We start from the raw sequence: 72,089 nt of genomic DNA on the forward strand, positions 1-72,089 counted from the left end.
CTACAAGAAAAAAGGTCTATTGCGGCGATTTTTTGTCTGCTGGAAATAATATCGCCGCAATAATCATTTATTCACGGCGATTTTCAGTTCGACGCTGCTTCGAAGGGGCGCGGTTTTAATTTTATTTTTTGCAGCGAATTTAAACTTTTTGCAGCGCATAAAATTCGCTGCAAATAAATATGGATTTTATGCTGTGATTTTGAAGATAATAGCAGCGAATTTAACCGCCGCAAAAGGTAAAAACCTTTTGTCGTCCAACATAATCGCTGCAATAGTCATTTTAGATCCTCGGCGCCAACACCCCAGAAAAGTAAAACATTTCCCCCCAAATCCCGATTTCACACATATCGTCCCCAACTTTCATCTTCTCCATTTCTCTCTAGCTGCAGATTACTCACCGCCCACACAAAATTTCCTCTAATCAACTTCCACCGAATGAAACCACTAACATCGGCACTGCTCCAGTCCAGTGATTCTCGCGTAAGCGATGTACGCGACTCCGCCCCATCGAAAACCCACTAATTGGCATCTTCGTCAGTTTATGCGGAGTCGACACCAGTGAAAAAAGTCTCATTTTTTCGCACCCTAAGGCTTTGTTCTTCATCATCGTCGACCCTGAATCAAAGTGGGTTGGAGTCTATTTTCCGTCCCATTCATCTCCTGATCCACTCAGCTAGAGTCGATTTCCCAAGGTAATTTACTCTGTTCTAGCTCTTCATGGTTCTTAATGAAATCGTTTGGGTCAATTAGAAATGGGGTTGTTTTGCTATAATATTTATGCTTAGGTTTTCCTTTTGCACACACATTTGACAATCCCGAGCAGGAGCAAGTGTTTGGGTTTCTTCGACTCTGGCAAACTTCATTCCGAGTGCCTGGGTTACGGGCACAACAAATTAAACCCAATGAAGTTTTTTTTTTAGTTATTAAAGCAGCATTTGTTTGGATATGCCTGCATGAAATGGGTTAAAATTTCCAACATTTGGTTGGATGATGGATGATGAATTGTTGATGAATTTCCAACCTAGGTTTCAAGAGTAATTTCAGATTGTAATGGACAGATTTAATATTTACTCTTTGGTTATACTAGTATTTGTCTTATGAGCGTAGAAATGGTTTGTAATTGCATAATTATGTTTGACTTTGTTAAATGCTACATAAATGCATTATATTGAGATGTTTGGTGTTAATGTTTGAAGTTCGGATGGAAATGGATTGCGTTGAATTATTGGGATTAAATGGAGTTGTAGTGGAGTTAAAAAGCATGATTATGATGTTTAGCTTGTGCTATTTTTTTATTCTCTTTCTTTTAAAACTACCTAGAAATTGTTGATCAAGTTTCTTATATTTAATTGATGAGTATAGGAATCCAAATACATGGACCACTTGTTTTTTGCACTTCTATTTAATTGTTATTCACGAATTCGTGAATAACAAGTTTTTTGCCACATATTTCTTAGTGTAAGAGAAAACTTTGATTTGAAGCTTTACCCACGAACTGTTACCATCACTACATGTATACAAAGCAGTCATACTATTTTAGCCATCTCATTTTTTTCCCTATGCACTAATGTTGCCACAACTGTCATCTGAATTATAACTTTTTCCTGTTAGGCCACTCTTGGGTCCAAAATGCTGGGAAAATCATGCCAATTAGTGGAAACAATTGTATCATATTAGAAGTGCAAAAATGATCATCTCTACTTATACGCAATTCTGTGAAGCATAAATCTAAAGTGCTTGACAAATCATTAAATATAATGTCTACAGTTTTGACATTATCATTAACCACTTAGTAAAAAAACCATTAAATGTACTACATGATCAACAGGTTTGACAATTCCACTTAGAAGATGATCGATCCACGTTAGCTTGTGTAGACAATATCGTTTAAGACCCATAGTGCTGAGCTAAACCATGCATGCATATATAAATATAATGTACTCTTCCCTAGCTAGGGTTACTATGGACAATTAATGTCTCAAATTTTAGAATCAAAGAGTGAATTAATTACGTATAAATCAGTACACAAGAAAGCTTAGAAAATTTATTAATTCACCAACGTTAATTGAATATTCCTCATTAATCTGGAAAATGCAAAGTCTAAGTTCACATTGGTTTATTTTCTTAATGGCCACGACGTTAAAACTCCCCACCGAAAAGATGGCGCACAGGGTGGCCCGAGTCACTGATCCAATATTGATCCTACGTCCTCCTCCGTAATACATTGTTAATTTGATTATTACAGCCAGCATGCATTCATATGATCATCTGCCACCTGCATGCATGCATGCATGCTTCAGCAACTTGAACTAATCTTAAAATCAGATGTGTTATAAGACTATATTGTCTATTTAACAATGTAAACTATTTCTCTTAGTATCTCACCATCAAGAAATTAAATGGGAGAAATTTACAAGTAAACCTCTTAAATATTTTTAGAAGTAAAAAAATTATCAAGTCATTGAAAAACACTTCTTTAACTATTAAGCAAAAACAAATACTAATAGATAAGAATCCTCGATAGCACTCATTAAATAAAAACATATTCTCCTAAAAGTATGAGCTAAATTCAAAAAATGATTTTGGGATTGATAAAAAAAAACCCTATATATATATTTTTTCTCCCATCTAATCTCCAACAATATTTATAGCACTCATTTCATGGAAATGTCACCATAGACCCTGTGTTATCAAACAAGTGAGGAGTAATATGAAAAGATGTACTGGCCTAGAAATCTCGGCCAACTTACTTTCTTTGCTTGGGATGAAGCGCAAGCTGGGAAATTGCCCAAACTATGTCAGGTATATAAATATGTTACTGTATATATATATATATATATATATATAATATCATATATGAGGGTTTTATATATCTGGTTCTTGATTGCATGCACAGCAGCAGTTAGCTCAGCCGACACCACCCATCAGAGACCAATAAAGATATAAAAAATGATTACAAAAGTTGCATGGATTACAAGCATATCAAGCTTTAATCAATTCACAAGCCAGCTAGCCAGTAAAGGATTTAGTGGTTGGGACAATTTTACTCAATTGCTTTCTGCTTAGTGTTGCAGAAAGCAAAAAAAAAAAAAAAAAAACCAAAAAAAAAAAAAGCTTTCCTAGCTAGCTGTCTGTATGAATTACTGATCATACAACATTATGTGTTAAAAAAATGAGTTAGGCATCATATAATATGTTTATATATGTCTGATTTAAACCTTTTTAATCACCAACATAAATACTCTTAAATATATAGAAATATGCAAATTAAAATATTGGAAGCCCCAAATTGATCATCATCAATTTCGGCTACTCTTAGCAGCTTTTTGGAGGATTTGTAGATGCATGCATATAATCTAGAGATCAATTTGGTGGACTTTAGAGTTAAAGCTGATGTGTTTACTTGTTAGTGGAAAATCGTATGGCAGCATACATGTTAATTAGATCCAGAAAATATTCCTTCCCAAAAATATCTTTAATGCAGGAAATAAATTAAGAACCATATATAAAATCTGATATATAACCTGCAGTTAAATTGGAAAAAAGTCCGCCTCCTGATCACATAGCTAGCTAGCTGGAATTTAGTTTCGGTCGTCTTTTTGTCGCATTATTCCCTACAAAAGTTTGATGGAGTCTCATTGTTCCCACACACTTTCTTTATTTATGGTCAAACATGCAGTATATAAATTGATTAGTCTGTATGTATTATATATCTTTTTCTTCGATGGGCTATGAATCCAAATTTCAGCATTATATCCTAATTAATTAATATGGACCTGCTGATAATAATTGATATTTTGTGAATTTCGGGTTTAGGTTCAATTCATGATTAAGAAAGAAAGAAAGAAAGGGCTAGTTATGAAACTTTTATCTCTCCACCGAATCTCTCTCTCTCTCTCTCTCTCTCTCTCCATCTCTCTCTCTTTCTCTCTCCATCTTCCTGCATACTGATGGCACCCATGACTTTCAATTCTTTATAATGTTCATTATTATTTAGCCATAAAAATGCAGTTATTAGCCACACATTCATTATATAAGTTTGCATAAAGTTCAATACCTCCTCCTACCCTACAAATCTATGGCTCTAATTGCATCTTGTGTGAGTTTCAATTTACACAGTCCTTTGATCTAAGGGTTCAGTAGAAAAAGGATCTAGGGAACACCAAATTAGCTTGAGAATAGAATAATTCAAGTAAGAACCATTATTTACTAAAATGGCAAGATGACAATTTAGCAATCTTCACAATTTATTTGCCTACCCATATATGGATACCAAATTAAAGTAAAGAAAATCCGAACAAATCTATATGAGACCATCAAAACCTTAGAAAGATTTAGAAGATCTTCTCTACCAAAATTTCCTCCTCCTCTTTTCCTTTTTCTAGCTTTCTATGTTTTTCATTGTTCCTTAAGCATCTCATTAATGCTTAAGGAACAATGAAGTATATTAATCAACTCTAGACGGAATATTTTGTGCCATGTGTTTGGATTTACTCTGATATATATATATATATATATGAGACCCTAAAACCTTAGTAAGTATGATGCAGTACTAGTGTTCTTACTCCAAAGCTACTTATTAATAGTTAATCATTCACAATACCTCCCCCCCTCATACAATAAAGAGCTCAAGCTAGCAGTGCGACATAACCCGATCTGATTTACGTATAAGCAGATGATAAGATAAACTTATCATTCTGGTTTCATCCCAAATTAATTTGTAGGTTTTGGGTGGAAAATGATTCAATAAAGCTAGGGATTAATGGTACATAGGAAAAGGAGGTGGGGGTTCAAGTATTAATCGTTCTGTTCTTTAATTTTGTCCTCCTAATTAAATATAACTCAATAATAATTAGTTAAATGGATATTTTTTTTCGAAGTTCTCTTAAAAGGCGCAATATACATAGGCATAGAATCATCAAAAATTTGGACAACACTACTAAAATAGTCGATATTAAGGATGTAAATAAAGCACATTTATACTTTAATCACTGGCAAAGGTCTGAACATGGAGAAGTTCATCGATCCATTATAAAAATGAATTATGGGTCGAATGTCAATACTAGTACGTACTAGATGCCTATGATGATCAAGCCCAATAATATTAATTGTTAATATATAGATCATTGATATTGATGATCATGTGGGTGAGTTTGATTGCGTTATCTTTCTAGGTCCTGAATATTAATCTTGTGGTTATATATATGTATCTATCAACTTATATGTCATGTTGAGTTTGATGCATATCTACTAGTTCATGATGATCATGTTAGGTTACAAGACTGTTAAAAATATTATGGGTTTGATATTTGTGTCATATCATAAATTAATATTAATATGTATTGATGTAAGAAGTCTGAACGCCACATTCATGATCACTTCCTCGTGCTAAATCCAGCGGTGATTTTCAGTACCTCATAAATCCCTCTTTACACTTTCTTATCTCATATGTATATAGAATATCGTAATAACCTATCATATCATCCTTCACCGAGACGAATAGCAGAATTTGACGAGTCTTCTTTTTATTTAGATGGACAAAAGCTGGATGAATTTGGGTGATAGACTTGTATCACCTGCATATGCTGAAGGGGTTAAAAATTTCCTCACAATGGCACAAAACCATTGTGAGGAAAGTGATCGCATTCGGTGTCCCTGCCGTATATGCTGTAATAACCACTTCTTGCCTATATTTGAGGTGGAGTCTCACTTGTTCATAAAAGGGATCAATCCAAATTACACTCAGTGGATATTTCATGGGGAGGAGGAAACACTCCCCATCATTGACGACGACACCGATCCCGGGATTGGAGTTGAAGAGAAGTACATTGATGACATGGACCGTATGTTAGATGACATCCGAGCAGGCACATTCGGAGATGCACCTGAAGACAACACTACATCGTCAACTCAGCCATCAATACCACATCCCTCCCCAAACTCAACTTTTGACCAACTATTACAGGATGCTCGACGTCCTCTTTTCGACGGCTGCACTAAATTCTCAAAGCTCTCATTCGTTGTGAAGTTGTTACATATTAAAACGCTTGGTGGGTGGTCAATCAAGTCTTTTGATATGCTCATAAGCCTTCTGCGGTCTGCCTTTCCTGATGCTAAATTGCCTAGTTCATATGAGGAGGCAAGGTCATTGGAGCGAGGGTTGGATTTCAAGTACCACAAAATACACGTATGCCCAAACGACTGCATTTTATTCTGGAAGGAATATGCTGATCTTAACGAGTGCCCTATATGTAAGGCTTCGTGTTGGATGCCAAATACACATGGGTCACGAGTGATCCCACAAAAAGTGCTTCGGCATTTTCCTTTGAAGCCAAGATTGCAGCGTCTCTTTGTGACTGACAAGATAGCGTGTGATATGAGATGGCATAAAGAGCAGCGGGTATCCGATGAGACTAGTATGAGACATCCTGCTGACTCTCAGTCCTGGAAGACATTTGATCAAGCCCATTGTTGGTTTGCTAGGGATGCTCGCAGTGTTAGGCTCGGTCTGGCAAGCGACGGCTTCAATCCCTTCAACAACCTAGCAAAACTGTATAGCATTTGGCCAGTGATTCTTGTCCCGTATAACTTGCCGCCGTGGTTATGCATGAAAGACCAGTTCTTCATGACATCACTCATTATCCCTGGTCCAAAATCACCAGGGAATGACATTGATATGTATTTGCAGCCATTAATTGATGAGTTGCTTGAACTCTGGGAACATGGGGTACCTACATATGATGCTTCCACAAAGGAAATGTTCATGTTGCATGCTGCCTTATTGTGGACAATTAATGATTTCCCTGCATATGGAAATCTTTCTGGGTGGTCAACAAAAGGGAAATTGGCATGTCCCTCTTGCAATGCAAGCACAGATTCTATTTGGTTGAAGTATGGTAGAAAACAGTGTTATATGGGACATCGACGTCTCTTACCGGCAGGTCACATTTGGAGGACGAGGAAAGGGTTGTTCAACGGTAAAGAAGATTATCGCATGCCACCAAATTGGGTTGAAGGAGCAGGTCTCTTAACTCAACTACAAATGCTTGGAGATGTCCAATTTGGAAAATCTTGTGGGAAGAGAAAACGCCCTGCAGAACAGTTGAACTGGACAAAGAAAAGCATATTCTTCAAACTACCTTATTGGTCAATGTTGCGGCTTCGACATAATCTAGATGTTATGCATGTTGAGAAGAACATTTCCGATAGCTTATTGGGCACTTTAATGGACATTCCTGGCAAAACAAAAGATAATATAAATTCTCGGCGTGACTTGGAGAACTTGGGCTTCATAAAAGAATTGCATCTTAAGTCTGAAGGTGGACGTGTTACAATGCCACGTGCATTGTACACATTACATGGAGATGAAAGGAATAAATTCTGTGAGTGGCTCGCTGGGGTTAAATTTCCAGATGGGTTTGCCTCCAATGTCACACATTGCGTATCTGTACGTGATTGCAAAATCACTGGCCTCAAAAGCCATGACCATCATGTTTTCTTGCAACGATTGCTTCCTATTGTTGTTGGGGGGTTCTTAAGGAGTGATATTGCATTGGCATTGACTGAACTTAGCAGTTTCTTCAAAGAGTTGTGCGCCCGAAACCTGGATGTGAATCGCTTATCCCAGCTTCAACTTGATATCATCACCATTCTATGCAAATTAGAGATGATATTTCCTCCTTCTTTTTTCGATATTATGGTCCACCTAGCTGTCCATTTACCGGGTGAGGCCATACTCGGGGGTCCAGTTCAATATCGGTGGATGTATCCGTTCGAAAGATATCTTGGCAAATTCAAGCGGTATGTTAAGAATAAAGCCCGTCCAGAAGGTTCAATAGCGGAAGCCTACATTCACATCGAGTGTTTGACATTTTGCTCCATGTATCTCCAAGATGTTGAAACGAAGTTTAATCGAGCGGACCGCAACATTGATGGTGGAGAAGAGGATACTATAGATGGTTTCAAAGTTTTCAACCAAAGACTTCGTCCATTGGGTATAGCTCGTAATGTGCAATTACAAGATAAACTCCGCACCTCAGCCATATGGTACGTGCTTAACAACTGTATCGAGATTGGACCTTATCTCGAGTAAGCAATCATGACTTCCTTTGTGCTTTTTCGAAATGACCTACTACTATCTCGTAGACTTTACGTAACTAACTAATATTGATTGGCCGATTGTGTTCTCCAAATGCAGGGAGCACTATGAGAAATGTAGGTTGTCAAACCCAAATTATGTCGATCGTACACATCAAACTGAGTTTCCAACTTGGTTCAAGCAACGTGTAAGTTAGCAATTGGGATATATTCTATCTACTTATAATTAACCCGACCTTGCTTTTGAGTATGTACTTGAAAGTATAAGTTCAAAATTTTTGGGTCGCTATTTGTGTAGGTTCAAGACCAACGTACGGGAAACCCACCACGGGTGTCCGCTGATTTGTATGCGTTAGCTTGTGGTCCTGACCCTTGGGTTGCATCATATGCTGCCTGCATTATAAATGGTAAACGGTTCCATACGAAGCAGCTTGAACTTCGCCGGCGATCACAAAATTCAGGAGTGTTGGTAACTGGTGACGAAGATACTAATAATTTAGACTTTTATGGTGTTCTTAATGATGTTGTGGAGTTACACTACATGGGAGCTCGTCGAGTGTACTTGTTCAGCTGTGATTGGTTTGATGTTAGTGATAAGAAGCGTGGGGTACGAGTTGACGATCATATAACTAGTGTCAACATGGACAGAACTTGGTATAAGAATGAACCATTTGTGTTGGCATGCCAGGCTTCCCAGTGTTTTTACATTAGAGATATAAGGTCGAAGGGGAACTAGTATGTTGTGCAGAAGTATAATAATAGGAATGTGTATGACATTCCACCAATGCCAAGGGTTCAAGATGATATTGATGACGAATCAAGTGAGGATGATGTATATCAAGAAAATGAGCCATCATATGATTATCCACTTTTACATTGTGATGCATATCCAGTATCAACTCCACTTAGTAGGACTAATATAGAACCTATCCACATTGATGCACGAGGCCATATGGCAGTTGGTGGTGAGCCTAGACATTCAACAGACTTTATTGATGATGGAATGGTTCCATCTGGTTCCGGAGATGGTTATGGTGATTGGGAATATTCAGATGAAGAGGACCTATCCACTGATGAAGAATCGGAGTCAGAATAGGCATCTGCCAACCATTGGAAACCAGGTGAACAGCGCATCAGTTGAAAGAGGCAGCCTTCATGGATTGGATCGTATGCAGGATCAATGCAAACTGCACTTTATTATAAATTTTTCTAACTTTTTCATTGGTTTTTTTCGTGGACCCTGAAATAGCAGTATTAATGAGGGTACTTCATGCAAATATATATAGTTTCACAAATTGACATTTTAATGCATTATCTTATTGCATGGTTGCTATGGTTATGTTTCCTCTAAATAGCTTCATGTAATTAACGTTTGCTATTGTTGAATCTCAGGTAGACGGAAATAGGAGACTTTTGGTTAGTGTTCAAGGCAAAATCCATCATAATCTCATCTCAACCCATGGAGTTAATGAGAAGCATAAACGGCCCAGGTAGATCATTGCCCAGTGTACGAGGAACCCGTCCCAGGACTGGTATGTTGTACAGATGTAGTGCACGCAGGCCACGTGGAGTCCGCATTGGAGACGCTAGTTCAGATGATGAAACGCAACCTCCAAGCCCTCCATTGGAGACTCCTTGTGCGAACCCATGTCTGGAGACAGAGGCAAACAGAGAACCCTCCCCGAGGGAACAACCAGATCCTCTTCAAAGTAATCAGATCGGTATAGTTGACAATGATATACGAGGTGAATTTAATGGGCTATATCGTTGTTGTGTAAGATTGCTTTAAACAAATGAGACCCCTAACGCAACGATATTGTGATTATGTCATACAGGTGAGGATGTCCCGCCTGTGCCTGTATCCAACCAGGCACATACGAGACGTGGTCGCGGGCCGGCGAAGTGTATTGAATTTGAAAAATTACGTAAGCATGGAAAAGTGTTGTTGAAGATAAATAGTGGAGAAATAGCACCATGTTGCGAGAATGCAAACATGTTTACAACACGTTTAAGCTGGATCATTAAACATCACTGCAACATGAGCTACCCAAGATGGAGTGATGTACCCCAAGAGCATAAGGATGAATTAATCGATCGTGTTCGGGTAAGACTTTTATACTTTGATGTTGATCATTAAAAATTTATACTATATATAATTCACAAGTGATCACCCTAAATTTTAATGGGCTATGCAGGGTGATTTTGAATTGGATTGGGACTTAGAGAACCATCAATTGGCTGTGACTAAACAGCTTCGTAAGCGCTTTAATGCCTTCCACCACCAACTACATCAGATATATATGTCATATGGCAGCCATGACGAGGCATTGGCGACTGGGACTAGTTTGGTCACCCCCCTAGTATGGTTTAAGCTCTGTGAACGATGGGGTAGCGAGGCCTTCCAGGTATGCATTCTGCGTGTTCAATCATTAAACCCAGACTTTTCATGGGATATTTATTACTATATGTACTTTTGCTTAAAATGCTGGTTTTCAATGACAGAAAATAGCAAGTAAAAATCGGGACAATAGAAGGATGCTGAAAATTAACCACACAACTGGTCGCAAATCCTTTGTGAGGATGCTAGAACAAAAGGTATAAGGTTTGAAAGCTCATGTCATGGCAACCACACACTAACATAATGTTAAATTTAGGATGTAGATTTTCGCGAAAGGGGTATGCTATATCCCCATGCTTTCTCTCATATATGATCAAGAATTTTTGTTTAGCATTTGTTTGGATAGTCATTTAGTAGTGATTAACCTCTCCATGCCATATGTAATATATTATCTGATTGAATATGTTACATGCACACGTACCACACACATGTAGCGTGCTGAAAATGCAAATTTGGTGGACTTCTACAAGGAAACCCACTGGTCCAAGAAGAAAGATAAATTTGTGACACCTGCTACCGAAGACATTTATGTGAGTATATTATAGCATAAATTTTGTATGTTAAATGCAATGATGGTTACATATTTATCAGATTGAATCATAAAAATGCATTATTAGGACATATAAGTTCATAATCGGTTCATTATGTCATATTGCAGAAGGATATGGTAGGAAAGCTGGATAATTTAGAACCAGACAAACGAACTGATGAAGCAGCAGCGGGTGTATTCAGAGAGGTACTTGGGCATCGACCGGGTTATGCAAGAGGACTGGGAGAGATGGTGATCCCCGAGTCTACAAGAAAACACTCCTTGGCACGAGAGAAAGAGTATATAGCTTTGATTGAAAAACATAAGAAAGAGGCTGAAGCTTCCAAGAGTGAGATGGCGTCAATGAAGGCAAACATGGAGGTTATGATGGAGAAACAAAATGAAACCGATCGTATGTTAAGGGCCATCTTAGCTGCGAACCCGTCCCTCATTGAGTCTCTTCGAGAGACTCAGTGAGGATATTTTTTGTAAAAAAATATGGGAATTTTTTTTGTGGTATTTTGTGGTGCATTTTTGGCCTAAGATGGTGGATTGACAAGATATATATAGAATATATATCCAATGGGAGGTTATATGTATATGTTTTGTGGGAGCAAGCTGGGTTGGGAAAGCATATGTATTGGCCCAAGTTATATCCAAAGGAATAGGTATGATAATATGTACCAAAAATTATGAGATGATGTTAGGCCTCATACTTACATGAGTCAAACATGTAAGTGTCTACGCTTTAATGCTTTCACTATACATATCGATTGGGTGTAGTACTGGCATGCTTAACAACATTTGGTTGCTTGTTGTACAGGCTAATTCATACCATATTGGATGTACATGGTATCTCATGGGTGGGGTCGTCTTACGCTAGAAGTAATGAACTTAGAGAATTTGAATTTGAACTACAAATTCACGGAAGGTCTACAAGCAGGTGATGTCTTCATTCCCCTATGCGATTTACTTCTACTATGGACTTCTATACAAATGATATGAATTTCATGTAATTTTTATACATTATATACGAGTTCCCAATTTGTGCTTCTGCTCAAGTATAGATAGGCCTACTTTATGTACACAAATTAGTTATGGTATGCTATAGGTGGGGATTGTAGTATGAACGGTATGTTTGGTTCCCGTTTCAAATTAGTGTATGAAGGGTTACAAATTAGGCCGTTTGTGTTTTATTACATTGTAAAAATAAGTAGTTTGGAATGGGCTTCTATTTTTGGTAGTTTGCAATGACAATACTGCAATATGACTTAAACTCTGGGAATCTGCTTGGAGGACCACTTCCTAAAGGCCTTAGTCTATTTGCAGCCACTTGAGCTGGCGTAAGACTTAGAATCCCTGTTTCAATTTTTTAAAAGTATTCAAATGGTAGAAATAGAAGCCCATATCTGCCATTTTCGTATGTTCGGTTAGTGTCTTAACTTGATAGACCTTGAGGGGCTGAGTTCATAAAAGTTTAAACTTTTATGATTATTGATTCTTTAACCTCTAAATAGCAGTTTGTCTTCCCTATGAAACATCTGTTTTGAGTCCTAGGAAACTCAAAACATTTGTTTCAGTTTCTGGGCTCCATGTGCAGATTCTGGCTGCACATATAAAGGCAAGGTGGTGCCAATTTGTGTTAGCTTGATATGTATTGTTGGAGTTGTGTTTTTAAGTTTAAGTTTTTAGAATAATTGATGTCCTTTGGACACTTGTCTGATTCTATTTTAAGTAGTTCCAGTCACTTGTCGGCTTTTATATATCAAGAGGTTAGTCAGAAAAGTATATTTTGAGTTATAAAGTCTATGATAAATGGGATAACGAAATAACTTGTCATTTTATATACCGTCCAAGTATCATTTGTCTTTTGGTTGAAAAGAAGACTTAAAAGAAGAAAAAGTAAAAGATCTTCAAACTTTCTTAACTCAATCATCTGTAAATTAGAAGCGAAAAATGAAAGATGCATAGTCCGAATCATATATGCAGAACATTTGTGTATTTTAAGCCATTTCCTTCTGCTTATCTGTCATGCATGTATCTTTGTATGTTTTAGACTTGCTAAAAGATGATCCATTAACATTTTGCATTATGCAAAATGTGCACAGGGTACTGATCATGGTGGTGACACATACTTCGGACTATGCACATATCCTGGACGTGAGCTACGCCACCGAATAGATTTTAAGGTACATGATGGTATCCTGTAAAAAATTACTAGAACAGACATCAACACTTGTATATCTACCGGTGAATTACTTATACGTTTACCCCCATATCCCATTGCGTACCTGTTGAGCCTAGACATTTAGACGCATATAGAGGTTTTGACTTAGACTCTGAGTCTGGGATGGTTTTTACTCAGCATGCTTGGGATGAGTATTGATATGTACTTTGATTGCAAATTAGGCCTTAAATTATGTTATAGTTTTCAAGAGTTGGGAACTTTATGATGGATGTATAAGTGTGGTGGGTGTCAAACCTAACTTTGTTTATGTTTAATAGGATGTTCGTAGAATTAATAGAGAAATTCCTTCAAAAGCATGAAGTAACTTCAGATCATACGAGGCTTCTGGATAGGTAATACCATCACTACATGTAGTCTTTTCTTCTTAAATTTAGTTATGTTGTTTACTTGTTTTAGAGTAGAGCTTGATAGTTTTTATTACTCTCAGCAGCTTGATAGTTGATGTTCATTCGTGCCTTGTACTCAAATTGTAGATGGCAGCTTGATAGTTTAATAAGTTTTCATAAACAACCCGTGCACATTTGGAATCATATTTTTTTTTATGCATGTGGTATATGCAAATATAATGTACCACATGATCTAATACAGATCATAATCATCTTGAATACATATATATACTTCCATTTTAATACCTTTTTTAATTAGATTAACAATATATATTTCTATTAGGTAGCTAGCTAGCTAGATGGAAAAGAAATCATGGATTTTTTCCTCTTTTGGTTTAGAATGTATTAATAGGTTTTACATAATTTGTACCAAAAAATCATGTGAGTTTTATGCTTTAAAAAAATTATATAATGTAGAAGGCAGTGTACTCCACTGCAGATTTCCTATTAATTGCCCCATTATTTGTTCATGTACACCATTTGTTTTTATATTAATTGCAGATTTTCATTTTATGGATATTTCTTTTGTGGAGCGAATGTAGAAGGCATAAATCTAAATTTGCGGCGATAACCCTGTTCCAGACAGCTGGATCGATCTTTGCCCCTCAATATACAAGTCATCGCAAATCATCAACGATCGATATCTCGAAGTTGCGGATGAACACCACCCAAGCAAGCATATTTTTTATATTTGTTTATACTTGTATCACTTGGATTGTGGATGTTTGTTCATGATTAAAGTTGTAAGAGACATTAGCTGCTTCCATTTGTAAGACATTATTGCCTTCCATTAATGCACCATATGCCAGTTTATAGTAACCTTAAAGGGTATGATGTATTGATGATGTATTGGATGAGAACTTGAATTTATATATATTAATGTACACATTTTATGCTTACAAGTATTGGATTAAAGTACTATTTGGTAATGTTGTGAATCAGTTTGAGCAGGGAATTAGGTACCCACTACAAATTTTGCATTCTGTACGTATACTGCATATTTTAGGTTCAAAATCTCTTTTGCAGCGATTTAATATTTCGCCGCAAAAAGATTTAATCTAATGAAAAAAGTTTTTTTGCGGCGAACAAGAGTGGACGTCAAAGCAATCTAACAATCAAAACGATTTTTTGCGGCGATTAATATTTCGTTGCAAAAAGAAATATTCCTCATCTGCGGCGAACATAGTTGGACACCAAAAACAAAGTCATATGACGAGGTTTTTTGCGGCGCCTAAAAGTCGATGCTAATAAGTATTAGCAGCGAAACATAGTTGCCGCAAATAAGTTTGGGGCCACTATTTGCAGCGTTTATAAAATCGCTGCAACAAAAATATGCGCTATTTACGGCGATTTTTTGGGTATTCGCAACAATCTAAAGTGCTACAAATACTTTTTCGCAGCGATAGAAGAGTGAAATTCAATACTTATTTGCGGCGAAATTAAGTATATTTGCGGGGGAAAAAATCGCTGCAAATAAAAATTTTTGGCGACGAATTTTTCATTTCGCTGACAAATTTTTTAAAAGGCGCAACAACTGCGACGGACTGCCGATGCAGCATAAATCGCTGCAAATAAGTATTTGCAGCGATTTTAGGCATTATTAGCAGCGAATTTAGGCGCCGGGAAAGGCGATGTTTCTTGTAGTGGCACTTTGTCATTATACCTATCATTTTCCGTATATATATATATATTAGAGATTAAATTAACTACTCTCTCTCTCTCTCTCTCTCTCTATATATATATATATACGAAAAATACTAAATGTACTTAAGAAAAACTTACAAAAAACTTACTTCTCCACATGTCAATTATTGATATACTGAAAATCATGAAATTTTAGATTCAAAATTTGAATTTCAAAAGAAAATTAACAAAATGAGTCTTGTAAGTAAAACTGTAAATACATATAGAACTATTCATGTATATATATATATATATTATATACCTTTTAGAGGCATGCCAAAATTGAGGAATTAAGCTTCTTAATTTGTCCCATCAGCTTAGCATGCTATATATATGGAATCATTGATTATGTTATATGCTCGATCGCTACAATATTTGATCTTAAGTATGGTAATTTGTACTTGTATTTGTTGAATCTAAAAACCCCGATACAAAACAGTATTCTTACATGTAATTTGTACTTGTATTTGTTTTTATCTTATTTTCACTACATGGGTATAATAGTTATGAGTCATTTGAACAGAGCCACTGGAATTTATTCTTAAACATAATAGTATAAAAGTTTTGATCTTACATGCCGATAGTTTAATACTTTTGATCTTATATGCCGATAGTATAATAGTTTTGATCTTACATGCCGAATCTCACCCTACTTATGACATAGAACTGTATCATTAAACATTTGAACAGAGCCACTTTGTATTCTCAAATTATACTTTCATGTAAAATTACTTCAAATGTTGGCAATTGAATTGAATTGATCTCATTTGAACAAAGCTCAAAGGAATTTATTTAGATACTGAATTCTCATTTATTTTGATCTCATTTGAATAGAGCCCAGTGGAGTCTTCTACAAATGATTTGCAAGAGTCAACACAAGACATGCCTCCACCCTACCCCCATCCAATGTAAGTAATAAATAGGATGGTAGGTCACGAAGTAGTAGAGTTAGGTCAATGGTTTGTGATCACTTTATAAAAATACCAAAAGGTGATCGCACTAAACCTAGGGTTGCTTGTAATTATTGTGGTGCTTTGTATGCATGTGATACGAAGTCCATGAAGTATCACATTGAAAAGCAATGTAAGAAATGTTCGTTTAAGAAGACGGATAAGTCCCAGATGACTCTAGGTTAGAAGGTGAAGGGAGGAAGTGATAGTGGGAGACTTGTGCCCATTTCATTTAGTGTTAAGGCTTGCCGACAAGTCTTAGCAGAGATGATTATTTTTGATGAGTTGTCCTTTAGGCATGCTGAAGGGAGGGTTTCAAGAAATTTCTGCTTGTGGTTTGCCCTAAGTGGGTAGGGATTCCATCCCGTATGACGGTTGCCAATGACTGTTTTAGTTTGTTTTTTAAGGAAAAACAAAAGTTGAGAAACGCTCTTCGAGGGCAGCGAATTTCCCTCACCACGGACACATAGACATTCGTGCAAAACATAAACTATATGTGCTTCAATGCACACTTTATTGATGATAACTGGAAATTACACAAGAGGATTCTTTCATTTTCTTTGGTTCAAAATCACAAGGGTGATACACTTGGTAAGGGCATAGAGATGTGTTTGCATGATTGGGGGCGACCAAAAATACTTGCACTCACTCTTGATAATTCAAGTTCTACTAATGGGGTCATTTCTTTTTTGAGAAAAAAACAAGTATAGGAGAGACACGGTCTTGGAACATGAATTCTTGCATGTTCGATATTGTGCCCACATTTTGAACTTAATTGTTCATGAGGGGTTGAAAGAATATGATGAATCTATTGCAAAGGTGAGGGGTGTTGTGAAGGATATTAAATCATCTCCTCAAAGGTGAAGTATATTTAAGAAATGTGTGGGGTTGGAAGATATTCAATCCAAAAGCTAAGTTTGCCTAGATGTACCGACTAGGTGGAACTCCACCTATCTTATGTTAGAGAGGGCTTTAAAATTTAGAAAGGTTTTTGATCGGTTGGGGGAAGAAGATCCGTGCTTCCTTGGAGATGACAATGTCGATGATGAAGATGTGGTGAATAGGAGAAAGTCAAAGAAGTTAGGGCCTCCCAATGCATCTGATTGGGAGAAGGTTAAGTTGTTTGTGAGGTTTCTTCAATTATTCCATGATGCAACTTTACACTTCTTGGGGGGTGAATATGTAACTTTCAATATTTTTTTCCCAGAGTTGGTTAGTATTAAAGATTCTATTAACATGGAGTGTGAAGAATGAAACTCTGTGATGGGATTAATGGCCACAAATATGATGAAAAAGTTTGAAAAGTATTGAGAGAACTTGGAGAATCAGCATATGTTGTTGTCTGTTGGGGTTCTTCTTGACCCTCGCTACAAAATGCGAGATCTTGATTTTGGGTTGGGACAAATGTATGCACATGATCAATAAAAAAAATTGATTTCAGTTGAAGAGTGAGAAATGCATTTATCCACATGTATGAGGCATACATGGAAAATGAAGGAGAGAGTTCTCCTCAAAGTCAGCGCACAAGTTCCCCACATGAAGATGTAGATCCTTCAGCTGACATGATTGCGAGTAGAAAGACACATTTGATAGCCCAATTTAAGCAATAGTTATAGTCAGAAGACAGTTTGAAAAGTAAGTCAGAAGTTGATAGATATCTAGCTGAAAGATATGAGGATTAAGAGGATAGTTTTGACCTTCTAAATTAGTGGAAGGTGAATTCAGTTAGATATCGTGTACTTTCAAAGGTTGCACGCGATGTACTTGCAATACCGGTATCTACTGTGGCTTCTGAATCTACCTTTAGCACTACGGGTCGTGTACTTGACCCTTTCTGAAGTAGTTTAAATCCAATGAGTGTTGAGGATCTCATATGTGCACAAAGCTGGCTTTGTTCTTCTTTTACTCCAATAAGCCTTAGGACTTTAATGGATGAAGTGGAGGAATTTGAGAAGCAATTGGATATGGGTATGTAATGCATTTACTTTTGATATCTTTTGTGATTTATTTTGTTTTATCTTATATGTTATGTAACTTTATTTAATTTGTTTTGTTTTAAATTTTTATTGATAGAACTTGTTGGAAACTTTGTTGATTCTGTGGAGGCGTCAAATACAATGCCTACTGACCTTACACCCAATGTTGATTAAAGACTAAAGAGGTGAGAAGATTGTTGGTTATGGTTTTTTAATCATGACTTGAGACCCTATCTATGCTTAAAGTCAGTGAATAAGGTGGTAGGACCAGAAAATAATACCACCTCTGAGATATTTTTCAATATCCATATTGCTCTTTAGGTTCCACTTATATATAATAAAATATGCAGAGCCTTATCTCTGAAAGTTAATTCAATATCCTTATTTGAATAACCAGTTTGAAGTTCAAATTCTTTCCATTTCTGTTACTATTTTCCAAGTGCCTACCACCCACCAGTCCTTCCTTAAGAATCTGCCCATGAGAACCAAAGACTTTTCTCTCCACCCATATACTTATCTGCATGAGGAAAAATTAGATATAAATTTAGTGGTAATTTCCACACAACAAAATCAAGTGTCCAGTACATATTAAATGCCATAAGTGTGGATTACATAGAAATTTAAAATCATACCAGATAAAAACTCTTTTTCATAGGTCAATTTGAAACTTATACAGAATATTTGTGTTTAATTAAGATACTCAATATGAAACTCCATTAAACACTTTTTGCATAGTGGTGTGGAGGATAATGATATAAATGGACCCAACAACTACCTCTTGCACCAAACATGCATGTGTAAATTGGTACAATTTACCTAAAGGGTTCTCTCTCCATATTTTAATTGGGAACATCCACATCAAATAGCAACTGGTCCAATATTTTATGATCTTGAAAAGGTGTGCAGGGAAATGCATGAATATATACATATATATATATATATATTTCTATATATTTATTTATTGATAATGTATTAAGAAGAGATCACTTGTTTCTATCTTCTTCTTCTTTTCTTCCTTTCGAAAAAAGAGGTTGAAAAAAATATTACGGCTAAGGAGTTTGAAACATTCTGATAAATAGGTTGAGTATAGCACTAGAAGATTATTCTTTTACTAACAGTAATATGATGCCTTCAGACAGTTGAGGAAGCATTGGCATGTGCAGACTGCAGTGCATGGAACAACAAGCAACTTTGTGGCTCTGATTTCATTTTGTGTTTTGTTATTTTGTTGCAGTAGCAGGGGAGGAACTTCATTTGGTTGCTAGTCTATTCGGTTTATATATATATATATATATATATATATTTGTGATTTGTATTGATGTAAATATGAGAGGCTAACACAGTGAGAGTTGTGTATTTATGTAATTTTATTTTGTGTTTTTTTTTCTTTTTCTAATCAGAGTTTTAAATTTGGATAAATTGGATGATTACTTATTAGTTATTACTTATTGGAGAATTTACTGATTAGGGATTGTATTACTATGAATGATTGATAACCTTGTTTAAGTTGTTTGGAATTGATGGATATAGAAAATTTATATTCTTTTGTAAGTAAATCCTTTTATTCAAATTTATTGTATATAGACAATTTTTTTTTAATGATTATTTTTACTTTTTCCTTCAGGTTCTTTTTTTTTATGTATTTTTGGACTTAAAATTGGATAAAATGTTAGTGGGCCGAAAAAGTTAAACATAGGATATAGGGATTGGGCCATTGGCCCAGTTGGGACAGGGTTGGACCGACCAAACCAATTGGACCGGCCCATCCCGAATGGGACCGAAAGACCGACCAGACCGGCCCGTCCCAAATGGGACAGTCCATATACTTTTCGGTCCAGTCCAAGGTGGGAAAACCCTGGACCGAATAGGTCCGGTCTGCAAAATATCCTCAGGACCGATCGGACCGGACCGAAATCACCCCTACTAAGAACATACAAAATAAAATGGATTAGAATTAGAGACAATGTATTTCAAAAGAAAACACCACCAATAAAAATTTTAAATTTCGGTTTTGGAATAATTCCACCAAGATACACCTGCGGGCATGCCATTTCAAAGCACCCCTACCCTTCAATCACCACATATTTCATATGCCCTTGAGTTGTAGTAGGGACCAACCATATATATATATATGCTTACTTTATTTGATCCTGGTGTAATTTTCCTCTTATCGTAAGAAAAATACAAAATCCATGTGGTTGGATGAAGTAGACATATGACCTTATATGTACAGCATGGAGAATTCCTTGGTTATTGGATGCAATTAATATTGTGTTGAAATATATTTGTTCATGAGATCGATGTCGATGATTTTGAACATTGGAAAATGCCTAATTTCTTGTAGTCGATTTGGCCTGCATATTGTTGATCGATCAGAAATAGAAGTTCCATATATCTCATACATACTAGTACTCCTCCAAGTTAAACATTCATTTAGTTATGATATTTACCAATATCACGATGCTTATAATTTCGAAAGCTATATATAATATTTATAAGTTAATTTAATAACTCAAGTATTATTTGATTAATTAATTTATCTCATGTACTGTTCAAACTTAAATTCTATTTTATTTTATAATGGTTGCATTGACACGTAATAGAATACATAAAAAAATTGCAGCTCCTTAATTCATTGATGGGCTCCTTAATTCAATAATAGTGCCTAATTCTCTAGCCTCTTCCTTGATTCAACCTGAAAAAATACATAACACTAACATCTATGCTATGTCTAGTGAGTTGTTGGTCATAATTATAGCTGATACTATGGTATCTACATCTATACTAAATTACAAAGTTTAGGTTCTCAACAAACACACCTCATTAACTCTATAGATGCAACAGTTAGAGCTATGAATCTCCATGTCGTTTGCAATAGGACCTTCATTTTGAATCTCCATATATATGGTGCTTTTGTGTAGGGTGTGGAGACCATCATACAGAGAAGATTAGCATGGCCCCTGTGCAAGGATGACACGCACAAATCAAGAAATGGGTGGAGACCATCATACAACATTGTCTTGCAACTGATTTGTATTGAATAAAGTCAAACATTCTATGTTTACCAAAGGAGTCGACTGACAATCTTGAAAAAGCTATTTCAAGTAATCTATAGCAGTTCAGTAGAATTACTAAAGGTAATTTTCCGTCTTAACCATGTACATCTTCACTTTATTGTCACATCAAAGTATAATGCTTATCCCCATTCAGACCTTCCTAAAGAATCCAAATACTCAATGTCATTTCTATATGAATTTGCATTTAAATTCATCCTACACAATTTTAAGTAGTCATTTATGAGAACCTGTACACCTAATAGCCATGGTTACTCACAGTTTATAACACATGTTAGAGCTTGACTTTAAAGCCCACCAATTAAACATAGTTGTTTACATCTACCTACCCACAAACCATAATGCAAAAGATTTTTAGGTTGATGGCTTTTCTCATATTTTCCATTCTTTGCTACTTTTTCAGATATCCCCGTAAATACCTCGACTCCAAGAAATGATCTATTACATTCAATTCATTGATTATCCCCTAACAATCTCTTTTTCATTCTCTTTTCCCATAGTTGGTCAGCTGCATAAGATGGATAAGCCTTGGATGCTTATCGAAATTAGATTGCATTCCAATGAATACGATGAAGGTGTTAGACAATTCCTGGCTATGGCTCAAGCCCACACACTTGGATCTAATCACATTAGGTATCCATATAAGAGATGCCGAAATAGAGCTTTCCACTCTTTTCTGATGGTCGAAGATCATTTGTTTACATAGGGATTGATCCAACTTATATGGAATGGATATTCCATGAGAAGATGATTCGTTCCTAGATGCTACATTTTCTGACGATGACGTGATAATGCATCAGCTTACAATGACTACATTAATGATTTCGATGAGATGTTAGATGACATTCGTCATGGGTCGTTTATGGATAATTCAACTAAAAATGAAGGAAATGCAAACACAAATGATCAACCATCCATCTCTAATACTCCAACAAACCTTAATTTCGAGGAGTTGTTAGCCGATGCACGACGTCCACTTTATCCTTCATGTGCTAAGTTCTCAAAGCTATTATTTATAGTCAAGTTGCTTCACATCGAGAGCATTGGTGGTTGGACCATGGAGTCCTTTGACATGGTGATAAAGATTCTGCAAGCTGCATTTTCTGATGCTCTATTCCCTGACTCATTTAATGATGCTCATCGCTTGGAGTGTGACTTGGGCTTTAGTTACAAAAAGATACATGTGTGCCCAAATGATTGTATCTTGTTTTGGAAGGAAAATGCTGAGTACAATGAATGCCCTCAATGTAAAGAATCTAGGTAGATTGTAAGCACAAGTAAGCAACAGAGGATACCACAAAAAGTTCTACAATATTTTCCACAGAAGCCGCACTTGCAAAGGCTATTGATGTCAAAGAAGGCAGCCCAAGCCATGAGATGGCATGTAAAAGCACGTGTTGACGATCCGACATGCATGCAACATCCAACCGATTCTAGGGTATGGAAAGACTTTGATAACAAACATGGTTGGTTTTTCCAAGATCCTTGCAATGTTAGACTTGGTTTGGCGAGTGATGGGTTTAACCCATTCAATAACATGAGCAAACCGTACAACATATGGCCGGTACTACTTGCCCTCTTGGTCATGTATGAAAAATACATACACCATGTTCTCGTTGCTAATCCCTGGCCCTAAGGCACCAAGAAATGATATTGATGTGTTCTTGCGCCCTCTTGTCGATGAGTTGAGACAGTTATAGAAAGAGGGTATTCATACCTATGATGCGTACAATGGGTAAATGTTTAGATTGCATGCAGCGTTGCTTTGGACTATCAATGACTTCCCCGCATACACCAATCTTTCTGGCTGGAGTACAAAGGGTAAGACCTTTATGTACAGCTGACACAAATTTACAATGGTTGGTTTATGGGTGCAAACATTGCTATATGGGTCATCGACGATGGTTGGCCCCAGATCACACTTGGAGACGGAAAAAAAATACTTTCAATGGGTACGAGGAGCACCGAGTCCAACCATCAAGAGTCGAGGGAGAGGATTTGCTAGAATAATTACGTGGATTGTCACATGTCCAGTTTGGTAAATCTTCTTTGAAGAGGAAACGAATGCCCAATCAACTAAATTGAACGAAAAAATCTATATTTTTTTAGCTTCCTTATTGGTTAGACTTGGGTTTGAGATATAACTTGGACGTCATACATATTGAGAAAAACATATGCGATAAAGTTTTGGGATCATTGCTAAATATTGAAGGAAAAACTAAGGACTTCATCAATGCGCATAGGGATTTGGCTAATCTTGGACTAAGGAAATAATTGCATTTACAACGTGATGGCAATCGTATTAGTATGAGTCTTCCTTACTACATGTTAAATTTAAATGAGCGAATGACGTTTTGTGCATGGTTGTCAAATATAAAATTTCCTGATGGATTTCCTCAAACATTGCCCAGTGTGTCAATGTTAGTGATGGAAAGATCAATGGAATGAAGAGCAATGACTGTCATATCTTTATCCAAGCATTGTTGCCGGTTTTGATTGGTGGGTTCTTACGGGCCGATGTGCATCAAGCCTTAATAGATTTAAGCTTTTTCTTCAAAAAATTATGTTCACGAACTTTGAACTTATCAATGTTGCATCGGCTTCAGGCAAATATTCCCATCATTCTCTGCAAACTAGAAATGATATTCCCTCTCGCATTTTTTGATATCATGGTGCACCTTGCTGTTCACTTGCCAAAGGAGGCATTATTGGCAGGACCCGTGCAATATAGATAGATGTATCCTTTTGAAAGGTATCTAGGGAAGTTCAAGCAGTACGTCCGCAACAGAGCCCATCCAGAAGGCTCAATTGCTGAGGCATGTGTTCATAACGAGTGCCTTATATTTTGCTCTATGTGCCTTAATGATATTGAGACTAGATATAACCAAGAAGAACACAACAATGATGTTGTTGTCGGTTCGACTGGGTCTGGTAGTGAGTCAAGTTTATCTATTTTCTCACAAAAGACACGACCTTTGGGGATATCAAGCTTGCACAAATTAGCAGATACACTAATGGCCAAGGCCCGATGGTATGTACTTAATAATTGCAAGGAGGTTAAGCAATACATAGAGTAAGTACAATATTCTTGGAAAGTTTCTTTAGTTATTAAATTTTTAGATTTTACTCTCCTAGTTACATTTGCAAACATATATGCAAGGAACACTATAACAAGATGAAAGAAGAGGACCCTCATAACATCGACAGTAGGCACCAGAGTGAATTCCCATCGTGGTTCAGATCTCGTGTAAGATACCAAGATGTTGTGTTTCCATATGTATCCCTTATACAAATTATGAACAAAACAATAACTGTGTTTTCTTCTGTCATTTTGTATGGTAGATTCGAGAGTTGCATGCAATTAAGCCAATTGCGGTAACCGATGACATATATGCATTAGCATGTGGTCCAGATCTATGGGTCGCATCATATGCCGGATGCATAGCAAATGGTATTCGCACTGCACTCAAAACAACGAGGTGGTGGTTCATGGCGAGCATCAGGGATCCCCAGTTGACTTCTATGGTGTGTTGCATGATATTATAGAATTACGCTACATGGGTTGGCCTAAGGTATATCTATTTCAATGTGCTTGGTATGATGTTGGCGAACTAAGATGGGGGATTCGTGTCAGGGACCACTTAACGTTAGTGAATACTGCTAGGCAATGATATAAAGATGAGCCTTTTGCCCTTGCGTGCCAAGCAACTCAGGTATTTTATCTCACGAATCTGACATTCAGTGGAAGTTGGAAGGTCTTCCATAAGATTACAAATAGGAATGTTTACAACATTCGCTCGATGACTACTGTTGAAGAGGAGATTGATGATGATGAATCATCAGGGGGTGAAGCAGAAGATGATAGTCACAATAATGTGAACAACTATCCCCTATTCTCGAGAGTGAATCAACCATGCCCGATCCATTGAGTTGAGTCAATGAAGAGCATTTGCCCATTGATTCAGCAATCATATCATGTCAAGACATGTCCTAACTAGTTGAAAATGATGTCTTTATTGATGATGACCCACTTGACGAGAATAACTCTAGTAGCAAGTCTGAGCATCATCTGCACGAGGAGTCAGATGATGATGATGGTAATTCATATTGTATTCATTACTTGGCATTTTAAGTTGAAATTCATTATGTAGTCATGACAATGGGCATATATAGTTCTTTGAATTAAGAGCCTATGATATGGTTTAAGCCTTATGCTAGGCAAATAAGAATGTTTATCCCTTCATTGCCTTCATTTTTAATAAACCATCCATGAGCACCCATCGTGGTTTCATGAATTTATTTTATGGTTCCCATTTCACAATCCATTATAAGCGTAAGTTGTAGAAATCAACTAGAAAATATATTGATGTATATATAGTAGCTTACTTTGTCTACGTTCTTAATTGCAGATAGTGCATGACTTCAATTGTCGACAAAAGATGAGGAGATTGTTGGTGAACCTAAGGTAGGAAAAGCTAGTTACCCAAATAAGCACAGTCTTCATTGGGAAAATAAAATTTTTCAATTTCACAAAGATCATCAACAATTGAAAAACCAATATGTTTATGAGAGGAGGTGGAGGAGAAGGATGGAAATTCCTTTAGTATTACACAGAAAGCACAATTGATTTAATAGCCATGAAAAAGATCTTATGAATCTCTAATAGCAATACTGAAATTGAAAATGAAAACATTACATTGTAAGTGTTGCACATTTAGCACTTGTTCTCATTATCAAATAATCCATGGTTTGCAGTTTATTTCTTAGTTGCCCACACCTCAAGAAATTAAGGATGTGATGTTCTCTATACTAGTTAATAGTAGCTCGGGGCCTGATGGGTTTGGAGCTGGGTTTTTCAAACTTGTTAGGAGATGGAGATTGTGGCAGCAGATGTGGTGGAAGCAATTTGGGATTTCCTCTGAGGAAATTCGTTTATGAGATTTTACACGGCGTCGTTTATAGTGTTTATTCCTAAGATGGAAAGCCCTACTGATTTTGATAAGTTCTGTCAGATCAGTCTTTGTTATGTGGTGTATAAGGTATGCTCTAAACTGATGGTGAATCGATTATCGTCTATATTGCCTAGAATCATTTCTTCTGAGCAATGTGCTTTTATTCTTGGGAGAAATATTTTTGAGAATATTAGTTTTACTCAAGAAATAGTTCATAATATCAATAAGCCTTGCAGGGGTGGGAATGTGATGCTTAAAATAGATATGGCCAAGGCATATGATAGTGTGGAGTGGGATTTTCTTTTTCATGTGTTGAGATCCTTTTGTTTTTCACTAGCTATTTGTCAATTGCTTAGGCAATGTGTAACAACCCCGTGGTTCTCAGTGGTAATGAATGGAACAACTAAAGGTTTCTTTAAAAGTGGTAGAAGATTACGGCAGGGGGATCCTTTGTCTCTATATCTTTTCATTGTCTTAGAAGAAGTTCTGACAAGATTATTGAAGAAGAAGTTTGCTCGGGGTAGGATTGGTGCATTTCTACAAGCCAGAGGCACTCCACATATTTCTCATTTGCTATATGCAGATGATATTGTGATCTTCTGTAATGGTAGCAGATCATCCATAAGGAGGATTACGAAAGTCCTTAGTACGTATGAGAAGTGGTTACACCGGTTGTGAGCAAGGAAAAATTGTCTATCTTCTTCTCTAAACTTATTTCGCCTCAACAAAGAAGGGCAATGTTAAGGCAAATGGGTTTTAGCCAAGGTAATTTTCCTATTAAATATCTAGGCGCCCCGATTGTGTCCGAAAGATTGAAGATTATTTATTTTGAGGAGCTTATTAGCAGAGTAAGGAATAAGATTGGAGGTTGGACGCATAAACTTCTCTCTAAAGGTGCTCGAGTTCTTCTTCCTCGCCATGTATTATGAGCTTACCTATGCACCTGCTAGCATGATGTAATGTTCCAAAGGCAGTCATCTCTCATTTGAATCGATTGTTAAGCACATTTTTATGGGGTGTTTCTGACATGAGAGAAAAGAAAAAATGGATGGCTTGGGGCAAGATTTGTAGGCCTACGAAAGAAGGTGGTATTGGTATCTGAAGCTTCCAAGAGGTTCAAAAATCTCTTCATATGAAGCTAGCATGGAGTCTCATCTCAGGGCGCAGTTCTTTAGAGAAAAGTATGTTAAATCTAGGCATGTGTCTTTGGTCGAAGCAAACCATGGTACTTGAACCTCAAAGATGATTAGTCGGTGTCTACCAGATGTCCTGCAACACACACGCTGGAAAATTAAGCAAGGTGATGTTTTCTTTTGGGAAGATAAATTACTGAATTCGGGTGCTGTGTGAGCAAATGAGTATGGTAGGTAGCGTTGATTTGAAAGTTTTGGAAGTGTCGATGGAGAATGGATGGGATCAAGAAAAAATTGCTCAGCTAGTTGGGGTGGAGAAGTTGGAGGAAATATTGGAGGTGTTGGGAAGGAAAAAAGCAGGGGACGATTTACTTATATGGGAAGAAACAAACTCTAGAATGTTCAGCACCAAGTCGGCATGGGATTGCATCAGAGTTAAAGCTCCGACAATGCCATGGTCAGATTGGGTGTGACATGCTGCTGCACCGAAAAAAATACCATTGCTATGTGGAAGGCTTATAATGATTGTTTAAGTGTGGATGATAGTTTGAGAAGAGTAGGAATTCCTATTGTGTCAAAATGTGAATGTTGTGTGGAGGGGAAGTATGAAGACTTTAATCATGTATTGGCCACGGGTGGCTTTGCACAAGAAGTTTGGAAGAAATGTGCAGATCAGTTGGGAATGAGACTGAGGTTGGGATGCTGGTGGGAAATTGTGGAGCAATGGTTTCGGAGAGCAAAAGGGAGCTCTCATGTGGGGTCTCTTATAGACGTGTTGCCATCTATTGTCACATGGGAGTTGTGGAACTGGCGATGTGCTGCTAGAATGGAAGGAAGTCTGTGTCTATTGAAGGTAAATGGTAATCAATTAAATTTTGCTAGCGGCGTGTAGCAATGAAACTTACAGAAGCCAAGAAGCTATCCATTGTAGATGAAAATATTTTGAAGGGGCTGAATATTCGGGTTCGGTTGCCAAAGATTGTCAATATTTGGTTGGTGAGTTGGAGTAAACCACAACCACGTTGGTATAAAATTAATGTAGATGGCTGCTACATTCGAAATCCTGGAAGAATCAGCGCAGGTGGAATATTGAGAAATCATAAAGGAGAGCTCTGTATGGCTTTTTCACATATGCTTGGGCAAGGTACAAACAACTCTGCTGAAATTCAAGCCTTGCTGCCATGTACTACAAATATGTAAAAGGATGGGAAGAGATGGACTCAATGTTAGTGGTAGATTGGATTAAGCAGGCTAGATATGGTGTATGGTACTTAGAAGATTTTTGGGATGAGATAATGCAGATTTTGTCTCAAATTAATTATTCTATTCGGCATATATAGAGAGAAGCGAATGCTGTGGCAGATCTTTTGGCGAAGAAAGGTGCATATGGGGTGTCCCAGCAATGGACGAATTATGGGGGCCTTCCTCATTATGTGAGGGGGCTCATGAAAACTGATAAGGTAAGGTAGAGCTTCCTTATGTACGGGAAAAATAGATTATGTTTGTAGTTGGGTTATTTGGGGGATTGTTTTCTTTGGAAATTTATTGTTTGAAATTGATGGATAATAAGGTATATTGTAATCACGGTATTCTTCTGCCAAAAGTGAGGGTTTTCAATAAAGCTCGGACATGCCCTCGTCCTTCTCCAAAAAAAAAATGGTTTACAGTTTAGTTTTTCGTCTAGTCTTAATATTTAGGTAGAGTACTTCTCTCTACCTTTACGCAGCAGCCTAGTAGAAGATACCCTTTTCTTTCTTCAAAACTTAGCGGCTAATGGTATGACAGACTCTACTCTATATAGCCTCAGACTCTACAATACAATAGTGTCACAAATCAACAATCCCCATTTTGGAACCTAAGGAGGAGATAAAGTTTCTTCTTTGGACAACCCAAGATGACACAATTCAATCATCAACTAGGATTTTCAAATATAAAGACATGACCCCCTGAGAGCAAGACATAGAAGTTGTAATTTTAGCAACCTCCTCCAGTTCTTAAGTTTTTTTTTTTGCTTAGGAACTTCCATGTCATTCATCAAGAGAGAAATGGTAGTAATACAATAGAGTAGTATACCTTTGTACTTCTTGAAACAAACCAAGAAGCAACTGAGACTAGGAAAAACAAAAAAGAAAAAGTCCTTTAGCAACTTCTTATGGCTTACTAAGACACTAGCCATGCACTCTACTTATTTTGACTTTGTTGGTTCCTCCTTGTAGATGTCACAAATAGTTTGGGTCATGAGACTAAGCATTGACCATCTGGATTACAAGCTTTGGGGGAAAACAGTGGGGAAAAGTTTGTTTCCACCAGTTTTAGTGTTGTAAGAGAACTATATGCCAACCTCATCATATGAACACCAATAAGATTATGAAGCCAGTGGTCCATATCAATAAATAATGTTAATAAATTGGGAATGATGGATTTTCAGATACTACGAAATCGTGGTAGATAAAGTGTATTGAATTTACTCCATTTAGATACACTTTATTTGACATGTATATAAAAGTTGACATTAGATTTAGGACAGTATACGTGTGCCTATCACATATACGCGAGTAACAGATGAAGATAGAAAAATGCAATTGAAAATTTTGTACTTGACAATCAAAAGAGATTGCAAAGAAAGATATTAATTACTCATAAGGTTTTAATATTGTGTGCAGGTTTTTCTGGTTACTTAGAGCTAATGTTGTGGAACACCTACATCAAAGGGAGAGGCACAAATTGATGATGCAGTAAACTAGTGGGAAGGACACCTTTGAATTGCCAGCTAGGGGGTGTACCTTAATGGGTTATGTATATTATGAAATGGGGGTCAATGTCACAAATTGGACATGATGTGTAAATGTGTAACTGAAACACACTAGAAACACAATTGGTCACGTTTGCATGATTGGATAACATATGGTATGAAATGTATGCACACATTTGGTATGGGTGACATAGTTGTTGAGGAGCAATCAAGGCAATTAACATAGTTTATAACTGCATCCCTTCTTAGGAGCTATTGCTGAGTGAGTATCCTCCATTGGAAAGAGCAATGCAAAACACTAGGAATTTGGAATATGATGCAAATAAGGAAATGGGAATGGGAACTATTCTAAAGGAAAAATTGATGATGCAACGTTCCAAGTTGATGGGGTTAATTTTGAACTTACTCAGATGTCAAGAAAACACATTAAATGAGGTTTTATGATTAGGTGAGAACTTATACATTGGTCGCACAAATCATTCTTGTAGTAAAAGGAAATAAATTAAATTTCCTTTCACCTAATTAACCATGTAGATTAAGGTATTTTCACTAATCTGTACAAATTTGTGATACAAATTACCATATAAGGACAAAATAATAATTCAATGATTAAAGTCAATAAAAGCTTAAACTTCCGTCTTTAAAAGTTAAATTATAATTGTTTTCCTTGCTACATGTTGCAATGCGTGGAAAATAATTATTTTTCTTACATGATAAATTAGCACAAGTGAAGGGAGAGCTTAAATTAAAAGGCGGGATTGTAAGTGAAAATTTGGCTCTAAAATGGTGCCAAAAAAGGTCACTTCTAGTACATGTGACAAGGGATGGGTGGCTGGAAATGAAGGACAGCTGACTTGTTGTTGAGGGATTAGTGACATTAGTAGAAGGAAATTAGAAGCACAAGGACGTCCACTTTGGTGAACCAGAGGCCTCTTCCTTCTCTGCTTCTCTGTTGTCTCCAGATTGGTAAGGAAGTTCCAGTTAGTCATCCCCTGAGCAAGTCTGGGCTTTTTAATCATCAACTGAAGGTGCATCTCTTCTTCTCCCTGGTTCTCTTCTCCCTACTTCTCTTCTTGACCTCTGTTACGGGTGAGTATGAGGTGACCAAGTACATGTTCTCCCAACCCATTAGATTTCTGCCCCTTCAAATGGTTTTAATTTTCTACACAACTTTTAGCACGGTATATACACAGTACTCGAGTATAAACAAATCTTCTTTTCAGCCATTTTTTGTTATTTGATGTTGGGATTAATGAGAACCTTGGGATGTATTTTATACTCATATAAGTTTGCAAATGGTTTTATACTTTGCATCTCGTTGATGGGATTGTATATCAAAAGTTCTATTACATTCAATTCTGGCACTAACAGCATTTGTAAAAAAATCTACATCTTTCCTCACGTACTTAGTATAAAAGCACCACAAATCTATATGATTGTAGGAATTGTAAGTCAGGATTTAATATTGCATGCTGCTTAATACCTTTTCCCTAACTGTTTTCCTAGATGATGATATTTCAGTGGAGGTTCTTGGTTGTTTTTAAAGCTATTTAATACATAGCAATCTGATACATTATCATTCTTAAACAAAACCAGAGTTTGAATATTTTGATGTTGAATATTCATACTTCAACTAATACTACGTATTATTATAACAAGCCAATAACTAGTATTGACGTCTTTGTTGGTTGCATGTTAAAAAGTATATTGAATTCTAGCAACTATAAGGATGTGGCACTCTATAAAGGGGGGAAGGAGGGGGTGACTCTGACACTCAAGACCTCTCATATGTAGCAAACCAGATGCAGAAGCATTGCCTCCGAGAACCATTTTACAAGACGAGCCAGACTCAAATGAATCGACTCAGGCAGTAAGAGGTGCTGGCGTACAAGAGTCCATGGATGTAGCATAGGGTGGAGAGGGGAGTATTAATACAGGTATGCCATCCATTTATAACACAGTTACGCATCTTTTACTTCAATTCATATAGAAGAAAAATTTAACGCATTTAATCTAGTTTTTGGATCGTATTTTAATTCTTGGTTTAACGTAACAATTTTTCGAGATATAGTTCCACCCATTAAGAAACAGGGCCGAGGGCCTGTGCCGGGCACACAATTTGAAAGCCTCTAGAAGGTGGGTAAGATTCCTTTGGTTATAAAAGATGGCCATCAAGGTCCATCGTGTGAGAATGCCTCCATCTTCACTGGTTAAGTCACACAGATCGTTAAAGTATATGCTGAACTAAGGCATGCAAGCTGGAGTTCTATACTTGAGGAGGAGAAGCAAGAGCTTATTGACCGCGTTAGGGTAGGACTTTATATTATATTAACCCATTAAAATGTAGATGTTTATGTCATTTCTTTTAATGTGCATTTGATGACAATATGTGACAACAAATATTTTGAACTTGCAGGCAGACTTTGTAATAGATTGGACAAAAGATAATGTTCGTGAAATGGTGATAACGCATTTGTCTGATAAATACAATGTGTATCATTATGAACTTCACAAAGTATACAAGAAATATGAATCGCATGAAGAGGCCCTATGTGGTGGGCCATCGATGGTGGAAAAACCTACTTGGCAGTGGCTTTGTGACATGTGGGCAAGCGGGGCATTCAAGGTATATTCTAATTTTTATTTCAGCTTCTGCATATTTTATATTTACATTGCATATGTGACATGTTTGTGCTAGATGTGAGATGATTTATTTTTCTAACTTTTTAAATAATCAGTGAAAGAAGGACGATGCAGCTAGCATTAAATAATGTTATAATGTATAGAAAGAATTACGAAATAATTAATTACTAACCTGAAGCATCAACCAAAACCATTAATCTATAATCAGTGGCAATGGCAGATTAATATGACTGAAGCACATTTAAAGGACTTAGAATCCCATCCTATATATTTAAACAAAGCCTAGGCAACGATCTCCATTATTTAATTACTAGATGTTTAGACCCAAAATAAAGCAACCAAAGGAAACTTTAATTATTGTTCAAGCATTGCTCAGGTGTCATGGGAGGTTTGTAGGAATTAGCTAGATAGCTAGGCCCCATGCTATGAATTACTAGAGAAAAATGGGCACATTATTTTTCTGATTTTCTATCTATCAAATCAGAAAAATGGGCTAATTAATAGATAGCGCAAGAAGTTATTTTTAATAAATTGCACAATTAAAATTTATTTTTCTAGTAGAGGACTAAGAAAGGCCATTTATCATACCAATTTTCTCTTTACTATTCTTTTAATTAAAAAATTATATATAAATGATCTATTTTTTGTCTTATAACATTTATACCAATTTTTTCTATCTTATGGCATTAAAGGGCTCCTTATATACCATTGCACAAATGCCATATAGTTGAATAAATGGGACTTGATATCTTTAAAAAAATGCAGGAGAAGTCTTGAAGAAACATTACGAATAGGCAAAAGCTAAGGGTGAAACATACAGGCGGGAGGAAGTCAATTGTTAGGATTTTCGAAGAGAAGGTTTGTGCAATTTCTAATGTATAATATAAGTATCAAAATTGTGTTGAGATGAGCATTAACTGACATGATGTGTGGCAGTGGGAGACAGCCCCTAATATGGTCGATTTCTATAAAGAAACACACTGGTTAGCACGGAAGGACAAATTTATCAATGCCACGACTGAACACAATTACGTGAGATTGTGTTCAATTTTAGTTTTGGTAGACTATATATTGCATTAAAATTACAAGCATATCTGGTTTTATTTTTCAATTTTTTTCATAATCTAATGATGGAGAGATTGAATAAAAAAGACCTTGGAGAGGATGTTGATGAAGCGGCTGATGCTATTTTCAAAGATGTGCTAAGCTTCAGATCATGGTATGCACAAGGGTAGGGGCACATGGTCATTCCTGACCCCTTTCCTTAAATGAAGAAGAAGAAATCTTTTATGCGTCTAGCGGAGGAGAATGAACGGAACAAGAGTGATGCGAAAATGTATAACAGCAAACTAGACAGGATGATGGGTGATATTGAAGCTATGAGAAGGAGTTTTTTTCGAGTATAAGAAAGCAATGAACTTTCAGGTGTCTGAGCTGGAGGGGAATAGTGAGTCTCATAAAGAGACTTAGCAAGATGCTTAGGCATCTCGCTTGCTGGAAGCATCAAATTTTTTTTGTGGAGGTTTTTTGTTGGTGTAACAATCCAATGGCCATGGCATTTTGAAACACAATGGAAATATTTTGCTAGCTGCAGTGTGGGAAGTGTTAGCTAGGATGTGTTAGAACTAGTGGCAAGGAAATGAAGCTGGTTTTTATAACAAAATTGCTAGAGTTTTGGAAATTCTAGGATAAGATCTAACTTTTGATTGGTTGGTTAGATTCAAGGCAGTCAATGTATTTGTCTACCTATTCAGAGAGAGTTGTGGTAATTATGAAGGGGTAATTTGTCTAAACTTTTTTCCTTTACTTAATGCTTTGAAGAATGTGTATTTATTAAGCCAGACTTGGGAGGCCAATGTCAGTGACTTTCATTCGGTTTGTACGTTTCAACAAACTCATAATCAGCCAAATTTCATGGAAATGCGTCATTTGTAGTTGGTGGTGATGAAGAGCAGTTCAACTAATAGGCATACGTGAGATATTACAAACATTGGACTACAGTAAGTATAAAACTTGGACTTGCTAAGATTGAAGTTATTTGTTGAATACATAGTTATGAATTATCCAACTACATCTCTGTTTGCACATATCTGAAGGTGTTGATGTGCTTTGCAATTTGATTTGGTTATATATATCAAGTAGTGATTGCAACTTCTAACGAATAAGAAAATATCCTTTATAAGATACTTATAAAGTTGGGTAAGAGAAAGTCACTGGAAAATATTATGAGATAGAGAGGATTTGTCCTATAAAGTTGGAGTATCCTATATAAGATACATGTAGATCTATGGGCGTTATAAGATAGAGAGCAAGTATATGTAAATGGATAAGAGGCCAAATATGCTTATTCATAAAAGCAAAATAAGAGAAATAAAATATCCTTTTAAGAGTGAAACTCAGCTTGTATAAAAAGAACATGTTTGGGCACGAAAACCCAAATTTTACTTCGGAATAAAGTTATACATGATCTATTTTGTTGAATGTGAAAGGCTGTAAGATTCCCATAAAAGTTAACCAAATTCATGTAACTCTTTCAAAGCTGATGATAAAAGGTCATCGTCGATTTCTCCATATCAGGCATACCATGCAAGTTGGTTTTAAAGTTTCAAAAGCAATAATATATTGATTCCGAGATAGGCTGGTATTTTCTAGTAATATTTTCATAATTAATTTGCTTTCTTTTCTCTCTATTTCTCATATCCCATCAGTGTGGTTTATCATCTTGAGAAATCTTAGCAAGATTTCCAGTGGGGCTGAGTCATCTAAAAATGACTACAACCTCGTTAAGTGGTGTAAGATGTGCACTTTATAGATTATGGCACAATATGTTGTGTGTGATCAGCCTTTAAGAACATTTCCCAATATTGTTTAGCACCTCCCGCCATAAACAGGCTATGAATGGTTCAGGTCATGTAAATCTTTGAGAAATAGACCCCAATGAAATGTTGACATATATAATAAAGTGTGTGATTGCTATGTAAAGATAAATCTCTTGTTTCAATCAATTGTATGGTCACATCAGATTGATAATGTGCATTCAACTCTTCACATTTGTCATTTTCCATGCATCACCCTATACATTTACTTGTAGAATGGAGAATTTTAAACTTTGGTTCAATGTTGCTAGGGGAGATATTTCTTTATGATAGGTAGGCTAACAAACTGATCTATTTCTTGGCCACTAGTGGAAGTTAATATTGTGTGTGTGTGTGTGTGTGTGTGTGTGTGTGTGTGTGTGTTAAAACTATTAATGATGTTGAGTTGAGCATGAATTAATAACACACTTTATTTTGTTCGAGAGATTTTTTCTGATTTCTTGTTCAATATTTTCCCGTGCAAGTGGAGTAGCCATTGAAAAATGCCTTGATCTTTTCCTCTTCTTGGCACCTTTCTCGATTGGCAACTCCATGGTGGCCGACTCTAGATCAATATTATACTTGTTTAAATGTGTATTTGGAGGATTCATAAACTGGTGAGACCACAATATGAACACTTGGGAATAGGTGTATGAAATCAAAGTGGTTGGATATGGGGTTAGTTTTAGCTAGGTAGTAGGTTAATCTCCCAGATTACATATTAGTCGTCAGCTTGATTTTATTCGCTATTAGTAATGTCCTAGTAGCTAGGAAATAAATGTTTTCTATTGGCTAACACAGTTAAATACATGATTTTTTCATGTAACTATGAGATGCCATGCTTTGTGGATTAAGATGGGTTGTAGAATGACATCAATTAGAGAACACAAGAGCAACGACATGTTGTTGTGGAGTAATGTGTGTATATGTCAGAAAATTATCATACATGTACTTGGCACAATGATTTGTTATATTCATTACTAAACATGTTTGGTAATTCCCTGTTGTACTTGAGTTCTATTTGTATCAATTGATGTATTGTCATGGCCTTAATACCTAGTGGACAAAATTGTAAATTAATGTATTAATTATGTTATATATAATGTTGGTTATATTAACCTAGAGCATACATCAGAGTCACTTTAGTCTTTATTCTAAAAACAAATTTTATTCTTTTATTCCATTCTTGTAATAGAAAAGAATTCAAGAATTTTGCCTCTGCTAACAGGTTATCATTAGATTTGGTTGGAACCATTTGATATGGTGTTAGTTTTATTTGTTGATGGTCTGTTGAGTTGCCATGAGGTGCAAGACAGTGATCTTTGAGTATTTGATTGTGGGATAATTAATTATCCCACAAACAAATTGTAGGAAATAGGTTTTTTTCCTACAAGCAGATTTTGATGGCATAATGTTCATGGAAAAATTGCCTTTTCTGACTAATATTGGTAATGGATAATGCATATTCCTGACTGACTAAGTGCTCTTGGTGATTGGTGGGAAATAGTTATTTCCACCAAAATTTGTCACGAAAATAACTCTTTTCCCATTAATAATGTGCATGAAAAATAAAGTTGATTCAACTTTTTGCGACTTAGAAACCAATGACTGGTGTCTATGGGAAATGCACATTTCCTACCAAAGTTAACATTGGTAAGTAACTTTTTCCCGACTGATATTGGTGGGAAAAAAAATTTTCCCACCAAGAATAAACTTTTTCCCACGAGTGTCACTCCTGGGAAAAATTAGTATTTGTTGATTGAAGCTTTTGCGACGAAGAAACTTCATGAGAAATTAATACTACCAATGGTTGGTGTTCATGGGAAATGCATGTTTCCGACCAAAGTTAGCAGTGGTAAGTAATTTTTTCCCAACTGACAAGCTTTGGTAAGAAATACTAATTTCTACCAAATTTCATCGTGGCAAAAAATCTATTTCCATGAATATTGTGCATGAGAAAAATCTAATTAGGCAACTTTTTCCATGAACATATGTCATGGGTAAACACTTTTTGCCACAACTCTTCCCATGGAGAATGCTAGTATTTCCCACCACATCATACTATATGAGACCTTATTTGTCACAAAAAAAAAATATTTTAACCACCACGGATGTCGTGGTAAAAAGAATGTTTTTCCCATGAACTTGTGGTGTTTGTGGAAAAAGGACCATCTATTCACCAATTATATTGCACAAATCTTATTGGTGGAAAAAAAAAATCCCGCTAAGGATAGGCTTCCCACGAGTGTCACTCCCAGGAAAAATTGCTATTTGTTGTAGTGGCACAGTATCCTGCATACAGTACCATTAATCAGGTAGAGAGAGAGAGAGAGAGAGAGAGAGAGAGCTCATTAATGTCAAATGTTGCAACTAATATATATATATGATCAGTGCATGAGCACTCAAAGTGTCAAAAATGAGACACAGCTTAATTATATTATTCTTTGCTTGAATTCAGGTAGCCATAAACCCACCAAATTATCTTTGTGGTCTTGGCTAATGAGAGCCTCTCTTGCTAACTATATATATAGTACTACGTGCGTCAAATACCACTTGCAATTTTATTTTATTTTTTTATTTTTTTGGGGTCAAGGGTGGCTTATAAATTTGGTTCCAGTTGCATGAGGCAGTCGTACGTTATATATATATATTGCCCATACATGCATGCATCCTCCCAGCTTGATCGTCCATCGGAGATTCCTATTGCTTGATTGTTTTTGAAATTCTTAAGGTCGTAGGATTAATATTTAAGGAAGTTAATTAATGTCAGAGAATAAAGAAAGTCACACCATAATTTAACGGTTTACACCAAACAGTGGATTAATATTATGTCCTATATATTATTTTGCAATTCTAAGTAGTCTTCTATTTGCTAATTAATTATTAATTATGTGGCAGTTTTCTTTGTTATAAAGGTAAGTGCATTATATTGTTATCCAAAAAATAAGATATTCTATGAAATACAGTATAAACATTGATTAGGACCCTATATATTATATTTATATATATATATATATATAATGCATTAACATTAAATATTAAGGTTTTAATTTTATACTATTTTTATTCAATTTTTTTTCCTCCTTTTTCAAAATCCTTTAAAATATTTTAATTCAAATCATTTCACTATTATTCACAAACTATCCCACTACTATTTGCAGATTTCTTATCTCATCTCAACTCTTTTATGTTAGGAGTGTAATCGGTCCAATCCAGTTTGGGGGAGGTCACAAACTGAAAATTTTGGTCCACACTTTTTGTCAAACCGGACTGATTACACCTACTGACTAGACCAAACCGTTAGCTATCGATTCGGTCAATCTGATTCGATTTTTGGATTACACCATGGACTGAGACTGACCAACTTGATTTTCGGTCCAGTCCAATCCGGACCGAACGACACCCCTAATCTATGTAACCAAACGAAACCTAACTTTTTTCCATTGTTATTTACTCCACTTACAAAGGAGAGACAATAACTCTAAATAGACATTAAAAAAAAAATTATAAAGGTAAAAGAGTGGGGCTATTATGCCACCCACCCTTAGCACTTGGCGTATTGTCCAGTGGTTTTTTTTTCTTTTTTTTTCATATTTTTTTAATACATTTAAATATTTTTAAAAAATACATCAATATACTTAAAATCACTTTCTTAATCATTAAGTAAAAAAAAATTAATTAGTAGTCAAATGGAGCAGTCAAAGTGGAAAAACAAAGTAGTTTTATTCAAGGTAAAAAACCATCCTCTCTAATTCGAAAAAAAGAGTAATTTAGGTTCAGTGTGTAAGTTCCATGTATTTCTTTTGAAAATTAATGGGATTCATATTAAAACATAAGTTTTCTAATATAGGTCTCAAATTTTTCTATTTTTTTTTAAGAAAATGTGCTGTACTTATCCACCGTATGACTGTAAAACCATTTTCTCCCGTCTAGAATTCTACTTACATTTACGAAAATAAATAAAAAAAATATCCCAAAAAACAAAATGGGCCCCCGCCCGCGGCTAGGGGAGACAGTGGAATTTGTAACTTTTTTTATCAAAAGCCAAACCTTATCAGACTGACAATCCACCCTCGAAAAGTGGCCCAATTAGGCTAAGTATAAGAACAGTAGCGTTTGATTCTTATCTGGGCATAACCTTGCTATAAGAAGCCCCAAGGAGACAATAAAAAACCAAAAATAAAATTATAATGGAACATTAAGGTTAGACGCCTGGCCTCGAGCCTCAGAGACAGGCAGCTGGGCTTGGTCCAGCTGGTCACATTACTCCAAGTTTAGGCTTCCATATTGCAGGTCATATAACCTTATATCATAGTGCATTAATATCATATTTATAGAATAATTTAATGAGGGTTTTATGTTCACCTGACATAATTAATTTTCCCCTAACTTTGATATATTTTCCTTCGGAATGGTTAATTAGAATGGTTTTTGTTTATTATCAATAATAAATAGATCAGGGTGATCCAAGATCAGACCCAATTAAAACATTGTTCTCAAAGCCTCTCTTTGGTTAAACCAAAACATGCTATGACTCAAAATATGAGTGATATACAGATTCCTCAAGAAGTTTGGTAACAAAACCAAAGATATACACTGTCTGTACGTACCAGCAGCTTCTCAGTCCACTTTCTTCATTTTTCTGTTATCCTATTTGATCTAGCTCTCTCTTGGTATATATGGGTGTTTTGGATATCTAAGAAAATATGCAAGAAACAGTACTGGGGACAGAGAGACCTACCTTTTGAGCTGAAGTTCCAACACAAAAAGCCAACAAGAGCTTGACGTGGTGTAAAGCTATTGGCTGGTGATAAGCTGGGGTTTACGTGGCACCAATATCCCCATCTAAAGGTGGACTCAAAATATAAATGTAATTGAAATTTCTGAATAATTTAATTTTTACAACTTGAAACTATAATATGTAAATACAATTGTATAATATGTACATATAACTACCTTTGATCTTCTTTCTTTTTACCTTCACCATTTTTAGTAAAATGGAAAAGAGTAATGCAACGTATAGTCATAAAGTGCATAAGTATCATATAGTCACTTTAAAAAAAAGTAAATTTTACTATTAAAAAATTAATTTTTTTATACCAATTTCTTATTTATTTACTTTTTTTAAAATAATTACACAATATTTATACACTCACAATTACTGTTATTATTGCTCAATAAAAAATGCCTAACAAACTCCACGGTTTTTGTTATATCATTTCTTGGGCATGCCTTGGAATCATCCAATGCATGAACACGTACACGTGGCAATTCAATAAGGTTGCATGTCATGTTAAGTCTTTTTTTTCTTTCTTTGTTACAATTTCATCCCAATATTAAAATAGTACTGCTATTTTAAGACTTATATATCACGTATTATTTATATTGTAATTTAATTTAAAATATAATTTTTAAAATTTGAATCTTATAAATTAATTTTATTATTTAAATGATGTGAATGATATAATTTATATACTAATTTAATAATAAAATAACTCTATTATTTTTAATATTTTTTAGTAAAAGTGTAACACAACGTGCCATCTCAAATAAAATGCCTTTTTTTTTAAAAAAAAATGTCGGATGTAACAATCAAGAGAGCCAGCTTACGTGGGATGAAGTGTACAACTATTTCAAGCAAAAAGTTGCACCATGTGATATCATTTATGCCAAATATCTCGAGCTCATTGGAGTTTGGGGAACTAAAGGGATTAACACAAATCTCAGTTGAAAGGACCCAAAATCTCATAATTTGTCTATATGGAATTATATCCGCCACGTGGCAAAGATGCCTAGCTAGCTAATGCTTCGAGCATGCATACTGATCAATTACGTACACACCTTCCGGTTTAGACCATAAAACCAACCTTGCGTGTAAGAAATGCACAAGTTTAGAATATCCTCATCCTCTTTGATTATGCTTTATTTTTTCTGAAATAAATAGAACTTTTATTCAAGATATTCCGAGTTACAAATGACAATTAGAATTTTCAGCCATAACAATATCTTGCAGTTGCAGTGTCGTCATAGGATAGTCTTCTATCCAGATTCTTTCCTCAGCCTCCCTAATTGTCATCTTTGTCAACTTGTGAGCTACCCCAAGGTAATGAGTCTGCAATTAGTCCCACATATCCAAGAAATTATCTGAATAATTAATTTGATTTCTTTTGACCCTCAGACCAAACATCATTTGTAGAAGGAAAGATCTAAAGGATAAGACAAACTGATTCTTCTTCTTGTTGACATATAGGACGTAAGGAATCATCGTCTTTTATTTTCCTTTTATGCAAGTTCTGCATGCTTTCCATACAAAATTCTTTACTACTCCTGGAACATTATTAATGAACTTCCAAATTGCTTTCTAAGGTCCATTGTTATTGTTGCTCGAGCAATCTCCATCGATATCCTTCCTTTTATTTGCTCGATCCGTTTGTGTAATACTAACTTATGGAGTATACTATTTTGCTCAGACTTAGTGGCAACCAGCCACATATCATTTCTGCTTCCTGGTTAGTGAATACTTCATGAATGAGAGAGGTATTCCACCATCCTGTATTTGGAGTTTCTCAACTTTGGCTTCTTTATGTAGAACTTTGACTTGTGATTACACCTTGAGTGAATAAGGTTAGGGTAACTGTAGAGGATTCCAGTAAATCAGTTATTGATTTACGGAATCCTCCTTAATCTTATCCTCCTTGATTATAGGAGATATGGTTTTCCCTTTGTAATTATCTTTCCTCTTTTATCTCTTTGTATTCAAACTATACTTTGTTTCGTATACATCTACATAAATGAAATACTCCACCCCAGAGAAGTAAGGTGGTTTTACAAACATTGTTATGATATCAGCTAGTCTTTTGGATTAACATCCTCGATCCTCTCATGGCCGATTCTTTTTTCTCCTTCAACAACATGATTCACATGGTTACTATAAAACTTCCATCCACAAATTATCTTCTCTGGCAGAATCAACTCCTTCCTCTCCTTCAATGTCAGAATCTCCTTAGCCATGTCGATGGTTCTAGCGCAGCGCCTCCAACCACTATCGTCTCTGAGTCTTGTTCTCAACCGAATCTGAAATATGCAGAATGGCAACTTCAAGATCAACGTCTTCTCAGTCTCCTCTTCTCTTCCTTGACTGAAGAAGCCATGGTCGAAGTCCTTAGTCTTATCACCGCTCGTGATGTCTGGCTTGCTTTGGAAAATTCCTTCAGCCATATTTCCAAGACTCATGAATTTTGCATCAAGGATGATTTGCAGCTCATCAAACGTGGCACTCGGACTGTCACTAAATATTCCCGTTCATTTAAAGCTTTATGTGATCAACTCACTGCAATGGGCCGCTGGGTTGATGACACAAACGAGGTTCACTGGTATCTCAGAGGATTGGGCACTGACTTTGCTAATTTTTCTACTGCCCAGATGTCTCTCACCCCATTACCAACCTTCAAAGATTTGGTTCTCAAAGCTGAAAGCTTTGAGATTTTCTAGAAGTCACTCGAGTCCTCCTCTGTTTCCTCTGCTACTTTTACTGCCACCAAAGGGTCTTTTCCTCCATCTCGAGGTGGTAGCAACTCCTAAGTTCCGTCGTTCTAGCGGCGGGCATAATGGAGGCCATGGACATGGACGTGGCGAACGAGGTTCCTATACCCCTTGGTGTCAGATTTGTAAGACTGAAGGGCACATTGCCAATCGCTGTCAGAATCGTTACGAACGTACCGAACCTATGGCTCATCTTGTTGAAGCTTTCACCATAGTCTATTCTCTGTCAAATGGCTCAGAGTCTTATTAGTTCACCGATACCGGCGCTTCCGCTCACATGACACCTGACTCTTCTCAATTGGAAAAGGTTGAGGCTTATCATGGTAAGGACTACATAATAGTGGGAAATGGTGCTTCTCTCCCTATTACTCACACTAGCACGCTCTCTCCCTCTTCCAAATTTAAACTTTTAGATGTTCTTGTTGTCCCTCATCTTACCAAAAACTTGTTGTCCATCAGCAAAGTAACCTCTGATTTTCCTATCTCTGTCACTTTTTCTCATGATAATTTTGTTATACATAACTGAGTCACAAGAATGGCGGTGGCAACCGTCTTTATGTGTTGAATCGTGGCAACTCTGCATTGTTTCTGTCCTTAGGAATAAAAATTTACATGCTTCTTTTGAATTATGGCATGCTTGCCTTGGTCATGTAAATCACTCTATTTTATCTCTCTTGAATAAAAAAGGACAATTATTTCTCACTTCTTTATTGCCTAATCCATCTCTTTGCTCTACTTGTCAACTCGCTACGAGTCATTGCTTCCTTTTTCCCCAATTACTACTCGATCTAATGATATTTTAGGTCCCATCCATTGTGACATTTGGGGTCCCGCTCTGGTCAAATCTAATTTAGGATTTATCTATTATGTGTTATTTATCAATGATCACTCTCGCTTTACTTGGTTTTATCCCATAAAATTGAAATCGGATTTTTTTGATATTTTCCTCCAATTTCAAAATTTGATCGAAAATCAACACTCCACCAAAATTAAAATTTTTCAAAGCGATGGTGAAACCGAATTTACAAGCAATCAATTTCAATCTCACCTTCGACAATTTAGCATTCACCACCAAATGTCTTGCCCATACACTCCTTCCCAAAATGGTAGAGCTGAGCGCAAACATCGTCATGTGACGGAAACTGGCCTTGCCCTCCTCTTTCACTCTCATGTTCCTCCTCAACATTAGGTTGACGCTTTCAACATAGCAACCTAAATTATCAACCAGTTGCCTATGCCCGTTCTTAGTGGCCTTTCACCTTTTGAAGTTCTCTCTGGTAAGTCTCCTAATTATGAAAATTTTAAAATTTTCACCCCTTTGGTTGTCGAGTATACCCTTGCTTGCGCGATTACGCGCCTCACAAATTTTCTCCCCATAGTTTACCATGTCTTTTTCTTGGCTATAGTTCTTCACATAAAGGTTTCCGTTGTTTTGACATTGAAACTTCTCGCACATATATTACACGGCATGCTCGTTTTGATAAGAATTTTTTTCCATTTTCAAACACTTCCCGTGCTACTTCTATAGCTAACATTGATTTTTTCCAATTTTTTCGAGCCTTGCTCCCTTAAACAATCTCCCAGCACGTCTTCTCCCACTACTACGTAGGTCTCTATTGCCGCTCCTTGTCATTTTTGTCCAGATGACCCTGCTATTAAGCCTTTGCAGGTTTCTTCTTCTAATACGGCGTCAACACCTTCTTTGGCTACAATTTTGCCAGCACCTACGAATGCTACAGACTTGGTTTCATCTCCAGATTCCATGGCCCCATCCCATGCCACTACTTCATCAGTTCCTTGTGCCTCTCATCCCATGGTTACTCGTGCAAAATTCGGCATATTTAAGACACGACATCCAGCCCATCTCAGCTTTGTGCACTCTTCACCATTGCTTCATGCTCTGTTTGTCACCTCTGAGCTTAAGGGATTTAAATCAGCTACCAAAAATAAAGCTTGGCTTACTGCCATGGATGATGAAATGAAGGCTCTTCAAACAAATCATGTTTGGGATCTTGTTCCCTGGCCCTCAAACACTAATATTGTCGGTTCCAAATGGGTTTTCCGAACTAAATTTCATTCCAATGGGTCCATTGATCGCTTCAGAGCGCGCCTTGTTGCAAAGGGCTACACTCAACTTCTCAGTCTTGATTACTCAGACACTTTCAGCCCTGTGGTCAAAGCCTCCACAGTTCGTGTTATTCTCTCTCTCGTCGTGTCTCACAAGTGGTCCTTACGTCAACTTAACGTCAAAAATGCTTTCCTCAATGACATTCTTCATGAAACCGTCTACATGGAGCAGCCTTCGAGCTATGTTGATCCTCGCCATCCTCTCCATGTTTGCAAATTAAAGAAGGCCCTCTACGGCTTGAAACAAGCACCTCGTGCTTGGTTTCAAAGTTTTAGTTTATTTCTACTAAAACTTGGTTCTTTTTGTAGCCACGCGGACACTTCTTTATTTGTTTTTAATCAGCAGGATGATCTTATTTATCTCCTCCTCTACGTTGACGACATTATACTCACTGGGAATAATTCAGTTCTCATCAACCAATTTATTACTCAACTACACGCCGAGTTTGCTATCAAGGATTTAGGTCCACTAAATTATTTTCTTGGCCTCGAGGGGTCTTACATCCCAGACGACATCTTTCTCAGCCAAGTCAAATATGATACTGATATATTGGCTCATGCTCAACTCCTGGACAGCAAACCAGTTCCTACTCCTATGATTGTCTCTCAACAGCTCTCCTCCGAAGGTGCTTCATTTGAAGATCCCACTCTCTATCATTCATTAGTGGGTGCCTTACAGTACTTAACAATTTCACGTCTGGATCTTGCCCACTCAGTCAACTCTGTAAGTCAGTTTCTTCATGCACCTACTGATGTTCATTTTCGGGCAGTCAAGCAAATCCTTCGCTATGTAAAAGGCACACTTCACTTTGGTCTCAAGTTCACTTCATCCTCTTCTATGGGTCTAGTTGCATACTCGGATGCCAATTGGGCTGGCTGTCCGGACACTAAACGCTCCACCTCTGGCTACTCGATCTATCTTGGTAATAATCTTGTCTCTTGGAGTGCCAAGAAACAGCCCATGGTTTCTCATTCGAGCTGCAAATCTGAGTATCGAGCTCTCGCTCTCACTACTGCTGAATTTTTATAGCTTACTCATCTCCTACGTGATGTTCGGATCACTTTAACCCACCGGCCTCTCCTTCTTTGTGACAACAAAAGTGCTATTTTTTTTAGCTCCAATCCCATGTCCCACAAGCACGCCAAACACATCGACCTTGATTATCATTTTCTACGTAAGCTTGTTGTTGCTGGAACTCTTCGTCTTTAGCATGTTTCGTCCCACTTACAATTGGCCGACATCTTCACCAAGAGTGTTTCACAGGATCTTTATTTATTTTTTCGATCCAAGTTTCAAGTGTGTTAATCCCACTCTTAGCTTGTGAGGGGCTGTAGAGGATTCTAGTAAATCAGTTATTGATTTACGGAATCCTCTTGAATCTTATCCTCCTTGATTATAGGACATACAGTTTTCCTTTTATAATTATATTTCCTATTTTTATCTCTTTGTATTCAAACTATACTCTGTTTCGTATACATCTATATAAATGAGATACTCCACCCCAGAGAAGTAAGGCGGTTTTACAAACATTGTTAGTAACCATTTATGTTTCTATATCTTGATGCTATTACAATCCCACTCTTCATATAAAATCCTCTTGGAGTAGACCAATAGCAAAATGGATACGTTTCCAAGACATGGAAAGTCTTGTAGTATTTTTCCTTGAGCACTCTAGCTGCTAAGGACTAAGGGGATTGTAAAAATCTCTAGGCTTGCTTTGCTAGCAAGGCCATATTGAAGCATTCTAGATCTCGGAATCCCAAACCTCATTGACTTTTTGACAATCTCATCTTGCTCCAACTCATTCATGTTATAGTGCATCCCTTGTCATTTTGATCCCACAAGAATTTTTCTATTATTGAATTGATCTCCTTACACAAGGATTTTGGGAGTTTAAAAACATTCATCATATATGTGGTGTTAGCCTGGATCATTGCTTTCAATAGGACTTTTTTGCCAGCTTGAAATAGGAAGTTATATCTCCAATTATTCATCATTTGCCATATCCTCTCTTTGATGTTCCTAAAACAACTATACTTTGATTTTCCTACTAGAGAAGGCAACCCCAGATATCGTTCATAGCTATTGCAAGTTTGCACTCCCACCTTATTTTAAATATGCCTCTGTAATGCTTTCATTTGCTATTTTTCTTGTCTCTCTGTTTCTTTTTTTCTTTTTTCTTTTTTCTTCTTTCTTTTTTTTTTTGGTTTTTCTCAAGCTTTCGAATGTATTCCTAGGGCTTGACAGAAACCACCTATTCACAGTCAATGGAGGCCAGCTCAATAGAAACTCTACTCAAAGGCTTTTGATTCTTCACCTAGGATTATTCACGTATGACAGAAACCAGCTTCAGAATCTTTGCCTAGGGTTTCTCTCTCACCACGCTATCTCTCTCTCTCTCATAAGCTTGTCTCTATTTTTTTTTTTTTTTTTTTTTGTCTACTCTGCTTGTGATCTGATGGTTTTTGTAATTTTGTGATCTGATGGTCTTTTGATTTTTGTGATCTGATGGTTTTTTTGGTCGGGAGATTAACCATGCATCTTACAAAGTTACATTTGGGTTGGAGGATGATTTTAAGGGTCTTTTTGACCTTGTGCAACAAAAAGCATTTTATTTATATGATCCCAATAGGTCAGTCTCTAAGGATATCATATTTGTTTTGTTTGATCTTTATTTATATTTTTTTGGTTCCTTTTAGACATGGTCTTATGTTTCCAATCATACTAATTTTTATTGCATATTGTAGTGAAAAAGTAGTTATTAAAGAAATACCTGTCGATATGGAGAACTTTGTTGCAGAAAAAAGACGTGAACTAATAGAGGATGTTCCTGAGGTTGATGATAAACTTTGCCGAGGCATTTTTGAATGATGAGCCCATATCGCCTGCTAAACTTGAGGTTTGTCGGTATGTTTTATAATATTAATGTAGAACCCGTCTACATGTGCTTGTGGAAGCTTTGGGTTTGAAAATTTTGTGAACCTAATTTTAGAAGAGTGGATTAAGATTTTTAGATTGAATTATGGCTCCAAGAGCTTGAATTTTGATGAGTTAAAGAGTGAGCTTTTTTATACAAAATTCACTGCTTTGGATCGGCACATAAAGCCCATATTTGTCACTAATACTATCAAGGTTTTGAAAGGACCAATATAAAGATTTGATACTAATATGGATATCTAAAGTTTAATATGGATCGAATTCCTAGATGAGGATAGAATGCGTGCCATTTGCTACCTTGCCCACTACTCCATACAAGTTGGAAGTCCTCAAAGATGGACTAGATAGGAATGGGAGATCCAAATTCTGCAGCAGGGATATGGAAAATGGGATTGGTAAAGGAGAGGAACCTCAAATTTACTTTTGAGGTCAGTATTATAAGATTAACATTTATTGTCCTATATATATATATATATATATATATATATATATATATTAAAGTTCCTCATGTTCCTACTAATTTCACAAGTTCTTTATTCCGCAGAAATGTTGCCTACTTTTCAAGAGAACTCTATGTATGAATTATTTTAAATGCCAATCAACTGTTATGTTTTGTGTAGTGAAAAGAGAGGGTCAATGCAGGGGCATACTAAGCTTATTTATCTAATAAAATGAAGGTTTCCATTCCATTTTGCAGCATTAGGCAGGATGGTAAGTACCTGAAGAAGCCTAGGCTTTAAGTTTATAATCATTATTTTCTTGCACATTGATCTTGTGGAGATTGCATCCCCATAGAACTGATCATTATATTTGAGAATTCTATTTGCCAAAATTTTTTGTTATTGTAGCATGTAAGATTTGTTGAGAGATGAGAATCTCATGATTGTATTTTCAAAGTAGTAAGGAATTAGGATGCGGATTCTTTTTGTTGAAATCATTTTCCACCAAGATATTAGGTCCTTGTGTGCATTAGCTATGATTTGTCACGACTTTAGCTTACACTGATACCTTGTCTCAAGACTCTATTTTGTTATTCATACAATTACTGATACATTGTGTCGAGGTTTTGTTTTGTTATCAAACAATTATGCTCATTTTGAACTTTTCCTATTTCTTATAGTAAAAACATAATCGAAGATGAACTCATGGCTACTGCATAATATGCATGGAGATCTCCCTCAAATGAAATAATTTGCTATGTTCTAAGTTATTACAGTTTTAATACTAGTATGTATGTAATGAATACATTCTTTTTTTTTTTTTAGTAATGCTATATACAGTTATGAAGTGCATAAATGTCATGCAGTCGCTTTAAAAAAAAGTAAGATTTATTGTTAAAAAATTAATTTTCTCTTTATATAGGTTTCATATTCATTTATTTTTTTTCAAATTGATTACGCAACGCTTGCATACTCACAATTATAACCATCATTTTTCTTTTTTTTTTTTATCATTTTGTACTATTACTTTTATATTCTTGTTTTTTTTTTTTTTTTCCTTCTAACTAGGAAAACGTGCATAGATAATCCTCCAAATCCAACTTGGGGAAAACTGTCACGTCAGCTATTGACCAGATTTTATAACTAGAGCAGTGGGTCAAATGTAGGAACGCCTGAAAGTCGAAAGACGTGTAAAACCGGTTGGCTGTCTAACCAATCACTATGCTTTTTCTAGTACTAGCCATACTATTCATGCTTTGACCAAAACTGATTAGCTACATTATTAACCAATTAATTAAACCCAAAACAAAATGAATATATAATTCTTTTTTTTTCTTAGTAAATGATTATTAGATGGGGTACGTTTGAATTATGTTAAAGTTAATTATATATTTAATGATGTCTAAAGGCCCTATGCCACGAAGATCATCTCAAATTCCTACACGAATTTTATGACCTACATTTGTGAATTCCCCACTATATATATATATATATATATATATATATATATAATTTTATGAGTGTAGGTCTTTGCAACAATATTAAATATACCATAAATGTTGTAGAACAAAATTTTCAATAATTGGATTTGGATTTTCAGGTGTTTCTATTTTGAACTCTAAAGTGTAAAGTGAAAAAAAGATAGATAAATAAAATGAATCTCACAAAATTTATTAAATAATTGATATTGTTCGAGAAATTCAATCGGATAATCATAAATAATATCAGATCTACTTTATATATTTATCTCTCTTATTTAAGTATAAGATTTAGACAAAAACACTTAAAAAAATCTAAATACGTAGACACTAAGAAAAATATTTCATCAATCAAAACTAATAATATATAATGATCTCAAGGACCACTTAATAACCCGACAGTGGTTAACCAACCCGTCCAACTATTAAACCACACGTATATATCTTGATCAGCTGCTCGCTCGTATATAACAAGGGTTCAAAATCAGTGATCCAAAATATATACATATATAATATTTAAAAAATAATATTTACAGTCATAAAGTACATAAACGTTAAGTATTTTTTTTTTAAATGACTCACATAAAAAATAAATTTTTAATAATAGATCATAATTTTAAAAAAAAATATATACAAAATTTATATAATTTATGACTGTATCTATATATATATTAAAAAATAATACTTATATTAACTTTCATGGGCATTGAGTGGTTGACCATGCATGCGCGCATTGGCAGGCGGTATAGTAAATTAGGAAATTAATTATATGGCAGCCGAAGGGTCCAATTTGGTAGGATGTCGTGTAGCATCTCTCTCTCTACGTAAGGGGTCCAATGGATTTTCATCTGCCTTTTTCGACCACTTTCCTTTTTCACATCCACACTATTCATAAAGAATTTGTCTTTTTCCTCTCTAGTACCATATCCCCGGCCTCCCTATATTATATATATATATATATATATATAGTTTTCAAACACATACAAACCAATACATAGATCGAGTTCCACGCAGCCTAGGAAAAGGAGAGAATTTGGGGTGTGAGTTTTGGGTGAAAGGCTTTGGCCTCCAATGGAGCCCCAGAACAACAGCAGCAGCAACAAGGAAAACAAGAGCAACAAGAAGAGCGTAGACGGAGATGGATTTATGGGTGCTCCAGTTCACATCCAAGTTATAAAGATCAAGAAAGAAATCGAGATAATCAAGCACCCGTCGCTGCAGCAGCCGGAGATGAGGCGTGTCATGAATGTTATCCGAGGATTCACCCGGCAGCCGTCACCTTCGCCGCTGGGATTGGCCTACAGGCAGCCCATGATCTCAGTTATTGGGAACGCCTAGAATATCTTAGTTTAGCACTCTCTGTCTGCCATGCATCATCGATCTTTCGTTAACCAGTCTCTGCACTTGGGGTTTTATTTTATTTCAGACGTTGTATGTACATATTCTTGGTGCAGGATTTGATGGAAACTTCACCACTTTAGGATCATAGGTTGAAAGCTTTTATGTGGTAAGAGTTTCATATTTCCATGCTTGTCTCACTCTGGATGGAATATGCATGGTTTAGATCAGTTTTAGGTAATAGATATCTTTCTGTGTTTGCTGGCAAATCTGAGCATAATCGGAAACCCCTTTTTTTTTTTTTTTATCTTTGATATTGTATTCCTTTTGGTTTGGATAGGAATTTATTTTCCCACCATATTTTCCCTTGTCCTTCAAGGAACCTCAAGAATAGCCTTCCTTCTTATCAAAAACGGAAGGATAGCCTTCCTTCCACAACAAGTGACAATTATTGCAAGATGAACCATTTGCCAATGCAAATCTCTGTCTCGGATAGCAAGTAACGTGACTTGTCTAAGATTCGTATCTGGCCGAGGAAAAGGGGGAAGAAAAAGAAAAAAAGAAAAGAAGAAGTAGAGCCTTTTACACTCACCATGTGTACACAAAGAATGATTGGTATAGAAAAAGTAAGACCTTTTACACTTAACTATTATTATTTCTGTGTAAATCTTCCAGCCCACATTTTCCCTCCCAACATCACATAACTCATTCCATGGTATCGGTATTACAAAAAAGAAAACATCAAGAACAGCATTTATGCAGGACGGAAATTGATGTCTTAATCGAAAAATGCAGACCAAGTGTTCAGAACTCTTTTGCATTATTACATTCTGTTGCAAGGCAAACCAACAAAAAGAAACCTCCTATTTTCTACTTGATATCTCTATATCGGTGTATTTATTGAATTTGGACATGCGTGAAATAGCGGTAGGATAAACCCAAGATATCCGCTTCATAGCATTTGAAAAAGAAAGTGACAAAGCAAAGGAAAAGAAAACATGATGGCCATATCTTGACAAGGGCAGATGCAGTCATGGGGTAACGTTGACATATACCCAGTTGCAAAACCATAGATAACTGAAGGAGTTGTCTCCAGAATAGCCAGTCAAAATTTTCTACAAACACAATCGATAGGTAACCGAAAAGCAGAAAGATAGCTGAAACGAATACAAGAATGAAAACAGTAAAAACAGAATGACAACATACATGCCAATATTTGGAATAGTGAAGATCCCTGCACCAACAAATCACATTGAAAATGACTCCATCATCATAAATTAGCCTTGTGCCGTCGCTTCTTCCTTTGACGAGAATAACTTTACCCTCCTTGTGAGATCTCTCATCACATCTATAATCATATATTTCTTCTGCCTTCTGAACTGGATGGCCAACTCAGTTGAACCTGAGACACCCTCTTTCAATAGTGATTCGTCCTCCATTATTTTGGTGGGGAAATGTCCTAATGCAATAACACAGAGCGCAATAATGGTTCGGAAAGCAGCTACTTCATTTGCAATACCAAGAGGAGCTTCAGCTGATAAAGATGCAAGTGTGTTCAAATCATGCTTGTGCACTGTATCCATGTCGCTCGCAAGGAGTACTCTTACGGCTGCCAAAAATCGGCCATCTACTAACTCTGGACCTCCCAAGCTTACCTGTTAAAAAGACAAAAGAAGGGACAAATGAAATGGCCACTCTAAAACTATGAAGTGGAAGTTTTTCATGAATTTTGTTAGGCTCAAGCGGCTCCAACTTATGCCCAGTCAAAAGCCACTACCAGCATACAACTTACAAGATTAAATTTACAGATGACATCAGGGAGTTGGATGTGTAATGAGGGTAGGCCTTGTCAAAACCCTTTTTTAAGGTCAAGAGACAACGAGTCTTGGCTACTTTCCCGATGAGAAACTAGCCACAGAAGAATGTCTATTTCTATAGTCTAAAGAGGCAGTTTGTTCAAAGTTTATCAAACTTAAACAAAGGGAAGCAAAGTATTATGTCAAACATCCTACAGTCTTTATCACGAGGGATGGCACAAGCCTCATTTTTTTCATATTCCGGCCAAATTCTAACAGATTATCATGCTAAGCATAAAAACATCAGAAATGATCCATTTTGAGACAGATTTCATAAGCAGTTTAAAATAACTGAATTATGACACCAAGCGCAACTTCAAAGTACAAGCCAACAAAGGGGAAAATTGGTTTAAAAAATAACTAAAATTTCCTTCACCTGAAATCAAGGGAAAAAAAGTAGACAATGAAGCTTTTGCTCCAACACAAAGTGTAAATGAGGAAACACATTTTTATTAGTTAAAAAATCAAGCCAAAAGAGGACCAATAACATTAAGGCCTCATTTGGTTACACAAATCGTCTCAACTCATCTCATCTTATCTAATCATTACAATTTTTTCAAACTCCCACACAAAATACAATAAACAATTCAACTTTTTCAAATCCCAAAACAAAAATAATATTAAAAAATTATATTCTAATAATATTTTATTCAACTTTCATCTCATCTCATCTGTGTAACCAAACAAGGCCTAAGAGAGCACAGACCTTGAGAATAGGAGTTTCTCCGTAAAAATTTAGCTGGGATAAAATGTCTTCCTGCCACGGAGCTGGAGCTGAGAAGCTGGGCGAAGAAACTCCAGCAGCCATGCTTGCAGCATCCAAAAGAGCTCCATCATATCTGAGTTCAATACAGTCATAGGGGTTGGAGTGTATCACAAATCCATAATCCAGCAGGAAAAGATCATTGTTTAAACAGCCATAATTAAGTAATAAGGGATCATTTTGTTTGATCACTCTTGCTGCTACAACCTGGTTTGAAAGAGAGAGAGTGTGTGAGAGAGAGTTCAGTGACCAAGTTTTACAAGTAAATCAGATTGGATTTAAAGAATATTGGAAAGACAAAATAAAACATGCCTTTATTGGAATCTTCAAGTTCCCAGCATCTTGCTGCTGAACTATTTCGGAATTTGGATTGAAGCTATGGTTGCACATATCGATGAGTGGAAGCATCATGGGGACATAGTTGTGGGTCCCATCTGGGTGCATTTTACCGTGCAAACGAAATGCCCTAGAAGAGACTGCCGACATTGCCCACCCTAAGGAGGATGCATCTACCATTTGGCCACCAAAAGGGTGATCATCTGGTTTCAGATCCTCAAGAATATGTCTCACTTCTTGCTCAAAGTCAAGAAGAAACCGGCATCTCTTGTTTACCTGTTTGAAGAAAATTGCTAGCATCTTCAGATCATAGTGCAAAATCAATTTTACTCAAGGAATCTCTACAGGGGCTATAATTGAAAAACTCAGATTTAGGAGTTGGATGGCAGATGCATGTCTAAGTATCAGCTGTGTCTAAATCGTTAACTTAATTATTGAAGAGTCTGATGTTTTACTTTTGTATTATAGAGCAAAGCAAAGGGTGTATCAAGCACAAGTTGACATAGAGTAACTAACTACTATTGAGTTATTGAAAATTTTCCTTTCTTACCCTTTTACATGCTTCAATATGTTTGGTCGGTATCTAGCAAATATTCTACGTTCATACCATCTCACATACGTTAGACATGGGTACTTGACACATTCTGTATGTGTTCATGTAACACAGAACAAGCATGTGTACAAAATCATAACCAAGAGAAACCACAGGCAAAAACATAACCAAGAAATTCTGTTGCAGTTTTGGCCTTGATTGGATTTGGGTGGTAGGATTTTGCTGCATCCCTAACTGGCCTTTTAACAATGTTTTTGAACATTATATATATTGTCTTTAAGCAACTCAAATGTCATACCTGATGAAGAAGAGGAGCATACTGCAAGTTCTTTATATCCTCCCCAGGGAAGAAGATGGGTACACTGTAAGTTTCAGGGAGATTGCTGATGTATGGCCACCAGTAGGATCCAACCTTTGCTCTTTCTTGTAGAAGCTTCAAACCCAATTTCATTGCCCACAGTTCCTCTGCCAAATCCTTCCACAATGTCTAATTTACTCATATTCAAAACTCAATACAGCCTAATTTACACAACTTGGTGTTATTAACTTATACCGCATAGAGAATCCAACGAGCTATCACACAAGAAAAGGGTCCAATGTTATGTGAAAGTAGATAAATGTATGCATGCCATAGCAAAACTTACAAATCAATAGGGAACTTAACCACAGTTCCTCAGATTATTTGACCAGTAAAACTTATATGTAAAAAAAAAAAAAAAATCTCACCGTAATAGCTAATGTAGGCAAAAGTTTCCAAAACAAAATACAGCTTTTTTTTTTTCTTATTAATATAAATCGTTCACTTCAAGGGATTAGAATCAGGGTCCTTTGCTCACCGCCTCGACTTAATGGGTGGAAGTGATGTGACTTAGTAAACTACAAAATACTTGTTCTAAACAATAATCACGTTTCTGTTCTTATGAGGAATCTGGGTATCCTGGACATAACGTAACAACAAACAAAAATAAACTTTATACACCTTATACCATTACATCTTAAAATGATTTCTCAAGTTAAGGAATGATTAATATTGAATAAAGCTTGGTATATCACCCTCAGGCCCTTAAAAATAAAGTAAAATAGAAGCTCATAACAAACTCATCTCTAGGCCCCTGAGATTCTAAATGCTGAATGAAAGTTTTTAAAAATGTGATAACATTCTGCAGAAGAATGGTTGCTTTAAAACAAAAATAGTCACTAACCCTTTGGAGTCATTATGAATCCCATAAGCAATTCTCTATTCACTGTTTTCATAATTAACAAAAGTTTCACTAAGAAGCTCAAAATGTGTTCTAGTTCACAGGTTTTATACAAGAAAAATACCTATCTAGAGAGAGGAAAAGATAATAGAAAATGATGTAAGTTTTAGCCCATTAAAGTCTGTAGAAGAAGTCAAAAAATTCTGAATTGAAAAAGAAAATCTTGAGCTCCTTCATAGTTGGTTCCAGGTCCTCAGAGATTCTAGCATTTTTTCCCTCCAAGTACACCATAGCAAGTAGGAACTATTTTCCACACTGCAGCAATTTTTGAGCTCCACCTACACTCTACAAGAGTAAAAAAGATCCTCTATTCAGCTAACATATAACCCAAGACAAACCAACCAGACAGAAAAATCCAATCAACAAAACACCAGCTATCTCGCAATAGAGTAAAAGACGACCCACAAACTCCCGACTCCTTTTACACATGCAGCACCACCCAATCACAACAATGTGTTCTTTCCTCAAAATTGTCCATGGTGGGAATATTTACCAAAGAGGCTGTCTAAGTAAAAATTGCCACTCTTGGAGGCACCTTAGTCCGCCATATCTTCTTCCAAGGAAACAGGTTGTTATGATGAGGAATAAGGACATTCTAGAAAGAAAAAACATAGAACATCTCTCTTTCTTGGTGGGAGCCCAATTAATATTGTCATTAAAGGTATCAACCTCCCTATTCATCATTAGCTTTTTCTTAATGTAATACGATATATACCAGGCTCTCCCCCAATGACATAATCACAACTAAAAATCCACTGAAAAAGCATTCCCACATATATGCACATGATCACTCTTAAGAACATTCTACATCACATTATTTGGCTACACAAAATCTAGTAAGTGATAATGACAAATCTTAGGTCCCCAACATCTGTGGCAAGAAGGGACACTTTTTGGCCATTCTGCAACCAAAATATGATAAAAGCATGACCTTTAGATAAGATGATGAAAGAGAAACTAGAAGCAAAAACAATGAACTCTCATGAAACCTGAAGAAATGGAAACCAAATTCTTCAAATACAAAGGAGAGAGTAAGAGGAAGAGAACTAAAAGAATATCTATACAATCTCATCAAACTCTAAAGTAGTAGTAAGCTCCAACTTCCCAAAGTCCAGAAAAGCAGAATGCCGATTCTAAAAGGTGGAAATTGCCATTTGAGGAAATACACGAGTCACAGCAATATGGAAAATGGTCCCTATATGTATGTGTTGGTGTATTTGACGGGAGCGAAATGTTAGAAGCTTCGAAAACCAAGAGAGAACAATTGAGGAGCTGAAAGTTTTTTTCTTTAAAACATTGTTTTCTTGGGTGGGGGCTATTGTTTGTAATGGACTCAATGTCCATGACTTTCTTCTTACAGTTGTAAATTATAGCTAGGTATTTCTCATGTATACTCTCTGTGTAATTGGGCTTTGCCTATTTTTATGAATAAAACTTCTTGATTACTTATCAAAAAGAAAAAGGGAGGAAATTGCCATTGCTCCAGACTCCTAATCAAGCAATAACTTTGTAGATAATACTTATGAGTTCTGATGTAAAGCGGGCTTCTCATTCCTTGTCATTCATCCTAGGCTTTTCATGCCTTTTTTTTTTTTTTTTTTTTTTTTTTTGGCATACACATAAAACCAGCACATATATTAGAAGCATGTAAAGTATTTTACCCTGGGCGAAGCCTATTTTTTGGCACAATAATAAAATTTACTTTCCATAAGCCTTACTCTTCTCATGATAAGTATGAACATAGCAGAGACTAAAGTCTTGGCTGTTATCTATATATGCAAGGATATAGGCTGACTTCCTTAATTGGTAAAGTATACTGAGACCACATTAATCATGAGTTGAGACATAAATCATGGATTCTTTCACATATGTTAGTACCCATATTTATCCTTAACAATTGTCCAGTAACCAGGTTTGAACAAAAGCCTAGTGATAGAGAATGCCGCCAACCAGCTAGCAACAAATTTATCTCCAAAAGAATCAGTATTTATTTATTTATTTGATGAGTAAAAGAATCAGTGGTTATATCTTAGCTTCATCCCAAGAACACCCATACATCAAGGACATTTCTCAATAAACCATAACCATCATTATAAACTGAATACTGTTAAGGAAAATAAATTAAATATCAATAAGAATCCTACGTTGTACCACACTAGAAAGACAGTAAAGGCATGCTTAGAACTCAAAAGGCACCAATAACATAACAAACTGCAATAGCTGACAGGAACCCTAGAATTATAAACAGCAAGGATATAACTAAATCTAAGGCCAGGAAAAGTGTACTACAATCGCTTGCCATCATCTCATGCTTTACCTGACTGTTGACCATCTTAGTAAACAATTAATGTTATGCAACTGTAGCAACTTTAGCATTGAAATGCTGTGGACAAGCCCAGACAAAGAATTCAATTTTCACCAGACGTCCAGAAAGACTTGATTTGAATAGTGTGTTACTTTAATGGAGAAAGAAACTACCATTTCACCTTAACAGACATTATGTTACTAACAATCAACTAGTTAGTTCCCTTTAAAAACCAATAAGATGCCTGCCTCATTAACGTGCTTTCCCCATTCAGCATCATTTTCATTAAGTGATATAGGAACAACTGTTTGTTTGCAGCTGAAACAAAGTTCACATAAAAGCAGTTCAAGAAAAATTTAAAATTGCACATTGTTGCCCACACAAGAACACTCCCAGAATTTCCAAAAGAAAAAAACCGATCATATTAGCTATAATTTTGAAGAACCCAGCATCCACGACCATACTATTAGTCAAAACAAACGCGTTGGTTTTCCCGGAAAAAAATGCAAAATGTAAATATCCCCTCGAATAAAAAATTTCAAAAAACACAGTCTACAACATGTCAACATAAAGACTATCGGAATTAAGTCTAAAAGCAAAAGCTCCATACCAGGAACTCGGTGAGCCAAATTGGCCAAAACAGAGTCAAGACCATCTCCAACGTCTGACTCAAACCTCAAGGGAACGTGGTCGGGAAGAGCAATAAGGTTGGAACCTTTCGGGATTTCTGCAGATGCAGCGAGTCCAAGACCCGTGGTGCCATCCTCGGCTATCTTCACCGCCGGATGTACGAACCCACCTTCCCTCCGGACCCACTTGATAAGGTCAGGTGGGTGTGGCACCAGGCGCGCAGGACCAGAGGCGGACGCTGAGGTTGTGGCCGCGCACGTTAGAGCACGGCAGTGGGTTAGCGAGGCCATTACCATCTTTGATGCAGCCATGTTGGAGCGGAGCCACTTAAGTTGCTGACCAGACGCCCATTTATAGCTCTAGCCTTTGTTCTTGATTTTCCTTTTCATTTTTTTTTTTTTATCATTACCCTTTTAAAAAAGTCTATGTTATTAATTATTATCCACCACCATTTCACATATAATTATATATTTACAAGAAAATTATATTTTCGAGCCAGTACGTAGAATACGTTTAATAAAATATTTAAGTGATATAATTTAATTTGGAAGAGAATGTTTATAATTTGAGTCCTATAAATTCAAATTTTGTTATTTAAGTAATATGGACAGCCTTTACACACCGATTTAAAAATCGAATAATTCTACTTACAATATTTCTAAAACCTTTTTATAATTCTTTTACGATTATTTTACAACTATACAATATTTCTGAATTCACTCAACCGTTCGAGATATGATTCACACCCGTTTGAACGAATAAATCATGGTTTGAATGGTTTTTAGATTAAGCTCAGCAATGGTCGAGTCAACTCGATGGCCATTAAAACGAAAGGAATCCACCGATTCCTTTTGTTCTTCCTCAAATAATACACATACAAGGCTGGGATGTGCATAGAGACATCTCGACCTTGTGTTTTCCGACCACTTACTATTGTCTTTTGATGAAAACTTTTCATTTTCCTATTTGCTATCAAAAATCAATGAAAATAACACGAAAAAAACCTATTAAACGTTACTAAGTTGTGTACCTCTTGTCTGGAAGTGGTATTTGATGGTGGCAGTGACACAGCAGTGACGATGGCAGAGGAGCGATCAACAGCGTACGTGGACGATATAGAGAGAGAGAGGGAGAGAGAATGCGATCAATCGGGAAGTTCAGACGTCGTTTATATGTGTTATACCGTTCGAACGTATGTTTTATGTTCAAATGTTCAAATGAAATGTTCGATCGATATTTCATACGAGTTACTGTTCGAAGGGTACCTCGTATGCCCTAATATATTACTAACAATAAAGTTAGGAAAATGATAGTATGACTCTCAAATATGCCTACCAAATGTGTCCATTAATATTTTTTTCTTTTTTTCTTCTTTCTTAATGGTTAAGAAAGTGACTATTAGTGAATTTATATATTTTTTATTATTTTTTAATGGTTAATGATGTTTAAAAAATACTTAAAGAAAAAAAAAAAGGAAGTCATTTGCACTAGTGTGCATATTTGGAGTGCACATTTGGTGTGCACCTTAACATTGTCCATAAAAATACCTTAATTAATATATTATACTCTATTATACTATACTAAACTATATTATATTATATAATATTATCATATAATAATACACTTTTTTAAAGGGAAACTGTCATCATTCATTCATCAGATAAACTTAAATACATGACCGAATGCATTTTGAGATGTTCTCATATCAAATATGACATCATAAATCAAATTAATGCATTTGGAGCTCCACCAATACAATATTTCCTTTTGTGACTGCTTTGGTCTGCACTATTGCTACTAGTCTCTACAGACAAATGTCTAAGAGACAATACTCTCTGCCTAAATAGAGACTCAACATCACTTTCATAGAAAGAGAGGGCTCAACCTCTACAGACAAACGTCCGAGAGATGATTTTTTTTTAATTAATAATAAGAAAACAAAAAAAAAGTAAGATAAATGTGAAAAAGAACAGATTACAGTTTGAACTAACTCTGGTAGATTTCGAAATATGTGATGGCCCGTGAAGGCAACACATTTGACTCTTTTTAGCCACAAAGGTCATATTTGAAAATGTCCGGTGGTGGCGAGTCCCGTGATCTGGTGCGTATATTGAGAAAAGCTACCTGAAGGGGTAGCGTGTGAGGACCACGCGTAGTGATATTTGCAAAACCACCACTTTCCTCCGAACGATTTTCAACCTGTGTATCTGTTTGTGCCGCAGGTGTCTTTCAGGAGTTTCCAAAATGCTGTAGATTTGTATTTTTCGACCTTAAAGAAAGAAAAATAAAACTAAGTAAAAGAAACATTGATAGACGAGGTAGGTGAATGGAAGGAGGGAAGGAAAGGGAGAAGGAGGAGGAAGCCAAGGCCTTCTCCCCCTCTGGTGAAAATTAGGTCTGAAAACCTTGATTTTTTACGAGAGAGAGGGGGGAGGTGGTGCTTAGGGTTTTTTCTTAAAATATACTATACTGTACAATACTAAATTGTACTATACTATACAATACTATACTATACTATACTATTCAATATTATACAATACTAAACTATCAAGGTTTAGTATTATGCTAAACTATACTATACTAATAATTACTAAACTATAATATAGTAATAATATACTATACTATACTATAAAATTCTAACTAAACTATACTATACTATTCAATACTAAACTATAGTATAGTTTAATAATAAACTAAATCATACTATACTATACAATACTAAATTATACTATACTATACTATACAAAACTAATACTAATACTATACTATACTATATTAGACTGCACTATACTATACTATATACTATACTACACTATACTATAGTCTAATACTATGCTATATACTAAACTATAATATACTATAATAAACTAAACTAAACTATACTATACTAAACAGTACTAAACTATACTATATTATACTATACTTTTTTTCCAGTGGCGAGTCATGTTCAAACGGTGGCTAGGGTTTTTGGTGCTTGCTGAAATAGTGGCAGGAATTTCTCCCTCCAATCCTTGAGCATCGGATTAAAATTTGAACGGTACTTAAGTACCATTCCAATAGTGTCACAAAAATTTTGTCAGTGGAAAAAATGCCGCTCTAAATTTTCACATTCGAACGTAAATGTGAGGGGTTAGAAAGATATAAATTTTAAAAGGTCGCACAAGTGACGACTTGTTTCACCGTAATAAGCATTGTTTTAATTGGAATGCCGGCGTTTCAATTTAAGGAACTTGTTATAACGACATTTTCTCGTTGTAATTATTTAAACAATGCTATGTTTTGGTTGAATATCGTAGATCACTCATAGAGCTGCACACTCCTCATTTGAGACTTCTTTGATTTGCAGAGAGAGCTCAGATATTTGAGTGATCTTTTTCTTTAAAAATTCAGAGAGAGAGGCAATCACACTTGGATTTAGAGAGAGACAAAGAGTGAGAGAGATAGAGATAGAGTGAGTAAGATTGAGGGAGAGTTAGAGAAAGAATTGCACAAGAATTTTCACAAGAGACGATCTTTGGTAAATATCTATGCATCTTTAACTCATGTTCTTCATTGTAAATTTTAGATGTTTACTAATTTTATTGTATCCCTTAAATGTGATGCAGGTATTTTGTTGTTTATTAGATTTTTTGGAATTGCATTGAAGGTAAAATATCTTATTTCTATTTATTATAATCTATATTTATGTTTGTTCATTTGTATTGTCCATGATTTATGAGATTATGTTTATGAACAATCATTGTATCTTGAAGAGTGTATTTGTTAATGATGTTCTGCGTTCGAGTCTGGAAATTGAGTTGCAACCGTTCGAATAATATCTGTTACCATTTGAACGATTATGTTGCATTCGAACGTACATTATATACGTTCAAAAGTGAATTTGCATTATAGATTACACAGAGTACTCTAACTAAATTCTAAAAATATATTTTAAATTATCACACAATAGAACATCATAATTAAATTTAAGACGTTAAATAACACAATTGAACAATATAATAATAAACTATATCTAATACTACAAGGTTAAATAACGCAATAGAACAAAATAATAATAAACTATAATTAGTACTTAAAAACATGCAACAAAGTGAATAAATATACTAATAAAAAATAATTTATCAGAAGTAGTTAACATAATGAGAGTAATTCTAATTAAAATACTTAACAAAATACTTAATATAAAATAGACATATACAAAAATATACTAAATGTCTAATGACGTAAAATTTAAAATATTCTTAAAAATAATATTATTTACTACGCCTAAACAACCCAATTAGATTTAAGAAAATCATATAGCACAATTGATTATATTTAAGGCTGGTTTGGATTTAGAGATGAGATGTGATAATTTTAGATAAAAGTTAAAAAAATATTATTAGAATATTATTTTTTAATATTATTATCATTTTAAAATTTGAAAAAACTGAATTGAGATTTGAAATTTTTGAATTGTTTATTATAATTTGTGTAAAAATTTGAGAAAAAGTTGTAATGATGAGATGAGATAAAATAGATGAAACACTTTCTGAATCCAAACGAGACTTTAAGAAAATCAAATAGCGCAATTAATTCATATAGCAAAAAAATAATACCTGAATTGTATAATTATATGTTATTTGATATATTCTTGTATCATGAATTGTTGTTTTGTATATTACATTGAAATAAACTTTAGACCTGTTCGAGAGTTATCAATTCTATTAAATGGTTAATTGATAACTCTTAAATTGTCCAGAGTGGACAGTTTCAGATTGTAAGATCATTCTTGCAAACTATCTAACTATATCTATTTGCGTCTAACATTATGATTTTGATAGAGTCATCCCATGTTATTATTCGGATATACATTTTCAGTGATGGTGCATCGATGTGTTATTTCTCGGTGCACATGACCAAACAAGACACACACAGCTTGGGTAAAACAAGAGTCACATACTTGTCGAATGACGGTGGTTCTTACTCATCTTATAGATTGGATTCAAGAAATAAGGGATGCTATTCATCATCACACACTACACTTTACATATTTTAAAATTATTTTTATTATTTTTTATTTTATTTTATTCTTGTTAAATTAATTGAGTTGTTATTCTTATAATTTATACATTACATACTTGTTATAGGAAAAATAAAAAAAATTAAAATAAATATGATGTGTAGTGCGTGAGGATGATAAGTAGAAGTATTATTGAGGAATAGAATAATGAGGTGCATGTATTCTGTTGGGAGTCCTACTTGTCATCTCTACATCACACATCACACTCAATTTTTAGTTTTTTTTATTCTTGTTAAATTAAATTTTTTTTTTTACTTATCATCTATATATCATATATTTAATAAAAAAAAATTATATAAGATGTGTGATATAAAGATAATGGATAAAATCTTTGATTCTTTTGTAGCCGAATGACGGTTTTTAATTTAGTAGAGAAAAAAGTGGAACGAAAATAAAGGATTGAAGGTTTTTTCGGTTTTCTCTCTAGAAAGGAGGAAAAAGGTGTTTAGAGAGAGAGAAAAGAGAGAGGGCTAACTGTCCATGCTCCCCCTCGTCTTCGAAGGATTGAAGGTTTTTTTGGGTTTCTGAGAAGAGGAAACCGCATAAACTGAACTCAGTTAACAGGCCCGCATCTCTCTCTCTCTCTCTCTCTCTCTCTCTCTCTCTCCCTGCTGGAAGACATCAAACAAAATTTACCAGTCACTTCCCGTTGAATGATAAGCCACATACAATCCATTTTCCTCTGTTTCTCTTCTATTCTTCCTTCCGTCAATGGAAAGTTAGAAACTAGATAATCTAGTGTTACTCTCTCACACCATGGACTCCAATTCTCTGCGCTTCATCACCCACCAGTCCTTCTTCTCTGCCGTGCGTTCCGGTGACCTCGACTCCCTCAAACAACTCTTGGATAAGCTGACCGGAGCCGAGCACTCTGATGGGTCCACCGTCTCCGATCTAATGTCTTTGCAGAACGACGCAGGCGAGACCGCCCTGTACGTCGCCGCAGAGAATAATCTTCAGGAGCTGTTCACATACCTGCTCAGATTCTCCGATCTTCAGACTCTAAAGATCAGGTCCAAGTCTGATATGGACGCCTTTCACGTCGCTGCTAAGCGGGGCCACTTGGGTATTGTTCTCAAAACTGTGGCTATGCTTTAGCTTTCAATTCTTTGTCTTCTTGGTTTGTCTGTCATTATCGGATTTTGATTGGGTTTTGGGGAATTAGCTAAAGTTTTCCTTTTCTGTACGGTTGTATGTGATATATAGATTATTGGGAATATAAGCTGCTTTTGCTGCATGGATGGTAAGAGGAAGTGATTTAAGTTAGTTAGTTTGGTTACTATTTCGTCGCTGACCGGAAGTACCAGCTTTCAAGGCTAGAATCAGTATAATTTTTTGCTTCACGAAGCAAGCAAAAGTGTTTTGAGAATCCTAACAAAGAGTTGCCTAATTTTTTCTCGCTTCTGAGGCATATAGTGTTGCTTATAGTGCCATTAAATTGTTGATTTCATGTAATCAGAATTTTGGAGATTAAAATCTGACATATCTGGGATCCGAAGCCTCTCTATTGAGTACTAGGTTTTACCCTGACTGTTCATTCGACATTTATTATAGTTTTGGAAGAATTTCCTTTACCCAACGAAGAAAGGATTACATTTTCTAGTATGATATTGGCCATCTTGTTCTTTAGGTATTGTGAAGGAACTTTTGGGCATTTGGCCTGAACTTTGTAACTCTTGCGACTCCACAAACACCAGCCCCCTTTATTCAGCTGCTGTTCAGGACCATTTGGATGTAGTGAATACCATCATGGCCGCTGATTCTGGCTCAGTTAGGATAGTAAGGAAAAATGGGAAGACTGCATTGCACACGGCTGCCAGGTATGGCCTCCTTCGTATTGTGAAAGCACTTATAGAGCACGATCCTGGAATAATCAGAATCAAAGATAAGAAGGGCCAAACAGCCCTCCATATGGCCGTAAAAGGTCAGTCTCCTTCAGTCGTTGAAGAGATATTGCTTGCAGATTGCTCTATACTGAATGAACATGACAAGAAGGGTAATACAGCTGTGCATATAGCCACAAGGAAAGGCCGTTCACAGGTATTCTACTACTAGTTTTAAGTTAAAGATGTTATCAAATTTGTTCTCTCTTTTAATTCTGTGGGTATTAGTTGTTGCTGGGAATATAAGTTGGAATGGAACAGTTATTACTAGTCATTAGTTTGGTTGTAAGCCTAGAACAGAACCCTGAATATGTATTCCACTGTTTGGAACAATGGCAACACGCTGGTGAATAGAATCATGTTGCAATCTATTCCCTAAAACACCATCATAGTATAATTCTAGCTTACATTTTTAAGGACTGTTCAATTTATCTTCAAATTGAAACATACGCAAATGTTCAATTCATACTTCAAACCCGCCAGCTAAGCTCCACATATACTTCGCTGCCACATTAGATACAAGTCAGATTCATAAAAAACAAAACAAAACAAAAAGCAATCAAGAAAACTAAAACCAAAAATTATAAGAACCTAACAATTTAAATTACAAAAAACTCTTAACAAAAACCAAACAAGAAAAATTGAAAACCAAAACTGGAAAAAAAAAAAAACAGACAAAACTATCACGTGTAACCTATATCAGGATATCTTGATCACCTCTTTATGTGATGGTACATGGCCTTGTTAGTCATTTAAGATGAGGAAGAGGCTACTTATAAAAAAAAAAAGATGAGAAGAGGTTTAGGAAAAGCATAAAGTAATTGCTTCCTTAATGTTTGTGGCATTGCATGATGGCAGGCAAGGTATGACAAACTGATGAGGCTTCAAGTCATAAGTGAAAAAATTACCTCTTACATTTGTTAGCATTTACCATTAACCATGAAAGTCGAATTAAACAATTAGATTTATCATGTGAAGTCTTACTGGGTGATTTGTACCATCTTTCTCATTAACTTTTTTGATTGGTAAACAAGATTTTATTGATCATAAGAGAAGGCAAGAGGCCAAGTATACGGGACATATACATCATCTTTCTCATTAACTGTTCACCTTTTGGCTATTGAAAACCTTATCGGGGGCTTCAGCCTTGACTATTGGGAACACTTTATTTTTATGGGTAAATTAGATTGATGAAATTAAAAAGTACAATAGCAGGGGGTGAGAATACCCAACAAACACGAAAAAAAAAACATTGCAGTGCAGAAAATTAAGATAAATTGGGAAATGTCAGTTCAGAGTTTGGAGTTCCCCTTAGGCTTTGGGTGGGGCTCGGCCTCCGAACCGTACGTGAGATGAGTTTCTGTCTCATGCAGTTCGGGCTGATGACCGGGGAAAGTTTAGGAGATATGGGGAGACCAAAAAGCTGCCGGCCAAGTCAAGGATAGGCTTGTTGGAATCTAGAGATTTTGATCCAATAACTTCTCGACTCATGATCGAGAAAAAGCCATCATGAAGATGGTTTCGTCGGCTGAAGGAAAATTCATGAGCACTGCAACTCTGTAGTTGGGATGATCATTGAAGATCTCCTCTCACATTGTTGGTGGAGCATATGAATGTAGCTCCCGGAAAAAGAAGCGTGAAGCTTCTGGCTAAAAGGGACATCAGAATCTGCTGCACCCGGACACAACAGCTGGGGTCAACGCATGCTGCCGGCAGTGCGTGTGGCCCACGAGCTGGTCAAAAGTTGGAAATTCTCGGTGGGGCGGTGGAGCCGGACACGAGAGAGTCTAGAGGGTGTGTGTATGGTGGTAGCTAGCGGTTGGGCGTAGATCTGAGGCTAAAAGTCCCTGAAAAAAAAAAAAAAAAGCAAGAATAAAATTTGAAAGAAATATAAAAACAACATAATTTGTCTGGAAAGACAAATTGGCAGCCAGCTAGAAGCGATTGGTGTAAAAAAGAGGCTGAAATCCTAGTAGGTATGGCCGCTCTTGGTGGCCATGCGGTGGGTGGAGGGAACAGCCAGTGATCATGGGCTGATGAAGAATGGGCAGTGCTTCCAATGATGGTGGTAGTGTAATGAGTTGGATTGAAGAGAAGGGGAAAAAACTAATGAAAATGGAGAAGAAAAGAGAAGGAAGATGGAGGGATGGAAGAGAGGAGAGAACTGTTAGAGGAGGGAGAGGAAGGTTGGAGGAGGGGAGAAGCCTTCCTCCAGTTGAGATTGTGGGTGGGGGGCTTGGTAGTGGTAAGGATTTGAGGGGAGGGGGTTGGGGGAGAGCGCAAGAACAGGACAAGCATTCAAACTATTGGAACACTACTTTCTTGTTCTATGAATGATATAAATTGAAAAAAAAATAACAGCATAAAGAAAAAAAATAGCAATTTAAAGGGTTTCATCCTTTAGGTTTGCAAACTGGTAAGTATACCCCCAAATTGCTTGTTAATATGCTCTAATTTTTTACTTATAAAAAAAATGCTCTAATTTCTTTATAATCTAAATATAATTCCACCACCATGTTTATATATCTTACTTTTACGCTTTAGTAAACTAGAAACTTGGACATAATATCCTCTTAAGTTTTTCCTTGATCACATTTCAAAAACTAAGCTTATGTTTAAAATCTGATGCCTTTACATTTCTTTTTTGTTGTCTCTCTGATGTTGGCTGTGGTACTGAATATTGTTTGCATTTTTTCTCAGATACTAGGCCTTTTGCTGAGCTTTACATCTGTTGATGTCAATGCTATTAACAATCAGCACGAGACTGCAATGGATTTGGCAGATAAACTGTCATATGGGGAATCAGCATTGGAAATTAAGGAATTCCTAGCTGAAGCCGGTGCCAAGCATGCCAGGCATGTTGGCCAAGTGGATGAAGCAATTGAACTCAAAAGGACTGTGAGTGATATAAAGCATGAGGTGCACTCACAACTCAAAGAAAATGAACAAACCAGGCGTCGAGTTTCTGGGATTGCCAAAGAATTAAAGAAACTTCACAGAGAAGCTGTTCAAAACACTACGAATTCGATCACAGTTGTTGCTGTTCTTTTTGCCTCAATAGCATTCTTGGCTATATTCAACTTGCCTGGCCAATATTTTAAGGATGGACCGAATGCAGGCAAGGCTAACATCGCGGGCACTGCTGCTTTCAGAGTGTTCTGCCTTTTGAATGCTACATCTCTCTTCATTTCTCTAGCCGTTGTTGTGGTTCAGATCACTTTGGTGGCCTGGGACACTAGAGCTCAGAAGCAGGTTGTGTCGGTAGTTAACAAGCTAATGTGGGCTGCCTGTGCCTGTACTTGTGGGGCTTTTCTGTCAATAGCATTTGTAGTTGTTGGAAAAGGAAGTTCATGGATGGCTATTACTATCACCCTTACGGGAGGACCGATTCTTCTGGGGACTCTTGCTAGTATGTGCTACTTTGTTTTCCGACAACGCTTTGGGTTCTTCCGCAGCGACTCCCATAGACGCATCAAAAGGGCAAGTGGGAGCAAGTCTTTCTCGTGGTCTCACTCTGCGAATATATCAGATCCTGATGACTATAACTCTGACATGGAGAAAATATATGCTCTGTAGACAGTCATAAGAACACGAGTTAGCTCTGATGATGAATGGCTATCCCAATGTGAGTAGTTGCTCTTGCATGTTAGCTATGTATGTAGTTTGTAGTTTTGAAGGTTGTGCGAGGGAGAAAGTTGGTGCATAATGTATATTTACGAACATTAAGTGTATCATGCAAGTTACAATCTATATGGGAGGTTATTTGTTTGCAGCAAATTAATTGCTTGCCGATTGTTATAGGAACTACGAATCTAATGCGTCTTGGGTAAAATTGTGATGGTTTGACATGGTAGGGTGGTAAATCAGGAATGCTTCCACTTCAACTCAATCCTAATCTTCTCAAGCAACTTGTTTGTACAATGGTTTAGGTGGCTATGTTTTTAATATATCCTCAAACCAGCTTGAATTTTTCAATTTTCTGAGCACCTGCGAACTGGATCAATTAAAACTGCCAGATCTCAGCAAACTAATGCCAAACCAGTGGATAAGTGATGTTAAATCAACATATAATGAGAAATAATATACATATTTATCCGGGGGGTTGGATTAGCTCTATACACAGCCACAGATATGAAGTTGAAGAGAGTGGTTATAGAAAAGGCTTACAAAAATTGGAATGACAAAGGACTGATTCATCTAATAGGCCGATTCAAGCTGTTGAATTGCGTCTGTTGGTATTTGTAAAAAATCTAAATAAACACTATGACTTCCTCCTAATTGCTTTATTGGAATTCAAGTTTCTCATAATTGTTCTATACACTCGTAAATGAAATGTTCGATTTTATCATTTATCCTACCATAAAAAATGATGGTTTGAAGGAATATTCTCCTACCATAAAAAAAAAATGAAGGAATGAATATTTAGTTGGAAGACAAAGCAAACGGTTGATGCGCATTTGCTCTGAAAATTCGTTGAATAACTCCAATAAGAATACGATGAATCCAAACACAACGCAATTTATGTACGTGGGCTCAAACGTACTTCATTTTTTACAAAGGGAGGTGTGGTTTTTTTCATAATAAATAAGGAGCCCACCCGGTGTCAAGCTATCTCCACCTATCTCAAATCAAATCATTAATGAGGCTCATTACTTTTTTAACTTCTCATAAAAAATTAAATATATCTTAATATACTTCATACATTCAAGCACAATATGACACACAAAACACTACTATTCATAGATCAACTCAGATTATCTGAAATCACCTTAGCACCCAAATGCAGTAAATGCCTTAATGTGACAATTCAATAAAAATATTTTTTTTATAGGTAAATGGTTAAATTATATTAATACAAATAAGCATAACCCAAGTATACATGGAGTATACAACAGATAACACCTATTTAGGAGATATAAATAGAAATAAGAAAATCATGAAAATCGAGGTCATTGAAATCTATAGCTTTGGCTCAAAGAAACAGAGTTTTAAAAAAAAGTAATCTAATCTCCTCCAATGAACGCTTCCTATCTTCAAATGTCTGGTTATTTCGTTCCTTCCAAATGCACCATAGAATACAGATAAAAATCATTTTCCACACAATTAAGATTTGTGGAATACTATCGAGGTTCGACCAACATGCTAGAAGCTCAACCACTGTAGCAAGCATAATCCAGGCTAGCTCTATCCGTCTATATACATCGACCCATAGTGCTATAACAATCTCGTAACATAGTAGAAGATGATCCATAGTTTCACAACTTTATTTACACATACAACACCATTCCACCACTATCACAACACGTTTCCATAGGTTATTCATCACCAAAATCTTTTCCAAAGACACTGTCTATGCAAAAAATGCCATCCTAGGAGGGGCCTTATTTCTCCAAATTCTTCTCCATGGAAAGTGATTGTTCTGTAGTTGTATGAGAGCCTTATAAAAAGAACGAACTGAAAATATACATTTTCTGGTGGGTATCCACCACAAAGTATCAGCTCCTTGAGTGCTCGGTCTTATGGAGTATAAGAGTTGAAAAAAATCTACAAAGTTACTGACTTCCCAATCCTGGGTAGTCTTAGTGAAGCTCATATTTCACTGGAGTAAATCACCATCCCTCTCCATGAGGTCCACCACTGATGCTTCTTTCTCACGTGCAAGTATGAACATTATAGGGAACGAGTCCCTGAGAGCTCTATCTCCACACTATATGTCATGCCAGAATTTAGTTCTTGAGCCATCTCCTATCACAAATTCACAATTCTAGTATGACGGGCAAACACTCCACACCCTCTCATCTAATATGCTTCCATATACCCACGCCATAAACCCCGTTGACCGCCTTAGAGCACAATCCCCCCACGTGCCTCCATATTTGTAATCAATCACTGACTTCCACAAA

General features: G+C 36.1%; 4 protein-coding genes and 1 pseudogene across 6 annotated transcripts; 4 read left to right on the forward strand and 1 right to left on the reverse strand.

The window, feature by feature from the left end:
- The first annotated feature begins 5,533 nt into the window (after positions 1-5,533).
- On the forward strand, positions 5,534-8,833 carry LOC121258662. Its single transcript, XM_041160207.1, has 3 exons — positions 5,534-8,088; positions 8,198-8,285; positions 8,396-8,833. The coding sequence occupies exons 1-3, from the start codon at positions 5,534-5,536 to the stop codon at positions 8,831-8,833; spliced, it is 3,081 nt and encodes a 1,026-aa protein (XP_041016141.1).
- Positions 8,834-9,534: 701 nt separating this feature from the next.
- Positions 9,535-22,605, forward strand: LOC121258663. Its single transcript, XM_041160209.1, has 10 exons — positions 9,535-9,842; positions 9,933-10,201; positions 10,293-10,502; positions 10,600-10,692; positions 10,930-11,025; positions 11,154-11,497; positions 11,848-11,967; positions 21,745-21,752; positions 21,842-21,916; positions 22,142-22,605. Exons 1-10 carry the CDS (start codon positions 9,557-9,559, stop codon positions 22,603-22,605), a joined length of 1,965 nt encoding a protein of 654 aa, XP_041016143.1. The 5' UTR covers positions 9,535-9,556.
- LOC121258910 lies at positions 21,200-21,273 on the forward strand (annotated as a pseudogene).
- A 29,994-nt stretch (positions 22,606-52,599) lies between the features above and the next one.
- LOC121257748 (actin-histidine N-methyltransferase) lies at positions 52,600-59,601 on the reverse strand. 3 transcript variants are annotated; one of them, XM_041158943.1, is made up of 5 exons: positions 59,222-59,601; positions 55,346-55,512; positions 54,471-54,770; positions 54,102-54,365; positions 52,600-53,194 (listed from the first exon to the last, which is right to left on the reverse strand). In XM_041158943.1, exons 1-5 carry the CDS (start codon positions 59,550-59,552, stop codon positions 52,817-52,819), a joined length of 1,440 nt encoding a protein of 479 aa, XP_041014877.1. In that variant the 5' UTR covers positions 59,553-59,601; the 3' UTR covers positions 52,600-52,816. The 3 variants fall into 3 exon arrangements, with proteins under 3 accessions (XP_041014877.1, XP_041014879.1, XP_041014878.1); XM_041158945.1 differs by having other exon boundaries at positions 55,346-55,522; positions 59,222-59,410; XM_041158944.1 differs by having other exon boundaries at positions 55,346-55,534; positions 59,222-59,410.
- Positions 59,602-64,696: 5,095 nt separating this feature from the next.
- LOC121257689 (ankyrin repeat-containing protein At2g01680) lies at positions 64,697-69,958 on the forward strand. Its single transcript, XM_041158845.1, has 3 exons — positions 64,697-65,369; positions 65,934-66,343; positions 68,887-69,958. Exons 1-3 carry the CDS (start codon positions 65,060-65,062, stop codon positions 69,760-69,762), a joined length of 1,596 nt encoding a protein of 531 aa, XP_041014779.1. The 5' UTR covers positions 64,697-65,059; the 3' UTR covers positions 69,763-69,958.
- The last annotated feature ends 2,131 nt before the right edge of the window (positions 69,959-72,089 follow it).

This window comes from Juglans microcarpa x Juglans regia, chromosome 3S, assembly GCF_004785595.1.
Source record: "Juglans microcarpa x Juglans regia isolate MS1-56 chromosome 3S, Jm3101_v1.0, whole genome shotgun sequence".
In the NCBI taxonomy this organism is placed as follows: domain Eukaryota; kingdom Viridiplantae; phylum Streptophyta; class Magnoliopsida; order Fagales; family Juglandaceae; genus Juglans; species Juglans microcarpa x Juglans regia.

What these genes read in the sequence shown, in the direction of transcription:
- LOC121258663 (XM_041160209.1), top strand. Translation starts at nt 9,557, where the DNA reads ATGGAGTTAATGAGAAGCATAAACGGCCCAGGTAGATCATTGCCCAGT. An exon ending in AGTTGACAATGATATACGAG is followed by an intron (nt 9,843 to 9,932) that starts GTGAATTTAATG and finishes TATGTCATACAG; the next exon opens with GTGAGGATGTCCCGCCTGTG. An exon ending in AATTAATCGATCGTGTTCGG is followed by an intron (nt 10,202 to 10,292) that starts GTAAGACTTTTA and finishes TGGGCTATGCAG; the next exon opens with GGTGATTTTGAATTGGATTG.
- LOC121257689 (XM_041158845.1), top strand. Translation starts at nt 65,060, where the DNA reads ATGGACTCCAATTCTCTGCGCTTCATCACCCACCAGTCCTTCTTCTCT. An exon ending in TGCTAAGCGGGGCCACTTGG is followed by an intron (nt 65,370 to 65,933) that starts GTATTGTTCTCA and finishes CTTGTTCTTTAG; the next exon opens with GTATTGTGAAGGAACTTTTG. An exon ending in CAAGGAAAGGCCGTTCACAG is followed by an intron (nt 66,344 to 68,886) that starts GTATTCTACTAC and finishes ATTTTTTCTCAG; the next exon opens with ATACTAGGCCTTTTGCTGAG.
- LOC121258662 (XM_041160207.1), top strand. Translation starts at nt 5,534, where the DNA reads ATGGACAAAAGCTGGATGAATTTGGGTGATAGACTTGTATCACCTGCA. An exon ending in GAGATTGGACCTTATCTCGA is followed by an intron (nt 8,089 to 8,197) that starts GTAAGCAATCAT and finishes CTCCAAATGCAG; the next exon opens with GGAGCACTATGAGAAATGTA. An exon ending in CAACTTGGTTCAAGCAACGT is followed by an intron (nt 8,286 to 8,395) that starts GTAAGTTAGCAA and finishes CTATTTGTGTAG; the next exon opens with GTTCAAGACCAACGTACGGG.
- LOC121257748 (XM_041158943.1), bottom strand. Translation starts at nt 59,552, where the DNA reads ATGGCTGCATCAAAGATGGTAATGGCCTCGCTAACCCACTGCCGTGCT. An exon ending in TTTGGCTCACCGAGTTCCTG is followed by an intron (nt 55,513 to 59,221) that starts GTATGGAGCTTT and finishes AGGATTTGGCAG; the next exon opens with AGGAACTGTGGGCAATGAAA. An exon ending in ATGCTCCTCTTCTTCATCAG is followed by an intron (nt 54,771 to 55,345) that starts GTATGACATTTG and finishes TTCTTCAAACAG; the next exon opens with GTAAACAAGAGATGCCGGTT.